Source organism: Perca fluviatilis, chromosome 6 (genome assembly GCF_010015445.1).
Source record: "Perca fluviatilis chromosome 6, GENO_Pfluv_1.0, whole genome shotgun sequence".
In the NCBI taxonomy this organism is placed as follows: Eukaryota; Metazoa; Chordata; class Actinopteri; order Perciformes; family Percidae; genus Perca; species Perca fluviatilis.
In genome coordinates, this window is record NC_053117.1 from 34,512,091 (window position 1) to 34,583,186 (window position 71,096).

At 40.9% G+C, this 71,096-nt stretch overlaps 4 protein-coding genes, 1 long non-coding RNA gene and 1 other non-coding gene across 7 annotated transcripts; 3 read left to right on the top strand and 3 right to left on the bottom strand.

The window, feature by feature from the left end:
- Window positions 1-1,919: 1,919 nt before the first annotated feature.
- On the top strand, window positions 1,920-15,315 carry cfap157 (cilia and flagella associated protein 157). Of its 2 annotated transcripts, XR_005639528.1 has the most exons (9): window positions 1,920-2,134; window positions 4,184-4,455; window positions 6,289-6,451; window positions 6,568-6,814; window positions 8,115-8,215; window positions 10,188-10,338; window positions 10,949-11,108; window positions 13,168-13,319; window positions 15,229-15,315. XR_005639528.1 is itself a non-coding variant. In XM_039803764.1 (8 exons), exons 1-8 carry the CDS (start codon window positions 2,055-2,057, stop codon window positions 13,251-13,253), a joined length of 1,260 nt encoding a protein of 419 aa, XP_039659698.1. In that variant the 5' UTR covers window positions 1,920-2,054; the 3' UTR covers window positions 13,254-14,009. The 2 variants fall into 2 exon arrangements, 1 of the variants encoding a protein (XP_039659698.1); XM_039803764.1 differs by lacking the exon at window positions 15,229-15,315 and having other exon boundaries at window positions 13,168-14,009.
- On the bottom strand, window positions 6,859-6,930 carry trnac-gca. Its single transcript has one exon. It is a non-coding gene; the product is annotated as a tRNA-Cys (tRNA).
- A 3-nt stretch (window positions 15,316-15,318) lies between the features above and the next one.
- gstt1a (glutathione S-transferase theta 1a) lies at window positions 15,319-23,615 on the top strand. The gene is made up of 5 exons (XM_039803765.1): window positions 15,319-15,539; window positions 16,391-16,478; window positions 17,820-17,976; window positions 18,829-19,005; window positions 23,283-23,615. The coding sequence occupies exons 1-5, from the start codon at window positions 15,431-15,433 to the stop codon at window positions 23,481-23,483; spliced, it is 732 nt and encodes a 243-aa protein (XP_039659699.1). The 5' UTR covers window positions 15,319-15,430; the 3' UTR covers window positions 23,484-23,615.
- Window positions 23,616-24,007: 392 nt separating this feature from the next.
- Window positions 24,008-34,019, bottom strand: LOC120560877 (scavenger receptor cysteine-rich type 1 protein M130-like). The gene is made up of 10 exons (XM_039803763.1): window positions 33,954-34,019; window positions 31,528-31,566; window positions 31,116-31,406; window positions 30,447-30,761; window positions 30,068-30,352; window positions 26,022-26,336; window positions 25,643-25,927; window positions 25,179-25,508; window positions 24,889-24,971; window positions 24,008-24,778 (listed from the first exon to the last, which is right to left on the bottom strand). The coding sequence occupies exons 1-10, from the start codon at window positions 33,994-33,996 to the stop codon at window positions 24,710-24,712; spliced, it is 2,055 nt and encodes a 684-aa protein (XP_039659697.1). The 5' UTR covers window positions 33,997-34,019; the 3' UTR covers window positions 24,008-24,709.
- Window positions 34,020-37,018: 2,999 nt separating this feature from the next.
- Window positions 37,019-38,960, bottom strand: LOC120560882. The gene is made up of 3 exons (XR_005639529.1): window positions 38,856-38,960; window positions 38,281-38,400; window positions 37,019-37,649 (listed from the first exon to the last, which is right to left on the bottom strand). It is a non-coding gene; the product is annotated as an uncharacterized LOC120560882 (long non-coding RNA).
- A 67-nt stretch (window positions 38,961-39,027) lies between these two features.
- On the top strand, window positions 39,028-51,061 carry p2rx7 (purinergic receptor P2X, ligand-gated ion channel, 7). The gene is made up of 13 exons (XM_039803766.1): window positions 39,028-39,255; window positions 39,882-40,029; window positions 40,112-40,183; window positions 40,319-40,391; window positions 40,835-40,931; window positions 41,999-42,079; window positions 42,725-42,860; window positions 44,545-44,681; window positions 45,822-45,912; window positions 46,196-46,261; window positions 48,142-48,246; window positions 48,374-48,481; window positions 49,901-51,061. Exons 1-13 carry the CDS (start codon window positions 39,140-39,142, stop codon window positions 50,405-50,407), a joined length of 1,737 nt encoding a protein of 578 aa, XP_039659700.1. The 5' UTR covers window positions 39,028-39,139; the 3' UTR covers window positions 50,408-51,061.
- The last annotated feature ends 20,035 nt before the right edge of the window (window positions 51,062-71,096 follow it).

Below are 71,096 nucleotides of genomic sequence, written 5' to 3' on the forward strand. Positions count from 1 at the left end.
TGATTCATCACCTTCCCTCTTTCTTTTGCATTCCAGGTGGAGGTGAGAAAGCTTCTACAACCATTAGCATATGTGTCTCACACACACACACACACACACACACAACAAATATGGATACCTCAGCTCGGTCCGTCTGTCAAAAATATGTTAAAACCAAATTGGATGCATACAGTCTGAGGAAAATTAAGGTGTCCAATATCTTATACACATACACACACATAGGCACACAGACATGACATCCACATACACATACATACTACAAAAATACAAAGGAAGATATCAATAGTGTGCCCTTACAGTAAAAAAATGCAGAAAGGTGCAATGGTAACGTAGTGTAAGAGAGTTTCAGTGCAAGTACATTGTAGGTGCAAGTTCTCTATCTACTCAAGTACAACAAGCTACACAATACTGTATATCAAAAATAGAAGAATCACTACTTAACTATACATAGACACTAATGAAAGACTTTAGGAAAATGTTACATTAAAGTTGAAAAGTGTCCATACAGGCAAGCTAGTAAAATCAAATGGGCAGGTGGCTAATATAGCCAGTAAGGGTGGCCAACAGTGGCAATCAGTCCAGACCAGGGTAGTTTATATGTCTGCATAAAGGGACCCGGATGAAGGCATGGTAAGCATGGTAGGCATGGTTTAAAACCCTAATCCAGTAGAAGACGCACAGCCAGGCGACAGACCAGAAGCTTATGGAGCTGCTGCTGAACCACACGAACAGGACAACACAGAAGACGAAAGGGAAGTCTGGCCGGCAGAGCACCCCGGCCCAGACCAAGGACACAAGGACAAAGGTGGAGATCTGCAGCAGGATGTTGCTCAGCGAAATGAAGCAAATGATGATGGCAACGGTTTCCACACCTCCGGACCTCCACTGCTGCACCAGCATGACCCCGAGGTTGAACGTTGGCGAGGACCAGTAGGAGGGCGGTGCCACACAGGCTCAGCATTAAATCTGGAGATCCAAACATGGTTGCGGAGGCCCAGCAGAGATGGATCCTGTTGCTTTTCCTCCCGGGCCTCAGAGCAGAATGCCATGTTCAGGGTCCTTACAGAGGAAATGAAGAGATTTGCATGACCCAGCATGCAAATCTCTTCCCCTCAAGTCGCCTGTGAGTGTTACTCCATATGGAAATAGAAATTAAACATCACTTAGATCAGTCACCTCGCTGCCTTGGTCATTTATAGAACAGACTTTGACTATAAACTGAGCAATTACAGATGTTTAGTGTTTTGTTTTTGTTGAGGTTATACAGTATGTGTCTGTTATTATTGTCATAGTGATATTGCTCTTATATCATCCACACTGTAGTGTTTGGGTTTTATTCCTCTATTCCGAGGTCAGGTAATTTACCAGCAATTGCATTTCATTGAGTTGAATGTACATTTTCTTTATATAGTTTATGTAATACAGAGCAGCAGCTTTAATATAATAAATTGGCTTAGATAGCCTATTAAAGATAAAGCATTCACTAAGGCACAGAAATATGCAGCCAAAAGTGTTCAATAACTAAATAAAAAACAATACATTATGAGATAAATAATTATGAAAAAGTTTAGGCTATTTGTACATTCTAAAACCAGAGATTACAAAGTGCTACAAGGAAACTAAAGAAAGATACATGTACGAAGTCATAATATGAGAAATGTAGCCTAATAGTAGTAGTTATAGTAGCCTAGTAATAGTAATAGTTTGAACCAGAAATCTGATGCTGGTTAGTTTATTTTTGAAAAGCAGTCCCTGAAGGCACCATTCCCGAGCAACAACTACTAGAATATATATTATATTCATAGAAACAAATTATTTCTATGTTATATTGTTATATTTATGTCTGGACAATTTTGGTCATGATCAGTTTATTTTTGAAAACTGAAGAACTTTCCGAGCAGTCCCTGAAGGCAGCAGCATTCAGTAAGAACGGTTTCTCGTCGTTTCTTTTCCAGGGATTTTCTTTGAAAAGTAGAAGATTAAGATTTAAGCGGAGATAGCGTTAAACAACCCGCAGCCAGAAAAATATACAGGAAAAAGACAAACACATAAGTATGGCGGATGTAATCGGTTCTTGGGAGGAGAAGTCTTTATATTTGACTCAAATTCAATATCTGGAGGAGCAGTTGGAGAGGTAACGTTAGCTAGCTACGTTAACGTTAAAACTGGGGGAACTAGCTAGCTAGCTAGCTAGCTACATCAAAGAATGCTAGCTAGCTGTATAAATGTAGCTAGCTATCATGTGCACTTGTTTAATCTTTTACACTTGACTGATCAACGTTGACATTATAATTTTAACATATTTAGCTACGTAACGTTAATTGAATCAAAGATACAACAAATTTAGCCAATTTAGATACAACCCCAATTTAGACTTAGCTAGCTACCCACTTTAAATTGCCCTGTTGCTGAAATGTGCTAACTAACTAGCTAGCTAGCTAGCTATACAAATAAAATAAAGCTGCCTAACGTTAACGTTAAATGATTAGCCTATTAATGTTAGCTATTGGGAAGGAAGTTTGTTTGCATTAGCTTTAATGTTAAATCACAAAGCAATACTGTATTAAGTGTAGTACTGTAAAAGTAAATACAATAAAATACTATAATATAACGTTGGTAAAATAAATAGATTATAATAAATATAATATAAACTAGCTAGAAAAACCAGAATTTATATAAGTGACATGTTACAATGGTGATGGAAATATTGCAATATTTAGCTATATATTTGCAGTATTGGGAACTAGCTAGGTGACATCTACAGGAAGAAATGCTGTATTAAATTATTATTCTTTTTTTTTAAAGAGTATTTTTTGGGCTTTTCTGCCTTTAATGGACAGGACAGCTGAGAAAGGGGAGAAACGGGGAGAACATGCGGGAAGTCGTCACGGGTCGGAGTCGAACCCTGGACCTCTGCGTTGAGGAATAAACCTCTAAATATGTGCGCCTGTGTTACCCACTGTCCCAACTCGGCCGCGAATGTTTTTAATTATGCACACAATTCTGGAAACTTGAAGCTCATTTATCAAAAACAAGACTCCAGACCATAGAAATTAGATTAATTATGTTTCTATGCTCCAGACTGCTAAACTCTCGGCACAATTACACTGTTTTCACTTACTTACACAATAAAAATACTAAATCAACCAGGAATGAAATCTTAAGGATTGCCATTTTAAGTGCTGTGCTCTTCCAGCTAGGGCTGCAACCAACAGTTTTGTTAGAAAATAGCTGAATAGAACTTCCCAGAGCCTGAGGCAATGTGTGTTTTTCTTAAACCATCAGTGAAAAATATTCAAAGACATTCAATTTAGTATTACATGACAAAGAAAAGCAGACAATTTTACATTTGAGAAGCTGGACGCGAAAATATTTCCATGAAAAATGCAGGGAACAATGAATATTTTTGATATCTCTAAAACATTTTTTCAGCAGTCAACCCTGGTCTCATATACGTTTTTTATTATTATACGTTATTATTTTTATGTCTTTTAGAGCAACAGCGTTTTCCTCATTGCATTTTGTATAAGCTAATTTGATTTAAAAAATATATACAAAAATCTGGATGGTATGTGGTGGAGAAGCCTCAAAACCTTTATACTGTATTTACTCGTAACATTATCTCATTTATGTTTTACTGAGCCTGTTTTACAAAAAAACATGGATTTATTGTGGGCCTTTTACAGCTACTGGTTCCTAGATTCATCACTTCTTTAAATCTCATTATTGATGTTTGATAAGGACAAGCTTCAATTCCAGTTTTAACATTATAAAAACTTGGATACAGGAAGCAGTTAGTGCAGTTATTTTTTTTTTTAAATCTCAGTAGATTCTTGCATACAATAACCATGTTTTCCCTAGGTTTGTTGAAGACTTAGGTGTGCATCTTAGGCAGAAGGGTTTAGAGGTCAAGAAAATTTTATGTTTTTAATTTAAAAAAAGATAATAAATACATTTAAAAAACTTAAAGACAAAACTTGCCTTAAGAAGTCCAACTACAATATTAGAGGTATTAGTAAGAGTATTTCTGAGTGTCATTTAGTTAGTTTTGAACCTCACATTGATTTTATTCGGCTTAGGTGCTGCCAAAAAACGGCTTAGACTTAGCTACCCACTTTAAGTCTTATACCTAAGTCTTATAATGGTAGGAAAAACCCTGCAATAATATATCTTTAATCTGCAGATGTCAATTTAAATATGACGAGCTGGAGAAACAGAATAAGGACCTGGCCCCTAAGTACAGCGCGCTGGAGAAGGACAAGAAAGACACCACTGAGTCCCTGAAACGCTCCGCGGCTGTAAAACAGAAGAGGGTTGAAGAGCTGACTGAGCAGCTGAAGACTCAGCAGCAGACGGACCAACAGGACAGAGAGGAACTGCAGCTGCAGCACAGCCAGCAGAAGAAGGAGCTGCAGGACCGGATCAACGGACTTTACTCAGTAAGCAGGACGATGGGTGAGGCAGTACAAATGTTTGTCACACAGCAGCGTTTTCCCTGCCATTATAAGGTTTAGGTGCAGCACCTAAGCCGTTTTGGGCAGCGCCTAAGCTGAATGAATGTAAAATCATGGAAACAGACTAAAAGCATTTTCTCAGATATAATTGTTGCAGTTGTAATAATTGTATGTACTCAGACTAGATTCTTGGTGTAAAGTAGGGCTGGGACGATATGCTTTTGTCCCAATTTGATTCTTTCACGATACATGGGTGCTGATTCGATCTGTATTGCGATTTTTCATTTATTGCAAATCTAGAAGTATTGCGATTCAAAAGTATTGGGATTTTCTTGTCTTTCTTTAACAAAAACAAAAGTTGAATAATACACTTCTAGAGACAATATACATGAGACATTTCTAAAAACTAATTGTTTTCTAAGAAGAATGCCCATCACATGTCAGTCAGTCAGTCTGATGTTTTTTTCATTTGTAAAGAAGTACATAACATGGATTTTCTGCATCTCCTGCTTTCGGTCTGTTTTGATGGAAAACTGAATATTTTGTAAAAAAAAAACACGATTTAGTGCATTGTGTCATTTGTGCAATACGTAGGCTATTGGGGTTGGGCAATATGTTGTGCAATATCTCATTGTGCAAGGGCTAGTAGTAGTTAATGTGCTTACTATTTAGATACCTGTCTAATGTATATGAAAGCATGTTTTGTGTTGCATGAGAGGATGTGTTGAGAGATGCTTATTTTCTGTATTTTGTGTTGTCTTTGTAAAGCTGTGGAACGGACAGAGTCCAAAACAAATTTCCCTTCGGTGACAATAAAGTATATCTTATCGTAGATTATTATCTTTTCCCTACGTGAGCGACGCGCCGTGCAAATAAAATGAACAAGAGATTAATTCTTCTGTTTGTGAGTTCCCTAAAAAGGACGTAGACAGCGGGGCTTTTGCTTGTCAGAGCATCGGCACAAGACTGTATTTATCAGGTAACGTCTGTAATTATGACTATTAGAGATGGCCTGATACCATTTTTTGCTTCCCGATACCGATTCTGATACCTGAACTTGCGTATCGGCCGATACCGAGTACCGATCCGATACCAGTGTTTCATATATTTTTTATTATGTTTTAACCATTGTATAATACTATCCCTGTATGGATGTGATATGATTTCTATCTTTGTTATCGGTCTGGCTCAGGTTAAACTCTTTGTGAAACATGAACAAACACAAACAATGAACGCCCCAGAACTTTCTTTTATTATCCAGTTTGACCATCAGTTATAACGGAAAAAGAACCTAAATAAACTACTTTAACGTAGATTTTCTTTAGGGCTTTATTACGTGGTATCGGATCGGTGTATAAACTCCAGTACTTCCCGATACCAATATCAGCGTTTTAGGCAGTAGCGGAGCCGATACGATACTGGTATCGGACCATCTCTAATGACTATGCTAATTTAGCTAACTTTAGCTATCAACAATAACAGTCCGTGGTAAGGAAAGACTAGTATTGCCACTATTTGTTATAAATTGACCTGTGATTAGGGATATATGATACCACAGCCAGCTAATCTCATTCAGTTGTACCGGCAGGGGTACAGTAGTGCACAGAATCTCCATGGTTACCCCACTTGATTGCCTGGCGTTTAATCGCGGAGCGTTGTCCTTCACATGAGGAGCGCAGTGAGACCCCGCGGATCCACGCGACTACGCAGGCGAAGTGTTGCTCCCCGTGTGAAAAGCCCTTAATGGCTTCAGTATGCTTGAAATTGCTACAAGTGTGATTGTCAGATTGTCTCTGGAACAAATCAGAAGCATCCTCTCCTGTCTTCCCCTCAGTGAAAAAGTTTGAGGAGCAGCAGGAGCTGGAGGAGCAGCTGAAGCAGCTGATGCAGGAACAGTCCAACATAGAGTCTATGAAGAAGCAGCTGTTGGATCAGAGAGAAGAGCACACAGCTGCCATCGACAGCCTGATGAATGAACTAGAGTTGGAGAGGGAAAAGTAAAGTTAAACTGACAGTTTGTGTTACATCCGCATGGGACCTTTTCCATGCTGATGTTTGATTGTTGTTTCAAAAATGTTAGTGAGTAAATATTTCCCCTGTACTGCAACAACAGGGTGATCGTGGAGGGGCAGCAGGCTGTGGACCGATGCGTTGAGAAGAAGGCCTCAAAGATTCTCCGCAAGGAGAGAGCTCTTCACAGCGAGCGGCTGCAGCAGCTCCAGGTCCTGCTGAACGAAAACTTGGTCCTGCCAAAGGAGAAAGACGTCTTGCAAGACAAAAAGAGGGTTCTTTGCTTTGAGAGAGAGCAAATGAAGAAAGCGCTCATAAAGATTACCCAGGAGAGTATCAGCTACAAAGATGTAAGAGGACCATTTTGGACTTGTGTAACTCTAAATGCTAATTCAGGGGGCATCCGGATTTGAACCGGAGACCTCTTGATCTGCAGTCAAATGCTCTACCACTGAGCTATACCCCCTGCTGTAAAAGCTCATTCGAGCACTACTCTAGGATATATGGGAGAATAGGCTGTGAACAAGGCACTTGTTCACACCAGTCTCTGACATGCAGCACCTGAGCAAAGAACACGTGAGAAACTGATAGAAGCCTTCAGTCAGAGAGGAGGCTTTGATGCTTTTTTTTTCAAACTTTCCTCCACAAATGAGTGACTGGCCTCGTTCAAACCTGCAGCTTAAAAAAACTCTATTTTTTTCTTCACCTTGGTTCTTAGTTTTTCAGTTTGTGTTGATGAAGGAATGTAAGGTGATTTTCATATCCAGTGTCTCCCAGCTCCTGTGAAGAGGGGTTCCTACAGTGTTTTGTATTTCTTATATCTGTTCAAAAGAGTGTTTTGGTGGTAAAGGACAGGTTCCCATTTATATATGGATCTTGACAAACACAAGGTTAGAAATAGAACCTCCTGTACTTTGTCCTACCTACAATATTTAGTTTAACATGGTTTTACCACATGCAACTTAAAAAAAAAAAAAAAAAAACTCTGAAGAGGGACTGGAAGCACATGTACTCTTTCTCCCGCATTAAGACATTTGGGATCTGGCCTTGCCTCACCCACAACCGCTGCTCAGGCTCGCATTAGGTTGAGACTTGTTCGGGGGCTACATTCTAGCATCTGTTTGACCGGTCAAAGAGCAGCGCGCATCAAGATGGCTAAAAACATAGTTTGAGCCTTACGTGGGGTGCAGACAGGAGGCAGCGGGATGGCTGTCTTGCGAGGCGTGCTGTCTGTACCCAGCTTTTTTTTTTTAGCATCTTGTATTGCTTTATGTCATCTTTTATGCTTTATGTTATGTCATTATGTTTTATTATTATTATTATTATTATTATTATTATGTTTTCGCTCTCTGTAGACAGTCTGCTCCGGGTGGAGGTTTCAAGGTTTCTTTGTTGGCTTTTGCGTATTAGACAGCGTTTGGTTTACGGATTGGTGATGTACTTGATCAAGCTTGCCCGGGATATGTTCGAATCTCAAATTTCAGGGAAGTGCACAGACATCTCCCCCTTTAGTAGAGGGATTTGAAAACACCTCTCTGGTGACAAACTTTGCACAGATACAAGTCAGTATAGTCAAGGTCAGACATTTAAGGGGACATAAACATAAAAAAAATTATGTGGAGGGGGACTTTAACATCTTCCCTTCTTCAGGAGATAAAGCAGCTGAAGGAGAAGTGCCAGAAGCTGAGGGTGGACCTAAAGGACCGTGATGCCGCCTGCAAGAGCATGCTGACCAAGAAAGAGGATCTCTGGTAAAAGTTTACTCTCTTTCTACTGTCCATATCTGAGATTCAGATTCACAGTTATTGATGAACATTATAATCCCTCCAGATTCAAAGTACAAAACCCCATTTTTAATAACATATGGCTGACTCCATTTATAGACAGACAGTACACACTAATGGAACTTACATTAATCTGATACAGGGGGCATCTGGACTTGAACCAGAGACCTCTTGATCTGCAGTCAAATACTCTCCACTGAGCTTTACCCCCGCTGATAGAATATGCTGGGATCAGAAATAGTAGGATGTGACCTGACTGGCCCAGGTGAGGGAGAAGTGCAGTCCTGTATGCTTTCTTGATGTTAGAGTATACATGGTCTAGTGTGTTCTTCCCTCTAGTAACACAATCTACATGCTGGAAAAAGCTGGGGAGTACAGACTTTAAGCACGCCTTGTTAAAGTTCCCTGTATCCTCTCCCGGTGATTGCGCTGCAATTTGTTCACTATGGTTAGCAGTGAGCCAAACTTGTGCTAACGTTACCATACCATATGGGGCTATGTAGACGGCAGTGTGCTGTTTTCGTAGTAAATAAAATGGCCTGTATATTACCGACAGGGCTCCAGGTCAGGTGAGCCGTGCTGGGCAACGATCCTGTGGTCGGTACTCCATTCATTGTGCACAAAAATGCAGTCCTCCGCCTCTGGTCTTGTCGGAGTTATTTTCTCATCCTGCCGGTAGCTAGCTCGGCGTGCTAGCGCCGACAACAACTTGCAGCGCCCGGTCTGGCTATGTCCTCCGGGATGTTATGAGCCGCCTGGAAGGCTCTCGTAAGGGCTGTGTTGTATCGCAGTCCTATTGATTAGTTCAGTGTGGCTGTACTTGTATAAATATACACCAACAGGAGAACTAGTAGCCGCTGCACAATCGCGCGCCGCCATCTTTGTTGACATTAGTGAACGTGTAGCGTTCCAATGCGTGTTTTGAAGTGTTTTTTTCTAAGTAATTTAAATACTCGATAATGTCAATTTGCACATTGTTAACACAACAATGACGATATTATCGTAAATGATATATATATCCCACCCCTAGTGTGTGTGTGGTAAGTGGGCAGAAGAGAGATAGATAAAGAGGAAGCAGAAGTGTTGTATGCGACCGGTGCAGAGTTGGTGGATTAAGTTAAAGTTTTGTACACAGTGTGTGCGGTGTCTGAAATAAACCCCAGACTGAAAGCCAAGTTCATTAATTTGCTCACCAGAAACGGGATATTAACCCCGACGTTATTCATTTTATAACGTCGGCCCTGGAGTAACGAGTCTCCCCTGGTTTTCTGATCACGGTTGGAAACGAAGCAAGCAGGAAAGGTTAACACATTGAACATTTTAACAGCTTATTAACGTGCGCTTGTTACCCTGTGTGCGCTGATGCGCTCATCTGTTGACATTTCCGAATGATTTCCACACAAAAACGTAGCCTACATGAGTTATTAGTATGAGAACATTTTTTGATTTTAACTGTGTCGGGCTTGGGTCGGGCTCGGACACAAATTTCGTAATGCCTGTCGGACGCGGGCCGGGCTTGGACAAAAACATTCGGCCCGATCCGGACTCTAGTAAGAACCCGAACACATCTGAAATAATCCACAAAAACACTGATGGATTGAAAGTTAAAGTTAAATTATCATAACAGACTTTTAACCTTAATCTGAGACAGACCTCAGGAGGAAAAAGTGTATCTTCTGGCCAGAGGGACAGAAAATGCCTTGTTTATAGTTTATAGTCAGATCTCCATCTGACTAGTTTGTCAGTCCTTAGCGAACAACATGTGATCGCAATGTACACCGGGTCATAGTAATTAAAACTTGAATAAATGATAAAAACAATGTTTCATGAAGGTTTTATTTAACATTTTCACGTTTTTATCATCATATTTTAACATTGCCCAAAAAGTGTAACATTTGTCGACATGCACCAATAAGCTTCGTCCCCCGCTACCTAACAGTAAGCGCCTGGATTCAGTGGACAAGGACAGACGACAAAAAACGTCCGAGGCAGATCAGCTGAAGGTGGAGCTCCAGAGGGAGAAGAGCAGGAGGAGGCAGATAAAGAACGTCATTCAGGAAGCAGGCATCACTCTCAGCCACATCCTGACGGTAAAAACACACAGTCCCATCCAGGAGCATCTGGACAGATGATTCAGTTCCTGCTGCAGCAACTGATAGCTAGAAAATTCAATGTTGCACACTCTAGGCTCTGAAATATCATCAGTTGTGTTCCAGAGAGGGGAGAGGATACATTGGTTATTGGTTCAATTTGGCTGGTTTTAACAGACAAACACCCAGTGGTGGAAGAAGTATTCAGTTCCTTTATTAAGCATCTTTAGCAAGTCACAAACACTTTGACATACAATAATGTCAAACACAATGTCAAACTTGCCTTATGCATTAACATGTTGGCATTATTTTCTTGTTGTGGAGCTAATTTTGTATGTAAAATGTTTTGTCAAAATCTGCAAAGTAACTACAACTGTCAAATAAATGTAGTGGAGTAGTAAGTATAAAGCAGGCACATGATACATACTGAAGTAAGTTTCAAGTTTAAAACTTAAAAAAGCAAACCTTTGGTTTTGTAACCAAGGTGTAATATATAAACATCTAGCAATTTGTACTCAGATGTGAAATATGTTGCGTCTCAATAAGAAGTATCTCGACCTATGAGACGATTTCTAATTATGGAAGCTCTGGTGTTGTCTGTCCTCTGCAGGAGTTAGACAAGCCGTCCGAGACTGAGTGGAAGATCCTGAGGCTGCTGGAGATCCTGGAGAGCACCGCCCCCCCCAGCGACCAGGCTCCGCCCTCGACAACTCACATGAGAAGAGCAGTTGAGGGCCAAAACCGCAGACCACTGACCCCAAACCAGCCAGGTACTGGAATAACCTCTCCACTGGACTGTGTGTTTTATAGCAGTGGTGTGAACACTGCTGCTGATTTCCTGATAAGAAAAACCCAGAACACACTGCAGCTGTTTCCTAACAGCTGCACAGTGAGCTGGGTCAGAGTCCTGCTGAGGCTTGAGTCCCACCAGACTCTAATTAGCTATTAACTGGTCTCAACAAAATATTCACATACAACAAAACGTCAATTTTCAGCCGCTGCAGGCAAATAGTGCGGAAACGATTCCTCGAGTAACTCAAATAATTTGATTACAAAAAATCCTTTATGCAAAATTCATTGCCTTGAAGCTTCATTTAATCAGTGTAACTAACGTTGTACCGTTCACTGTGTTTCCGCACGGATGATTATTACTAGCGCACAACGTGCTGACGCTTCTGTGGACACAAGACTGACGGCGCAGATTATAAATGAAGGAAGACAGCGAAAATAGTGAGGGGTTATGAGAAGAGACAGGCGAGAGAAAACGACAGAAAGTTTGGGATCATTTAAAGCTGCAAACATGCTGCTACATCATCTCAGTAGAAAATATCCAGTGTACTCATCCATTCCACGGAGCGAACCCGACATGAGGTAACATACAGTAAACGCCTGCTGCTCTCGTCCACCGCGCTGTTTTACACAACTACAGCATGCAACCCTGCAAATAGCAATGTTTTACAAACAATTTAAAATGAAAGCTGTCAGTTTGTAGTCTAACTGTTTTTATCTATTAGTTTGCTACTAATCTTGAAATTTGGTCATTGTTTTGTAAACTTAGCTACTGCCAGAGACTAACCAGCCCCTCCCCCCTGGAGCGGTCAACCTCATGGCTACTTAATATGCACGTGAATGACGTCATCGGACCATGCCGGTGATGTCTGCATTCTTTATTCTTTCTCCTCACTCAGTATTAGGCTTCTGAAAATGTGCCCCCCAGAACAGTGTAGTTGAATGGACCTGCTGTAAGCTTTGTACTGTCACGTTTACCCTCAGGTTAGTGAACAGCTCTTTTGCATATTCAGTGAAAAAGATTAACATTTGGGCCACCAAAAATGTACTTTCTTTTTTAAGGGTCTTGGTGGCCCATGCGGCTGTGCTTAAAAATATTAGCATCTATCTCTGTTATTGTATGCAATTTGGCAATAAAAAATGTTGCTTTTTCTAAAAAAAGGAAACCTCTCTTTTGTATATTTACTATTGCTTTTTACTATAAAGCAAAAGTATTTCTTATCCGATTACTCGATTAATCTATGGAATAATCGGTACTATTACTAAAAGAATCAATAGCTGCAGCACTACAGGCAACTGTTTTCAACAAAAAAACTTAAAAAAAAAAACAAGTGTACAGAGTGGAGCATTTAGCAGCTAAAGAGCCCGATATTTTTCTCAGGAGTTTGTAGAGACCAAAAATAGAGCTAAATGGAGAGTACATATTGGAATTATATCAATCAGGTGGCCAGACAGTTGTCAAAATGACTCCAAATGTTGCTCTGTGTTGTCGAATGGGTAAATAAGCAAGTTTACCATATCTACTTTATGATAAGATAAGGGGTGAGGCTATTTGCACTCCTGGTACAATTAGCCGTGTATTAGGGATGCACCGAATATTCGGCCACCGAAGATTTTCGGTTTTCAGCCGAAATACTTTTATCACCGAAACAATACGGCCGAAAATGTTGTGATGACGCAAACAGAAAATGCGACCTGCACGTGTGTCAGTACCCGATCCGTTCCACCTGCAAAGCGTCTCCTCAGCAAAGAGGTTGAGACGGACCACCATCTTTCGGTGTTTTCGGTCTTGGTTTCCTCTTTTTTCGGTTATATACTTTAAACCTATATTAAATATACCTATCAAACATCTCACATTCACACACATGCAACTCATATACACAATTGTCAACGTATGCATGTTAAAAAGTTAAAAAAGTCAAGAGTGAAAAAGTTTTGTATCTTGCACCATTTATAATAAATAAGTGTGTGTTCTCAGCGTATTTTGTTCAAAAACATAGTTATGAAAAAAATAAAATAAAGGATCTGTCCGTCTCTCAGGAAACTCTGCAGTCAGAAGACCCCCAGCTCTGTCGTGTGCTCCTCAGCAGGCTGATCCAGAAGCCGGAGCCTCTGCAGATTGCTGAACCGAATCCAGCCCACAGTAGGGAAGATCAATGTTGTTCATCCCACCGCCCCATTTCAGAATAAAGGTTTTAGTCACTTTAGTCCTGCTTTTGTTCTGACCGCTGATCTATTTGTGTAGACTTGTAGATTATTACTGTTTTGAGTATTTACAGATTGAAAAGTATTTTTTATATTTATGATAATTATTCTGTTGACTAATTACTGTCAGAAAATAGTGGAAAATTAAGTTTCCAGATTCCTGTTTTTGTTGTCTTTTTCTGTGAAGCGTTGTGTTCTCAATGCTTTATCTGTAGGTATGTGTGAGATTCTGATGTTTTCTTCAGATGTGTATGTTGACAGTTTGATAAAAAGATTTTTAAAAAGGAGGTGAGGCATTTAAATGTTATGCCATGTGATAAAAGACCTCCGTGTAGGATACACCAGTGTTTCCTTGCTCCTTCAGAAGCCTCCTCTCTCGTCGTCTCCTCGAAGTGCATTTAAGGGATCGGAAGATCCTCCATGATAGAGGAGGGGAAACAATTTCCGGGTCACAGGAGGAGAGAGGACGCGAGGAAGCATAAGTTAGCGTAATGAAAATAACCCAGTGACTCACTCACAGACTCCTGCCTTCATTAGTGAGATCATTTATCATAATTACAAATATAATGTAATGATATAATTAGGCCTGTCACCATAAGAAATTTTGCTGGATGATAAATTGTCCCAGAAATTATTGCGATAAACCCTAATATTGTCATCGAGAGACCATTTGCATAATAATACAGGTACACCTTTTCAAAGATCAATACACTTTTATTTCTAAAGAATATTTAACACTGGAACTGGAAGACATTTTAAATATCCAGAATATGTCTTTGATCTCCTTTAGTATGTCATCTTTCACGCTGATGTACAGTTGTGGAATTGCCGTTTGTGACACGTAAGTTCTCAGACTACAGACTCTGTACTACATTTTACAATTATGTAACACTAAATATGAAATTTAAATAATATATAATTAATAAATTAAATCTATCTGTATGGCTATCTATCTAAATGTACCAAAATAGTTCTGTTTTTCAGTCTTCATTTTGGCGAAGGTGCGGCTTCTGCTCCTCTTCAGGTCGGAGCTTCGGGGGCGGGCCGACTCACACACACACACACACACACACACACACACACACACACACACAGGTGCAACTCTGACATACTTTCCACACTCCGTGTCCGCGGACTGCGTACTGTTAATGTTCTGTGCATTGTCGGACACATGCAGCCACTTTCCTGAAACCGCTTGCGAGACTGACGAGTCCACATTGGCGTGTATGTCCGAGCCCGTCTCCACCGCCTCCCCCTGCAGGTTGCCAGCTGTGTGGTTTGGAATGAAAGGAAGAAAACGGGACGCCGAGTAACACGGTTGATATCGCTCATATACTTTTTTTTTTGATGGCGCCTTAACTGCAAAGTGCTGCGGAAAACCCTGCTCCAACTCTCAACAAACGTTTCTCTGTCTCTCTCTCTCTCTCTCTCTCTCTCTCTCTCTCTCTCTCTTTCTGCCTGGAGTCCCGCCAACACAAAGACCATGCGACTGACAAGAGGGTTCACTGCTACGTTAAGGAACCGAGAGTGGTCCTCCAGTCTCTTTGGTAGAGAGAGACGAGGAAAACAAACAAGTGCAAATGGAAATTATCGCGGCCGGAAAAATTATCGAGCTCATTTTTTTTTATCGTGCGATAACTCGATTTGACTATCGCGACAGGCCTAGATATAATATAAATAATGTAGTTTCTTAGACACTAGTTGAAATGAAATTGTACTTTGTGTAAATAGTAGAGTGAAAATCGGTGCAAATCATGTGAGGACAGGGTCTTCATCATCATGTGGTCATTGGCAAGTCAAACCTTTTCACAATGACTGACTTCTGCTGTAAAGTCATTCTAAAGAAAACTGAACCACAGATAAGCCTAGCAGATAAAAATGTGCTAATCTTCGCAGTGTTTACAAAATGTTGGCCCAGGCCGAGGCCAAAGGTGAGACTGCTCAACCACGACGGCCTGCTTACTTTGAACTGTCGCCACCATTTAAAAATCAGTGAGCCTCAAAGCGAGGAGAGGCGGAGTTCTGGGCAGACAGAGGATAACAGGCGCTGCAGGAGAGGACTGAAAACACAGAAGGAACACTGTGGAACCGAAGCATCATGATGGAGCTGTATCTCGACCTCCACTCCCAGCCATGCCGCTCCGTCTTCCTGTTTGCCAAAGCGGTCGGGATTCCTTTTGAGTTTAAGCTGGTGGAGCTCGCTGCAGGTGAGACAGACACACACGGGGACGAGATATTTTTAATGCATGCATATCTGAGTTGTGTATGTTTAAGTAAGGCTTTTAGCTCACATTCTTACTTAAAATAATATATATATAATAATATATAATAATATTTTGAGCTTTTGGAAATGTACAGAAAGTTACCAGATGTTTGTAGAGTTTGCAGAGTTTGAGTTCACTGGCCTGCAAACTTGAACTGGTTGCATAAACTCCAGCCCTTAACTCTGCATAGTTATAATTGTAATTCTTTATCTTTGTGTTTGTAACTCTGTAAACACATTTTGCAGGAGTTGAAGGTTGAATGTCCCTCAGGCCTCGAACTTGTTCTGTAAGCATGAACATTTAAAAAAAAAAAAAAAACTCCTCCTCTGGGCTATCAGTTTACATTTCCACATTTCACCCAGAAAGCTGACAGTCCCATTCAGCGAGAAGTGGATTAACGTTCCCTCCTAGATAACCGACTTTACAAGCAAACAGTAGGTGGGATATTGTAGGTCCGAGGTCAACGCATCCAGACAAAACATAACTGCGTCCCTGAGGTGATTGAGTATAACAGAGACGTGCTGGGGAAAGAAAATAAAGGAAAGAGAAGCATTTGAAAGCAGATGAGAATGAAAAGGGGAGGGAGAGTTTAAAAAAACACCATCATTTGTTTTATGTTTGCACAATCAGATAGACTATTCATCTATTTTTCTCCAAATCTTTTAACTTAGTTATGTGCTATGTGTGCATGTATTCTCTTTTATATTTACATGGCAACACAAACAAACTGAGAGCAGACTGTTTGTCTTCATTTGAACACACGTGTGATCCTCATTTGCGTGTGTTTGTCTCAGGGCAGCAGTACAGCGACGAGTTTGGAAAAGTCAGCCTCATGAGGAAGGTTCCTGTCATGAAGGATGGAAGCTTCATTCTGACGGAAAGGTACAACAATGATTCGGGTTTAGGATTATTATTAATAATAATAATAATAATAATAATAATTATACATTTTATTTGTATAGTGCTTTTCAAAGTACTCAAAGACACTTTACAATGAAACCGTGGAAAGTACAATAAGAGCAAGTGAAGCAATACAACAACACAAAACATAGTCTTCACCACAGCATTCTGGGATGTGAGAAAATCGTGTCCTGGTTTAATGGCATTTCTTTTAACCAATCACAATCGTACGGAGCAACAGTGCCCCTGCCAAATAGCCTCGGGAAGGAACTTGTTTTGGTGGAACATGTGTACGTTCAAAGGTTGTTTTAGTCGTGCAACAGAAAACTCAGCTTGGACAGATAGTCTAGCTAGCTGTCTGGATTTAGCTTGCAGAGATCTGAGGAGCAGTTAACCATAGTCCTCATAAATCCACCGGAGTTTAAATGCCAACACAAAGAAAGCGGAAGGTAACGGGACATCCGGCCAAAATGAGGGACATCCGGCAGAATTTCTGGCGGCACCTGAACAATCCCGGAAATGAAACATCGTCGATATAGACTACACAAAACACAAAAACAAGCATATTAAAAACAAGTGAAACAATGAAACCAGATACCAATAGTAGATTATATAGGCTGAAGGCTATTCTAACGAGATGGGTTTTGAGAAGGGATTCAGATGTGTCCAGATCAGTACAGTCACGGATGTTTATGGGTAAAGAGTTCTAGAGGGAGGGGGCTGCGATGGTGAAAGCTTTGTCACCCCAGCTACAGTGCTTGGTCCTGAATGGTGGGGAGAGGATTGACTTCCTAACATCAGATTATTCTGAGCAGTAGTAGTTGGAGCCGGGTACCTCCAGGATCTGTGCTAGGCTAAGCTAATGCTGGGGGCGTCAAGACAGCATTACAGCACGCACGGAGATGAGAAGGGTATGTATGGACTTATCTAACTCTGGGGGATACAGTGAATAAGCTGAAGTCCCAATAAGTCTGCGTGTTCCTTTAAATATCAATCAATCAGTTAAATTTGTCCCATGAAATCGTACGAGGTACAATTCCAGTGAAATGTTATCAGCTCCTTCAACTTGTGCATGATTCATCATAAAGCAGGAGTCACCTGGTTTAATGATTAATCAAAATAGAGACTACACACAGGCTCGTCCTTCTCTATTCCACTTCTTCTCCTAAACTTGGCTTGGGAACCAGAGGGTTGCCGGTTCAAGTCAGGAAGAGTTGCAACAAAGGTCCCCACGGGGAGCTGTGACAGTGTGGTTGATAGTCTGCATTTTAACCCCATGATTAATCCATTAATAAGCAGTAAAACTGTTGTTCTGTGTTGCAGCGTTGCAATCCTGAAGTACCTGGTGCAGAAACATTTGTCGTCAGTGGCAGATCACTGGTATCCTGCTGACCTGCAGCAGCGGGCTCGCGTTAATGAATATCTGTCCTGGCAGCACATGAACCTGAGAACTCACGGGTCCAAGGTCTTCCTGCTCAGGGTACGAGTCCCAGATCAACCCGCTGACCTATCCTCACCTGACCCACTTCAGTACACACATTTCAACACCCCTGAAATGAGGGCTGGGCAATATATCGTTATTATATCAGTATCAATATGAGGCTAGATACCGTCTTATATTTTGGATATGACACAAATGTTGTCTTTTCTTGGTGTTAAAGGCTACATTACAGTAAAGTGATTCATTTTTTTGAACTTACCAGACTGTTCTATCTGTTCTTTAAGTTGCCTTTACCCATTTAGTCATTATATCCACATTACTGATGATTATTTCAAAAAAAATCTCATTGTGTATATGTTTTGTGAAAACACCAAGTCAACCCAATATCGATATTGAGGTATTTGGTGGTCAAAACTTTTGCGATATTTTATTTTCTCCATATCACCCAGCGCTACCTGAAACGTATAGTTACATAATAATTGATACTCTCCTCCTCCCCATGCTATTAAACTAAGTTTAGGGTATTAGCATTCTAACGTTTGCAAATTAGCTCTAGCTCTCTGTTTCTTTTCTTTTAATATGTTTATCCTATGCACCAAACACAAAGGCAAATCCGGTGTAGGAGAAAACCTATGTTTCTCTATGTTGACATGTCGGCCAAACGGCTGTCAGACATTGTCGTCTCTAGATCAAGGACTAAAATCTACTTAAGTACATTAAGAAAAGTACCAACACTCTACACAGGTAAACATTTGAGACTACTTTTATAAATGCACTTACAGAATATTAATGAATATTATAAATTATGTATTGTGTGCAGCTAAGGGAACAACAACTGCTACCACTACATTGCTGCTGCTGATACTACCAACGTGTCATTGGTCTTTGCAGGCTCTGTTTCCTGTCATCATGGGCTCGGAGGTCCCGAAGGAGAAGATGGACGCCGCTGTCGAGGATCTCAATCAGTCGCTCAAAATGCTGGAGGACTATTTCCTGCAGAACAAACCGTTCATCATCGGCGACAAAATCTCTCTGGCTGATCTGGTGGCTGTAGTTGAGATCATGCAGGTAATACTACTACTACATTATCTACTACTACTACTGCTAAGAACATGTAAGCAAAAATGTCTACTTCTAGTCTAGTACTGCTGCTACTAATTCTACAGCTGTGACTTTTAGATGATGATTTCACAACAAATGGTGTATTTTCTTTTGAGAATAAATGTAATTTTTTCATCACTATATGCACAATATAAGGATAACAATAACCTTGTGAAATGAACCAGGGTGTTTTTGCAACTTAATGTAGCTACTGTAATGTAACCAATGTAATGTAGACTAACCTTAAAGGAGAATTTCGGTCGATTTCAACACGTAGCTCTGTTGTTTGTAAATTTGGAGTGCTGTCAGTAGTGACAAAAACGAAAACAATAGGTGCTGCCTACACCGTTTATTCCCCTGCTAGAGTTAGCACCCAACAGACTTAAACAGGGCACATTTTAAACTTGTTTTTAGCCTCTAAACATGTTCGAGATGTCATTACAAGTGCCTACCCATGTGCAGTTATTCCTTCGGAGTGAACACAGCGAATTTGACAGCAGTAGATGTGACAGAAAGGCATACAAGTTGTGTTATTTCAACCAGTGCACATACCTCTGTTTATTTTCTGTTTTCTGATGAAGTGCACACTAGTTTTGCCGAACTCATACAATCCAATATTCCATTGGTTATTTCACTAACAAAGTGGCGCATCTATTTACAACATGTCAGGGTCAGAGTCACGAAAGCCTGTTGTACTCACTCATTAGACAACTGGCCATCTGGTCCGTCCGGTTTAGGTTGCTACTTCCAATTTACATTCGGGACAAAAAAAAAAAACCGCTTCCAGAACATCCTTGTAAATCTGATGGGGAAACCTCTCTGTATGGGCGAAACAATGTCCGTTATCTGGGGACCCATCCAGACCAGGCCGTATGAGATCCCATTCCTTACAGCACAGGCTTTCTTCCTCGGTGGTCATTGTGATACAGTTTCCACAGGAGCACCACCATGTCCCCGCACGTGGCCTTGAAGCAGCAGCCTCTGCCTGCTCCTCTGTTTGTGCCCTTCTCTCGACAAGATCTTCGTCTGGTTCAAATGCATCAAATCTGTGGATCCGTCCTGTTCCCTGTGTCTTGGAAACATTTAAAAGATTATAGACAGTTGGTCTATACCCCAAACCTCAAAGTTATTTATGCCTTCATTACCTGTTGACTGGACTATTGCAGCTCTCTGGGATCTGAAACTATCTCTGTTTTGTTTACAGCAGATTCAAAACTCAGCTGCCAGGGTTTAACTGGAACTAAGGCTACATCCACACTTTTCATTTTCATGTTAAAAAGAAAACAATCTCTGTCCTTATGTGCACTTTAGCACCATTTCAGAACTCACCTTGGTCCATATAACACACTTTAAAACGCATATCGGAGACCATTCACGACATGTGCATTCTGATGTAAACACGCTGGAAGGCTGATAACGCCGGTGGGCATGGGAATTGTTGCAAATTGCTCAAATAATAGCTCACCAATTGCACATGTAAGCAGTAGTAGCATTATAAAGAATCCAAAATGTAGAATTTAAATTTGCAACAGCTGCTAGCATCTACAGTGCCTTCGCGAAGTATTCGGCCCCTTGAACTTTTCCACCTTTTGCCACATTTCAGGCCTCAAACATAAAGATATAAAACTGTAATTTTTTGTGAAGAATCAACAACAAGTGGGACACAATCATGAAGTGGAACGAAATTTATTGGATATTTCAAACCTTTTAAACAAATAAAAACTGAAATATTGGGGTGCAAAATTATTCAGCCCCCTTAAGTTAATACTTTGTAGCGCCACCTTTGCGCGCATTACAGCTGTAAGTTGCTTGGGGTATGTCTCTATCAGTTTTGCACATCGAGAGCGACATTTTTGCCCATTCCTCCTTGCAAAACAGCTCGAGCTCAGTGAGGTTGGATGGAGAGCGCATTTGTGAACAGCAGTTTTCAGTTCTTTCCACAGATTCTCGATTGGATTCAGGTCTGGACTTTGACTTGGCCATTCTAACACCTGGATATGTTTATTTGTGAACCATTCCATTGTAGATTTTGCTTTATGTTTTGGATGATTGTCTTGTTGGAAGACAAATCTCCGTCCGAGTCTCAGGTCTTTTGCAGACTCCATCAGGTTTTCTTCCAGAATGGTCCTGTATTTGGCTCCATCCATCTTCCCATCAATTTTAACCATCTTCCCTGTCCCTGCTGAAGAAAAGCAGGCCCAAACCATGATGCTGCCACCACCATGTTTGACAGTGGGGATGGTGTGTTCAGGGTGATGAGCTGTGTTGCTTTTACGCCAAACATAACGTTTTGCATTGTTGCCAAAAGTTCGATTTTGGTTTCATCTGACCACAGCACCTTCTTCCACATGTTTGGTGTGTCTCCCAGGTGGCTTTTGGCAAACTTTAAACGACACTTTTATGGATATCTTTAAGAAATGGCTTTCTTCTTGCCACTCTTCCATAAAGGCCAGATTTGTGCAGTATACGACTGATTGTTGTCCTATGGACAGAGTCTCCCACCTCAGCTGTAGATCTCTGCAGTTCATCCAGAGTGATCATGGGCCTCTTGGCTGCATCTCTGATCAGTCTTCTCATTGTATGAGCTGAAAGTTTAGAGGGACGGCCGGGTCTTCGTAGATTTGTAGTGGTCTGATACTCCTTCCATTTCAATTTTATCGCTTGCACAGTGCTCCTTGGGATGTTTAAAGCTTGGGAAATCTTTTTGTATCCAAATCCGGCTTTAAACTTCTCCCACAACAGTATCTCGGACCTGCCTGGTGTGTTCCTTGTTCTTCATGATGCTCTGCGCTTTTAAACGGACCTCTGAGACTATCACAGAGCAGGTGCATTTATACGGAGACTTGATTACACACAGCTGGATTCTATTTATCATCATTAGTCATTTAGGTCAACATTGGATCATTCAGAGATCCTCACTGAACTTCTGGAGAGAGTTTGCTGCACTGAAAGTAAAGGGGCTGAATAATTTTGCACCAATTTTTCCAGTTTTTATTTGTTAAAAAGTTTGAAATAGCCAATGAATTTCGTTCCACTTCATAATTGGGACCCACTTGTTGTTGATTCTTCACAAAAATTACAGTTTTATATCTTTATTTTTGAGGCCTGAAATGTGGCAAAAGGTCGAAACGTTCAAGGGGCGAATACTTTCGCAAGGCACTGTACAACAAGGCCTGAAACGGCTTTGTTATTTATGTTGAATAAAAGGGTCACGTGATAGGGGTGTGAAGAATAAGGGACGGACTTACCTGATGAGATTAAGTCGGCAAACTCTGTAACTTTAAAATACTTTGAGAAACTGACCTTTTTAAAATAGCTTTGTATTGATTTACTTAGTTTTATCTATTGCGGACTGATCTCATGAAGTGGCGTATGTATGACACGCCAATTCGTATGCCATTTTTGGCGTGCTATCAAGACGCATAATCGCTTTTTAGCGTGTTTATCAACGCTGTTTGGCCTCCATTGACTTACATTACCGCGTGTCACGTTTCCTTCGTGTCCCGCGTGTCACGTTTCCTAAACACAAACGTCGCTTTCTTCTTTTCCTAAACCCAACCCCGTTATTGTTTTCCTAAACCCAACCGTCCGAAAAGCGATTACGCGTCTTGATGACACGCCAAAATGGCATATACGAATTGCCGTGTCAGTCTGTAACGCGTCCGCTGGATATGGCGTAGACATACATGCGGATAGCTCAAAATGCGTACAGATAACACGCCACTTTCTACAGCCAAGTGGCGTGTTATCTGTACGCATATGTTTACGCAAAGTCATGATGTCACGTTGTCTATTGTTTTTTTTATCTTATGATTTGTCAAACTGTAAAGCCCTTTTTCACCGTGTGTCATAAAAGTGCTACATAAATAATATGTATAAAATGTATTATATCTATTATGCCATTAATCATCTTTCATTCTTGTTTTAATCGCTCTCTTGGGAGTCCCCCAACTTTATGGAAGTGCAGAACTAAATTGCTGAAGAACTCCTTTAACCAAAATAACTAAAATAGTTTTCATAATAGCTTATGGGAAAATTTGGGATTTGGTAGGATAGGTACAGCCCAGAATAGATGTATTGGTATTAGAACGTTCTGAAGACCCTGTCTGCATGTTCAGTGACCTCACGAGGGATCCTGACACAAAGATTGACAAAACTGTGGTTTAGACATTTTATCCACATGTAATTGTAACGTCATTTGAAAAATGTGTGTATTGAGGTTGTGTTTGCTGTGTGTTTTGCAGCCTGTTGCTACCGGCCTGGATGTGTTTGAAGGCCGTCCGAAGCTGATCAGCTGGAGAGAGCGAGTGAAAAAGGCGCTCGGTGAAAAGTTGTTTGACGAAAGTCACGAGGTGATCATGAAGGTGAGCAGCCTGCCGCATAAGATGCAGAACAACAGCGAGCTGGAGATGCTCAAACCAAAGTTTCAGAAGATTTTCAGCTGAGAACAAACACAGATGATGCGACTGTCGGTGTCAAAATATTATCTCAATTGGATTTTAATTTCATGGTTGTATGGTGATTTTTATCAGCAGAATTTCTGTGCCAGTTTAATAAAGTACTAAGAAATAAGTCAACCAGCTTCCAGGTATTAAACTGTTTGTGCAGCTGCATAACCCAATTGTCTAAAAATTCTTTAATGTGTTTATCTGATTTAGATAAAGACTGCTGTTAAGTCTCTATCTGCAGAAGTTAAACATACTTCATTTTGCCAAGAAAATAAAAATCTTTATTATCATGCTATACATTCTGAAGGAAATCTCAAAATTTACAAAATGGAAACTGGAACTTTTCTGTTGGAACTATTCACCAGTAGAATGATCATAATCACATACATGATCCCTCCACCACAAATACTAAAGTGATGCATTAAAATTATATATAACAAACTACGTGTCTGTTGTTGTCAACTTATAAATGGCTTTCTGAAAGTAGTTTTTACATTTAAAGGGATCATTTGAATGTACGTATTAAAGGTTATATGACTTACACATCTATGTAGAAAACATGCTGGAGTGAAGGTAGGAAAAAAACAAACGACATTTTAAGGTTTATTAACACATTCCTTATGAGATGTACAAAATGTATGCCTGACGAGGTGTCCATTGTCAGGTATTAATGGTCGATGGCGAGCGTGAACCGTCCCAACAAGCAGTTGTTTTTGGGTGTTGCCCATGTTTGTGCCAGTGCCCTTACGTCGACCCTCTCACTGTGTTTTCACTTCATCGAAGTTAATTGGAAGTTTGGTCGGCTTAAAATGTCTTTTTTAGTGTTCTGACAAAAAAGCTAGCGCTAGCATTAGCTTGTTACTTACCAGCTCTGCGTACTGCTGTACATGCTGACGAACGGCACTAGTACACGGAGGTCCGTGTTTACCCGCCAGTAAAACTCAGCTGGATGACTCGTGTCATTTCCCTCTTAAGCGTTTAGCTCCAGTAAGCGCAGCGCCATTGATACCATAGAGACACTGGCTTAATCGCGTCATCCTCCCCAGCTCCCTCCTTTTGTCTGAATATGGTCACTTCTGGCTCCAAAATACCAAGATGGCAACGGCCAAAGTGCAAACTCCCGGCTTCAGAATGGCAGTCCACAAACAAAAGGGTGAATCCACCAATACTACGTCCATTATTTTTTTCAGTTTATGGTATAAAATGAGGTGCTACGCTGCTCCCTAAGCACCCAGGTTATAATCATCCAGCTTAATGTTCTCCTGTCTGCCCGACATCTTCCCACTGCTGGCCTGGAAAGACATGACAGCACAAAAATGTGACTTCCTGCATCACTCCTCTCTTCAGTTAATAAACAATGAGTGCTTAGTGCGTAGTCTAAACAACAGACAAGTGTCAGTACCTTATAGTAGAAGTAAAGGGCAGCGTTCACTAACAGCAGGGTCAGCGGCAGAACGATCACTCTGATGATAAAAGGTGTCGGATCTGATGAAACACATGGACAGTCATCACATCACAAAACATCATGAGTCCAACAGCTCCAAATACACAAACTGTAGCCTGGAACAATGACGTGAGTCGTCACAGTGTAATTGCATAAAACAACAACATGCATTGACGCTATTGTCAGTTGATCATTTTTACTCAGTTTGAACCAATCGTCTTTTCCAAACCTGTAAACAGTCAGCTCACCTGAAACGGTGAGAACGAGCAGACGACTCTGAGAGGAGAAGTTATGAGAAAAAACATAGACGTGATAAACACAGCTGTAGCTTCCTTGGTGGGCGGTCTTTGCAGAAGGAAACAGGAAGTGGGCAGAGTGATTGACAGCTGACTGGGTGTAGTTGTGTGCTGAGTTGGAGGAGGTGAAGGTGAGCTGGAAGGAGCCTCGTGGGTACTGGGGCTGGATGGAGCAGCTGATGGTAAAGTCGGAGCCCTCGGACACCTGAAACCCGTCCTGCTGGGCCTCGGAGATCCCGTCCTTGGAGGAGGACACATAGATGTTGGTCTGAAGCAGCAGGTCTGTGTATACAGAGATGATGAAATGTTACATTCACCCTCCATTCAACAAAATGGCCCCTGAAAACGGATGTAATATCACGGGTTTGACAAACATCATGACATGATGTCATAGATAATGTCACCGACGGGCTTACCTGAGCAGGTCAGATTCAGGATGGAGGAAGAGTGCCCTGATATTGCACATTCCATCAGAGCAGATCCAGACTGAACACAGTCAGACTTGATCCTCCACACAGGTCTGTCTGAGGACACCTCTCTCTGGCCCACAGAAACGGCAGAACCACAGTCCAGCTGTGAACAGGCAACAGCTGCTTCCTTCAGGGTCCAATCAGAGCGTCTCACTGGTATCCACTCTACCCGATGTTTCACCTCCAGTGTTCCTGCACAGCGACTGTCTCCTCCCACCAACCTGACAGGCTCTGAACAGAAACGACAACAGTCATCAGTAAAAGACTGAAGTGAGTTTCATTAGAACAGAAATTAACCAAATCAAAGCTGCAGCTCCTCTTCTACCTGAGCAGGTGAGTTCAACAGCTTTGCCCGGTCTGCAGGTGTTTCTATCTGAGCCTGAGCTTCTACAGTCCAGGAGAGCAGACTCGTTGCCTCCACACTGGAACTCTTTGGTCCACCGTGGAGCCTCCACTTGTCCATAGAGCACCCCCTGGAGGACTGAAGGAGCCCCACAGCCAATCTCCCTACAGACCACATCTGCATCCTGCAGGTCAAAGTCAGCTTCACACACTGAGGACCACCTCTGGTTAGACTGGTTCGTCTTCACCTCCAGTCTGCCTGAGCACAGACTGATCCCATCCACCAGCCTGACAAAGTCTGGAGAGATGATAGAAGATAAAATGGAGAGAGATAAAAGATACCGGACACAAAATAGAACAATGTTGAGAAACAACAATTCAGTGATTCAAACTGGACAATTCGAACATAAGTTCATCATTACCAACAGAACACATCTTTATAACACCAGAGACTGCACAATGTTACTGTCACATGTACTGCTATTTTACTATTTACTGCTGTAACAGTAGTGTTTTTCAAACACAACATCATCTGCAGATTTCTCTATTCTGTTATTCTGCTCAGGTACTCCACAGTTTTTGCTCTCCACACAGAAGTTGAAAGGTTTTCATTGCTTCTTATTTTTCTGAGATTTAGAACCCAGAAATAAAATCTGTTCAGAAAATGATCCCTAATATCTAAAAGGAATAGGGGCTGGACTCTGTCCTTTTAAAAGGGCCCTATTGTGCTCATTTTCAGGTTCATACTTGTATTTTGTGATTCTACTAGAACATGTTTACATGCTTTAATGTTCAAAAAACATTTTATTTTTCTCTAACTGCCCATGGCTGCTGCACCTGTATTAGGCCGGCTTCACACTGGCTGCGTGGCGTGAGCGTGTCAGCTGCGTGGCGTGTCCGTTTTTATTTCGGCTCCCATGTTAACAGGTTAGAGCTTACACACTGCCTGCGTGACACGCACGTCTCAGGCGCGGCTCGAGCTGTGCTGAAAACGCGTGCATGCTAGAAATAGAACCGACGCCTATTTTTCAAGCAACACACAAGCGTGTTGGAAGCGTTTCCAGGCAAAATAGAATACAAAAATTTTTTATATGTCATTTTGACACAAATACATATTAATGAATTACATTTTGATGTTTGAAAGTCTCTAGGTTTTGACATAAATGCAGATATAAATGTAATTTAAAAAAATAATAATAAATAATTATCGATTTTCAAATATTGCACCTGTCAATACAGAACGAAATATTCGGCAGCCTATTTTGCCATCAATACTGCCAACGTTGTCTTTGCTGTAATCAAATCAGTATATATTTATGTTTAACATGAAGGATACTACTGCTTGAGTGCAGTAAAACAATGGGAAACATACATGTGTACAGACAAGGCTAGCAGCAGCAGCACGTTTCTGGTGTGTAAAGACAGAAAACGCCACGCAGCTGCCACGCTCACGCCACGCAGGCAGTGTGTGGCCGGCCTTAACTGTCTGTCTGTGACACTCTGTTGTAGCGCCTATCTTTTAAAGCCCCCCTCCCAAAAAAGCCTGACTAGTCTACTCTGATTAGTCAGCCTTTCCGGGTCTCCACATTGGGGACTGACTGTATGGGATATAGCGACACTTTCAACTTTGAAAAATTACAGATAAAGGCTTCTAAACCAAATACTACACAATCAAACATGTTCCAGCAGGAATGTGATCCAAAATTGGGCTGAAATGAACAAGAACAGCAACCATAATTATAGCTTTCTCAGGTGTTAGCATGTCGCTACATGAAGCAGTGTAGGAAATGTAAACCCTGCAGTAATGTGCCTGGAGCAGATGACCACATAAAGAAATCTGGCGCAGATTGACGTCGCCGAGAGTAGAAAAAACGATTAAAAGCGGAGTCTTTCACGAACAATCTGAAATCTGAGTTTTTTTCTCACGGGGATAACTTTTACATATACTTACCTCATTATTTGAAGCTTTGGCCAAATTTAATATGAACATCCAACATTGTAACATTATACTGTATATACAGTGCATTGCGAAAGTATTCGGCCCCTGAACGTTTCGACCTTTTGCCACATTTCAGGCCTCAAACATAAAGATATAAAACTGTAATTTTTTGTGAAGAATCAACAACAAGTGGGTCCCAATTATGAAGTGGAACGAAATTCATTGGCTATTTCAAACTTTTTTAACAAATAAAAACTGAAAAAGTGGGCGCGCAAAATTATTCAGCCCCCTTTACTTTCAGTGCAGCAAACTCTCTCCAGAAGTTCAGTGAGGATCTCTGAATGATCCAATGTTGACCTAAATGACTAATGATGATAAATAGAATCCAGCTGTGTGTAATCAAGTCTCCGTATAAATGCACCTGCTCTGTGATAGTCTCAGAGGTCCGTGTAAAGCGCAGAGAGCATCATGAAGAACAAGGAACACACCAGGCAGGTCCGAGATACTGTTGTGGAGAAGTTTAAAGCCGTATTTGGATACAAAAAAAGATTTCCCAAGCTTTAAACATCCCAAGGAGCACTGTGCAAGCGATAATATTGAAATGGAAGGAGTATCAGACCACTACAAATCTACGAAGACCCGGCCGTCCCTCTAAACTTTCAGCTCATACAATGAGAAGACTGATCAGAGATGCAGCCAAGAGGCCCATGATCACTCTGGATGAACTGCAGAGATCTACAGCTGAGGTGGGAGACTCTGTCCATAGGACAACAATCAGGTGATACTGCACAAATCTGGCCTTTATGGAAGAGTGGCAAGAAGAAAGCCATTTCTTAAAGATATCCATAAAAGTGTCATTTAAAGTTTGCCCAAAAGCCACCTGGGAGACACACCAAACATGTGGAAGAAGGTGCTGTGGTCAGATGAAACCAAAATCGAACTTTTTGGCAACAATGCAAAACGTTATGTTTGGCGTAAAAGCAACACAGCTCATCACCCTGAACACACCATCCCCACTGTCAAACATGGTGGTGGCAGCATCATGGTTTGGGCCTGCTTTTCTTCAGCAGGGACAGGGAAGATGGTTAAAATTGATGGGAAGATGGATGGAGCCAAATACAGGACCATTCTGGAAGAAAACCTGATGGAGTCTGCAAAAGACCTGAGACTGGGACAGAGATTTGTCTTCCAACAAGACAATGATCCAAAAACATAAAGCAAAATCTACAATGGAATGGTTCACAAATAAACATATCCAGGTGTTAGAATGGCCAAGTCAAAGTCCAGACCTGAATCCAATCGAGAATCTGTGGAAAGAACTGAAAACTGCTGTTCACAAACGCTCTCCATCCAACCTCACTGAGCTCGAGCTGTTTTGCAAGGAGGAATGGGCAAAAATGTCGGTCTCCGATGTGCAAAACTGATAGAGACATACCCCAAGCCACTTACAGCTGTAATCGCAGCAAAAGGTGGCGCTACAAAGTATTAACTTAAGGGGGCTGAATAATTTTGCACGCCCAATATTTCAGTTTTTATTTGTTTAAAAGGTTTGAAATATCCAATAAATTTTGTTCCACTTCATGATTGTGTCCCACTTGTTGTTGATTCTTCACAAAAAATTACAGTTTTATATCTTTATGTTTGAGGCCTGAAATGTGGCAAAAGGTTGAAAAGTTCAAGGGGCGAATACTTTCGCAAGGCACTGTATGACAGAAAATAAGGAAAAGTAAAACAGGACTCCTTTAAGGAGATTCCCAGGGTTAGGATGCCACGTGGTTGTGGATATACTGACCAGCCCCCGCTGAGCTGAGCTGCTCAAAGTTGTGGCTGGTAGGTCATTGGTTGCCACCATAACAGGCACCAAAGAACCTGCTGGTGGAAACCAGCGGCTCAGAAAGCAGTCAAGCGGAAGAAGGAGTCCTTTCAGGCTGGTTGGTGTTTGGCCCACTGGACTCCTGAAGCAGCAGACGTTTATGTTTCACAGATCTTGGTGCATTTAGCACCTGATTTACTGAGGCAGCAGCTCATCAGACACCGTCATGGCTGCTGAAGAGGGTACAATACTGTCAAGACGTCACTGATGGGCTTACCTGAGCAGTTGAGATTCAGGATGGAGGGAGAGTTCCATGATATAACACACTCCCTCAGAGCAGATCCAGACTGAACACAGTCAGCCTTGACCCTCCACCCAGGCATGACTGAGGACACCTCTCTCTGTCCCACAGAAACAGCAGAGCCACAGTCCAGCTGTGAACAGGCAACAGCTGCTTCCTTCAGGGTCCACTCAGAGTCACTCACTGGTCCCCATTCTCCCCAATATTTCACCTCCAGTGTTCCTGCACAGCGACTGTCTCCTCCCACCAACCTGACAGGCTCTGAACAGAAACGACAACAGTCATCAGTAAAAGAATGAAGTGAGTTTCATTAGAACAGAAATTAACCAAATCAAAGCTGCAGCTCCTCTTCTACCTGAGCAGGTGAGTTCAACAGCTTTGCCCGGTCTGCAGGTGTTTCTATCTGAGCCTGAGCTTCTACAGTCCAGGAGAGCAGACTCGTTGCCTCCACACTGGAACTCTTTGGTCCACCGTGGAGCCTCCACTTGTCCATAGAGCACCCCCTGGAGGACTGAAGGAGCCCCACAGCCAATCTCCCTACAGACCACATCTGCATCCTGCAGGTCAAAGTCAGCTTCACACACTGAGGACCACCTCTGGTTAGACTGGTTCGTCTTCACCTCCAGTCTGCCTGAGCACAGACTGATCCCATCCACCAGCCTGACAGAGTCTGGAGAGATGATAGAAGATAAAATAGAGAGAGATAAAAGACACCAGACACAAAATAAAACGATGTTGTGAATGTGAAACAACAATTCAGTGATTCAAACTGGACTCAGCACAGTTCCAACATAAGTTCATCATTAACAACAGAAGACATATTTATAACACCACAGAATGCAGCAATGTTACTATTTAATACACCAATTGTCCATTTTTGAGCCCCTTCAACATGTTTTCAAACAATAACACATCTGATTTAAGGCAGCAGCTCATCAGACTGTCACGGCTGCTGGATGTGTGTCAACCTGGGGTACAAAACTGTCATAGATTATGTCATAATTGATATCATTGATGGGCTTACCTGCGCATCTGAGAAACAGGATGTTGGTAGAGGAATCTGATTTTGCACACTCCCTCAAAGCAGATCCAGGCTGAACACAGTCAGGCCTGATCCACCACACAGCTATGTCTGAGGAGTTCAGTTTATGTCCTACAGAAACAGGAGCGCCACAGTCCAGCTGTGAACAGGCAACAGCTGCTTCCTTCAGAGTCCACTCAGAGTAAATGTCACCCACGGGTCTCCAGTCTCCCTGATGTTTCACCTTCAGTGTTCCTGCACAACGACTGCCTCTTCCCACCAACCTGACAGACTCTGAACAAAGCAAGAGTAATCAGTGAAATAAGTGAAATGAATTAAGAAAAGATAAAGCTAAAATTGGACTGCTTTTTTTGCTTGAATGATTCCTTTATTATTCTTTTCATTCTCTATTTACCTTTTGAGTTGTGTTTTTTTTTTTCTTCAGCGGGGAGTCCTGAGGAGACAATCAGAAAGTAAACGTCATACTATAAAGGCAGGAATCTCTGTTACTGAGTCCCTCCGGCTGTCTGTCTATGAACGAGGTAACCTGCATAAGCGAAAGACGTCACACATAGAACAGATTGGAAGTTCAGGGTGACAAAGACGCTCACGTAATAAAGTTAACAAGCCAGGTTAGCCATCTGAGCTAATGCGTGCCGCTCTGCTCCCTGTCTCTGGAATTCATTACCACCCCAATTTAAAAACATCAATTCATTCCCCCCATTTCAAATTGCAACTCAAAACACATCTGTTTAAAACTGCCTATTCCACTTCATGTCAATTGCTCTGCCTCTTTCTGTTGTTGTTATTGTTGTTGTATTCTTAATTTTTGCTGTTTTTAAAATGTCTTATGTATCACTGTGCGGTGTCCTTGAGTGCAGAGAAAGGCGCCTTTAAATAAAATGTATTATTATTATATTGACAACGGCAGCGCATAACGCTAGCTTCGCGTCTTCCTTCATAATAAAAGACAAACCTATATTCATTCAGAGCATTTTGCTAAAAGGAAACACAATAAAATAGCTCACACTACACTAACAACATTTTGCTGACATTACCTATCAAACAAAAGCAAGACACTATGTCATACTAAGTTGAGCGGTAAATTCAGCACTTGTAAGAAGAAGGCAGAAGATAATGTCATCTTTGAGCCTGACCGCGCAAAGCCTCTCTTCCTCCGTCTCATTCAGACTCACCCTGGGTCCAGTTGTGTAAGTGTACTAACTTATATCACTAATAACATTACTGCTGGCAAAATACCCCCGCTGATTAGATCCATACTTTAAAGTGCTCATATTATGCTTTTTGGCTTTTCCCCTTTCCTTTATTGTGTTATATCTTTTTTGGGCATGTTATAGATTTACAAAGTCAAAAAGCCCAAAGTCCCCCCCAAAGGGACTTACCATCTCCAACAGAAAACACTGTTCACAAACTGCTCCAAACAGCTCTACTGTAGTCCAGCCTTTACTTCCGAATGATGAATGTGCGTCAATTTGTAACGCACGTCATAATGCTCGCCTAGCTGCTAGCGTTCCACGCCCTCATACTCTGCTTCTGACTGGCTAGTAGTCCTTACCTAGGTACTGCGCATGTGCGACTCCCAGCAAAGATGGAACAGAAGTGAGATGCCTCACTCTGTAGCTAAAAGAGAGCTCAACACACAGGGTGAAAAGAGGAGCTGCAGCAATGTGTAGTACAACAAACATATGGTGTTTTTTGAAAATTAAACCATGTAAACCTATTCTGATATAACCTCTAAATACAATTATGAACCTGAAAATGAGCATAATATGAGCACTTTAAGCACACACACACACTCACATCGGCGGCTGAGTCCGTCTCTGTTCTCAGCCCGATTCAGGTGGTTGATTAACACATATTTAGATAGATAGATAGATAGATAGATAGATAGATAGATAGATAGATAAGATAGATAGATAGATAGATAGACATTTATTGATCCTTTTGGAAATTCATCTTGCACCATACAGCTCAATATAGCTGAAATAGACAGACAGACAACAGACCATAGACAACAGACCACTAAACCCTCCTTCCCCCAACCACAATGAGACTTGAAACAACCTCAGAGACCCAGATGACCACAAACTAAGTGACAAAACGACTACAATAAGATGCAAGCGACACAAAAACACTAGATGCAAAACGACTAAAAGAGACACAAAACAACCACAAGGAGACACAAAATGATGAGAAAGGGACACAAAACTACCATAAACAAATGCAAAACGACTACTGATTGGATAAAGCAGAAATAACAATTGCTTAAAAATAGATTCAAAAACTTGGTTTGATTTGATGAAAATCTGAAGGATTTTAACTTTAAGATGTACGATTATGTCCATTTTCCATTGCTTTGAGTCTCTTTATTAAATAGGTCCATTGAAGATGATATTTTTTCTCACATCTAAACTGTTTGGTTAGGTTAAAACGAACTCAGGGGCGTTTGCCCGGTTAGTATGGTTCATTCTGGCTGGTGTGAAAGCTGTCAATTGAATCTGTTTGTGTTGCTTTTAGTTACATATCAGTCCTGGCCGCTGTGGCTCGTACACGAAAGATAATTGGTAATTATAAATACACTGATTGGATGTCAAAAAAGAGGAAAAATTACATAAAGAAGAAGAGAATAAAAAACTAGATAGGCCAATTACTGTGTGTGTGTGTGTCTGTGTGTGTGTGTGTGTGTGTGTGTCTGTGTGTGTGTGTGTGTGTGAGAGAGAGAGAGAGAGAGAGAGAGAGAGAGAGAGAGAGAGAGAGAGAGATTTAAAGACAAAACAAATATTTGAAAAAACCCACATCATCGTTAAAACAGAGTCCTACCTGAGCTCCACAGCAATAGAAACAGCACCAACAGGTGATCCATGTCCAGGCCTGTCTGTCTGTCTGTCTGTCTGCTCTCTGATATTAACATTTGCAGTCCTTAGTGTATATCTGCATACAGGAAGAGGTGGAGCTTTACTGGAACATGTCTGATGGTCACATCAGACAACTTTGTGGGTTTATGGAGACGGGGCTGTTCATTATCTTGTATGAACCAATATGTCCATCTGATATTTTGATGATGACAAGCACGTAGGTTAGTTACACTATAGCATGTGATGGTAAGGCGACTGTGAGAGAAAATGGCTTAAAAGAAATTGTTGCCGTTAGTGTTGCCTAAGTGTTACCTGGATGTAGAATTTACCTGTTTTCAAGGAAATATCCCTCAGTTTATTCAGGGGCATTGATCTGCAATTCATTCTTTTAATCCAAAGTCAACTGTATGAAATGCTGCATTCCAATATATTGTTGCTATAACTTCAAATCAACCAGCGCTTATGCAGTCATTAATTAAGAGAAAGTTGTGGTTTTTGATTGTACATCAAATTCACTTTTATATCAGCATTTGCATGCGTCGCCCCTAGCTCCCTCGGGCTTGGGCCCCTAGCTCCCTTGGGTTTGGACCCCAGCGTGAATGTACGGAATGCATTTTATTAAAAAAATTATGTAAAGAAATCTGTGTGTTGCTAACCATTAACATGCCTTTTAAGATTAGCGCTGTGGGTGGATTAAGGGACAACGGGCCCCTGGGAATAGACATGCAAAAGGCCCCACCACCTTTCCTGCACATGAGCAAGACACGGAGCAGTACAGTCGAACAGTTAACTTCATTTCATATTTTTATAAATATGTTTTCTTTTGCAGTGTGCAAATGTGATTTAAATGATATTTACTCTCAGTGGACTGAAGTTAACCTCTCTGAACTGCATTTTATTAATTTTTTTTGGAATGAAGCTGCTGACAGATTACAGATTAAAGGACTGTGGTTCCTGTTTTCATGACAACCAGAGCAGGCTGAGATGTCATTATCAGATCAACGCTGTCAGTGTCTTTTCATTATTTCCGGTAGATGTGTAAATATCAGCAGAGAGTCATTCAGAGCTGCAGCTAATGATCATATTAATTGTTGATTAATTTATCAATTAATTGAGTCTATAAAACATCGTAAACAGTGAACACTGTGCAGCACAGTTTGTCAGAGTCCAAGGGGACGTCGTTAAATGTCTTCTTATGTCCGCCCAACAGTCCGAAACCCAAACGTTTCAGTTGAAGCTCAGAGCTGTCGCTTAATAATATAAAAACATTTTTTTTTGTTTTCTTTTACTTTTTTATTTATTGGCATATTTTCTCGATTATTCAGTTAATCTAAAACTGAAAGGATTAGGTAAGAGAATTTGACCTTTCTACAAAAATTCAATGAACTTTACATAAGACCTAAGAGGCAGACACAGTATAAAATAAAAAAATAAAAAGAAACCATGTCAGTATTTATTGAAGCTCCTTCCCAGCAAACATGAGTCCAGATCCAACAGGAGCTAAATATTTGGCACATATTTGAACACAGATGTGCACAGGTGAGTGTAAAATGATCCTTCTGATGATGCTCAGGTTCGGTTTTGGTTGTTAAAGGTTGTGAGCAAACTGTGTAGTCCCTTCCAAGTCCAATAATGATCCCCCTGGACCCAACTTCAAAAACCCTTACATAAGTAAGTACTTTGTAAAGTATCACCAGTAAGAGCAAAATTCTGGGCCCTGTAGAACGAGGGGCCCATAGAGAATGCCGTTCTACGGCATTCGCATCCACAGCTGTTCATTCTATCATCTTTTTGGGCCCTCCTGGTGCTTTAAAGGTTAGTTTAGATCCACCAAGACAAACTAACCGATCGAGGCAGCGGTAGACCCGTGTGCTCCAAGGTACAACGAGAGGCTTATTCTACGTGGGGAGGACATCACTTAAGATGTTTAGTTGTTTAAAGACAATATGAGAACATCTTTTTTTTGACTAAAACACAGCATTGCACAGAAGATGTAGTACTCTTACTCAATGGTGTCGGACTGGGGGTGGAAATGGTACTGAGTACCCAGGGCCCTCATGTGAGGAGGGCCAAAAAGATTCCAGAATGAATAGCTGTTGACATGGGGAGGGGCCCATAGAAAATGCCTTTCTACAGGGCCCAGAATTTTGTGCTACGCCCCTGTTCTTACTAGTACATTTCACCCCCAGTCCAACACCCTGTACTACGTCTTCTGTGCAATGCTGTGTGTTTTTAGTCTCAAAAAGATGTTCTCACATTGTCTTTAAACAACTAAACATCTTAAGTGACGTCCTCCCCACGTAGAATAAGCCTCTCGTTGTACCTTGCAGAACACAGGTCTACTGCTGTCTCGATCGGTTAGTTTGTCTTATGTGACTTTGGTGGATCTAAACTAATCTTTTAAAACACCCAAATCACACAATAACATAAGCTAATTAACCAATCAATGACAAGCAACTCCTATGTTCTTCAAGGTAAAATTACTGTTTTCGTCAAAGGAGTCTGGTGGCTTTGAAGAAAGTATAGAAAATGGCTTCAGTTCCCCGTCATAAAGGGCTGAAAATATAGCCTGGTTGACACCAGACCGTTCTCAGTTGTAACTGAGAGTGGGTCTGGGAAAGGTTCATTCGCAGCCCATTTCCAAAGGGGCGTCACCAACGGACGCCGCTCAAATGCCTCTGGGCGCAATATCAACCAATCAGACCAACGATCCGGGTGACGTAGCAGCGACAGCGGCATCAACGGGTGGCTGCGCTTCGGTGGCCGTCACGTTGAATGTAAAAAAAAAGCTGCGCTATCGGCATCGCCTCAACGGTTGTGATTAGTGCCGCGATTTGGAAAAAATTGGAAATGGGCTTGAATGGGCTCTTGGCCAGACTGACTTGCAGAGCAAAATCTCAAATTTGCCAGAAGTTTGTCAGGGTTTTCCCAGGCTACCGAAAATATTCTGAATAAACTGATTTTTTGGGGGGTGGTCCTTTTTTAGGTGTCTAAAATATATGTTTAGCTGCTGCCCCCGTCCACAGCAGAACATTGCTTATCTTCCATGTCGGTACTCCTGCCTGCTTCTCCAAACTGGGGGCGTGCCGACCGCCATCTACTGTAGCTAACACACTGACTATGGAGAAGTACCTCATCCAACCAATCTTAAAAAGACCTGAACTATCCCTTTAAAGTAAAAAAATAATAAAAACACTTCATTACAAGTACAAGCCCTGCATTGAAAATGATACCCAATACAGTAGTCCCTTTGAGAGTCAATACATGTTAATATATTGACCCGTAAGCAGAACTTTAATGTTGTTGCATGTGTAGGGTCATAAAGTAACTCTACTATACTAGTAGAGTAACATGAAGCATGTAAAATCAATCTGCAAAGTATTCATTGTCTACTAATGTCAAATAAATATAAAAAGTGCAATATTTAATATTTCCCTCTGGAATGTGGTGGAGTAGAAGTATTAAGTTGCATATTATGGAAATACTCTAGTGAAGTACAAGTTTACCAAAAACTGTGAAGTCAAGCACTTGAGCAAATGTTGCTGGTGACATTCCAGCTCTGCACAGCACCGACTGCTGCAGAGACTGAGAGGCTGCCATTGTTTTCTCATGTCAGCACTGTTCCTGCTGGGAACAAGAGGCTCTTTCTCTCAAAGGAAATCTGAAAAAAAGGGACAAATGGAATACCAGAATTTATGATTTTGTTTCCAAACCAGAAATGTTCTAACGTGTTTATATCATGGAAAGATTTATTCTATATTCATGTGTTTATCGGTATGTTCATCTGTGCACACACACGGTGAGGCAAACACTGCCATCCACTGCATGGTTTTAGCTATGTGTTGTGTAGTGATCCTTGAATAGTCTGTAAGAAGTCAAAAAATAGGGAAAACTGCCCAGTGCAATTGCCCAAAATGCATTTAAGATATATATGTAGATAGAGATATTCTATTTACCCAGATCTAAAACTGAGAAAAGCAGAAAATCCTCACATTGGAGAAGCTAGAAGCAGAGAATCTTTGCCATTTCCTTTGATAAATAACTTAAACGGTTAATTGATAACAAAAATAATTGTCGACTTATTGTTTCAGGACTACATTCTGTACATCAAAGTAGTAATTTTATCAACATCTTGTATTTTTTTTTAAAATTCTCATTTGTCTCCGTTCTGATAGCAACCGCAGACTTGATTTAAGACTAAAACAGTACCGACTGAGCTTCTTCCACCCCAAATAAATGCATTTTATTTCTGTATTTTACTATTGCTTATCTCTACTGTAATTAAACCCAACCTTTTCATCCCGACTGCTGTGAAAACATGAAGCCCAGCCAATGCTTCGATCAGGCAACACTTTTGTTTAGGACAGGTTTAAGGTTAAAGGGTAGCCTACTCCGGGAAGCTGGAATGTCACCTGTGGAAAAAAAATGTGGCTTTAGTTTTCAAAGTTTTAAATCTGAATTTGTAAACTAAACCCTGAACATATTTGGTCTCAATTAGTCAGTATTAGTGTTGAGAGAAATTACTTAATGCTATTTTTAGGATAGGCTACCTGGCTAACTGAGTCATCCTGCCCGGTGCAGTAGCCTACCCAGGTTTCTGGAAGCCAGGTGTCTGACTTCACCTTTTGCAATTAACTCAAGTGAGTGGCATTTCTTTTCTGCCATGTGACTTTTTTGTTCTATATTTTTTTTTTATACTTTCGTATCACATGTGCATTGCCAATTTCTAAGTAGCTTCAGCTTACCTAACTAGATTTCTCCCTATGTAGCTTTGCTGTAGTTCATTTTCATTTTTTAATGGTAGTTTGCAAAGCTATGCTTTCAAAGTAACTTCGACAACACTGAAAGGAGTATGATTCATATTTACCAAATTAGTAGAGAAAATACTGCTCTATTTGGCTGTTAGGTAGACATTTTGGTCAGTTTGAGATTGAGTGGAGTGAGTGGATGTTGCGGCTGCAGTGATTATGTTGAGAGTGAGAGCAGCTGCAGGAATCTGGACATGTGACCGTGCACACAGGAAGAAAAGTCAAGAAATGAGTCAGAGATTCCTCCTCCACTTTAGTAATCACACAGAAATACCCAAACCCGAGCACCAGCAGCACCACCACCACCAGCAGCAGCAGCAGCAGCAGCAGCAGCAGCAGCAGCATGCCGTGCTGCGGAGTTCTGTGTCAGTATGAAACCAACAAGCTGGTCCGGATCCAGAGCGTCCGGCTCGGCTCTCTCAAGTGGAGCCTGAACGCAGCCATTCTGCTGTTTATCTGGTGAGTGAACCTGAACACAACGTGAAATATTTCTGCCCCCGCAGCTGCCGCATGCTCGGGGAGCGGCTGCACACTCTGCTGCGGCTGCTGCTGCTTCCCAATGATTCACCCGTTATGCTCAAACCGTTTTACTACCGGCTGCCATAATCATCCAGAGAGGAAGAGTGTAACCATAAACACATAAACTGATCATTAATGCTATTAATTCATGTTTGAATGAAAGTGAACCGCTTCTTGAGGATATGTAACACAAAAATACATTCAAATGTAGGCTATTTTACTTTGTAGGAACTGCCTGTCTATGGTAGCTACTTTAAAAAGAATATCATTTCCGGTATTTCTTAGCTGTTGCTACTTTTATACCCATTTCCCACACAATAATGTGAGTGTTTCTGTTGTTGTACATTTTATAAGGAACCCTGTAATATTCCCCTAGTGTCCACTTCACAGTGACCTTATGCTGAAGTGAATCCTTTTTGAAATCAAATTTTTAAAATGCTCAATCAAATATTTTGAGAATAAATTTAATAATTTAAGACATATTTTAAGCAAAAATGCTATGGTCTTAATGTGTAGCATCTGTGTGATTTGCATTTAAAAGTCCGTTTTTGTGTTTTATTTTGCAGCATAATGTTGCTGTGGAACAGGAGTTACCAGCAGTTTGACCTGGTGGTGAGCTCTGTCACCACCAAGGTGAAGGGTATAGCTCAGACCCAGCTGCCCGGGGTCGGGGACGAGGTCTGGGATGTGGTGGACTACAGCGGACCCCCACAGGTAGCCTCAGTCCTCTGGGGTTTTTGGGGTCTTTTAGCTAAGAGGAGAATAAAATATAAATAAATGTGATTTTTGTTTTCAGAACAAAAACTCCTTCTTTGTGGTGACCAATGTCATCGTGACGAAGAATCAGAAGCAGGGGAAATGCCCAGAGGTGCTCCTTCATCATCATTATTACTATTCGTCTATCTATTAAACTGGTGTAATGTTTCAGTGCTGCTAATGGTACATTGACTCAGATGGAAAGTTGGCAAACCTTTCTTATTATGCAGCAGTGTTTATATTCCAGGTTCCCATTGAAGGCAAATTGTGTCGCACAGATAATGACTGTGAGAAAGGAGGCTGGGATCAGCAGAGCCACGGTACGCTCACTTCTCCTTCACTACATTTACACGCACACAAGAAACCAGGTTTACATGTATCTATAGTTACCTGGTTACTGTATATCCTTGTATACCGTACGCAGCGGATCTGTAACCAGATTACTTCCATACCTCGAGCCCTTTTGTGGAACCTTTACTGACTTTATTGTGATACAGGTCACCTGGTTGAGTGTGTGCCCTATGTACTAAGGCTCTCCCCCTTTCCTGTCTATAGCACCTACCTTGTCCTGAGTGGTTTAGTTGACACCTGTTTCCACAAGAAGCAGAGGAATGTGTCATTCATGTGTTGCAGTTTTAGCTTCAGCCAAAAGCTCTCAGCTCTCTGCTACTAGTCTGCAGAAATCAAACCTGCGACTTTTCAAACTCAGTTGTGACAGAATCGGCGGAGTTCAAATGCAGCTCTGTTTGTTTTCTTTCTGCAGGGATTGGGACAGGATCATGTGTGAAGTTTGACGTGTTGAGGAAAACCTGTGAGGTCTCTGCGTGGTGTCCAGTCGAAACCAAGACGAACCCTCCGAGGTAAAGTCTGCTATTTTGTTGTCAGATCAGAACTTTGTCACTTAGTCCTAACATCTCAGTCAGCAGGAATTTAAGTTTTATACATTTAATTTTGAGGCACCAACATGTTAAGATTTAACTTAAACCTGCAACAACTGATTTCTTTGGCCACTTGGGGGCAGCGGAATCAAGTTGTGAACACAACATTGACATATCATCATCTTTTAAGTTGAACTTGTTTGCAAACCGTGCTCTTTAAAGCCACTGTACACTACCTGCTCAGCAGCAGACAGGCACAGTTAGAGACGGTGAAAACAGTGGAGCATTTAGCATTTAACATCATTGCATCACTGAAGTGCCAATAATGATGTTAAAGCACACCTGCAGTATAATATTGCGATTATACTTTTTGTTACCAACAAAATAATGATTTGAAAATGAAATAGTGATTTTTATTTTTTCATTTATTTTTATTTTTGGGGGCGGGGGCAATTTGCTCAGAATAAACAAAAACAAACTGAGGATTTATAGTCCCTGCTGAGTCAGCCAGCCAAATTGAGCTAACATTAGCTTTGTGAAGATTGTAGGATTTCCCAAACTGAATAAATACTGCACATATAAACACAGAACTGATTGTCTAGCTCAAATGTGTTGTAACTAGTCTCGGGAAGGAACTTTTTTTGGTGGAACGTGTACGTTCAAAGTTGTTTTAGTCGTGCAACAGAAAACTCAGATTGGACAGATAGTCTAGCTAGCTGTCTGGATTTACCCTGCGGAGATCTGATGAGCAGTCAACCATAGTCCTCATAAATCCACCGGAGTTTAGAACGTCAACACAAAGCGAGCCCAAAGCACCGGATATCCGGCCTAAATGAGTGAAATCCGCTGGAATTTCCATCGGCAACGAAGCAATCCTGGAAATGGAACGTCGTGGTTATAGACTATTTGTAACTAAAATATTTGCTTTTGCTGAGTGGTGAGCATGGTGTGCTATCATGCATATTTGAGTTCTAAATGTCTAGTTGACCAATCGGATTGCATTGTCTGAACTTCTTGTTGTATCTTTTTTGTTTTTTTTTACGACTCAGGCCCGCTCTGCTGGCAGCAGCTGAGAACTTCACAGTCCTCATCAAAAACAACATCCGATTCCCTGCGTTCAACTTCATCCGGTGAGAATTCTTTTTGACTGATGGGGTTTGAAACGTTTTCCTAACTTTATGCAGTGCAGCCACAGCTGTGTTTGTGCGGCAACAAGTTTCCCATCTGTGGCAATGTAAAAGATATATTTCATTATACATGGTAATTTTTTTGTTATGTCCTTTTTATGTAGCAATGCAGCTGCAAAGAAGGACAGTTTTGAAGACTTTCTTTTTTGGTGTGTTCAGGGATGCTCCAACATCAAATAATTTTGCTTCATTCATTGTTTTTTTCGTTGTTGCTGTTTTGCAAACGACTTCTTTATTTTTCAGTCATGGAAGAGGAGTTGTGTCCTTTTCTATCACAAGTTTTCTGATATTAAAGTCTGTCAGCACGTCAATAAAGTAGTAGTTTTCTCCTCTCTTTGGGGTTTTATTATTGTTTCACCATGTCTTGTCATATCAACTTGCATATTATAGTTTTATCATGGTGAAAAGGAGCGAAATACTTTGCATATCCTTCAAGTATGATGATGAAGTATGCATGATTTTATTATAATTAAGTGTCATTTCACACGAAAACTCTCTGCTGCACACACATAGAGTCCGCAACCTTCTCTTCAGTGGGAGAGGAGCTCAGATTTTCTGTGAATATTTGAGTCTTATTTTGTTTGACAGAAGAAACATCCTCCCAGAGATGAACGATGCCTACCTGAGGAGCTGTCACAGAGGAAAAGACTCGCTGTGTCCCATCTTCAGACTGGGAGACGTCGTTCGAGGGGCCGGAGAGAATTTCACTGAAATGGCCGTAGAGGTGAGATTACATGTTCAAATGTTTCTGCAGTGAAAGCAACATTTATTTTTCCTGCAACCTGGGTTATATTTCCGAAGTTCTGGCCATAGTTCCGTTCACTTTACTGACTTACTTCACTGCTGAAATCTCAGGATGCAGCACCACGGTGAGACCAGACCTGTTTTTTTTGTTTTTGCTTTTTTTAACACCCACTTTCTTTCTTGGGTTTCCTTCAGTGAGTGTCTGTTGTCCTCAGCAAGAGATCAAGTTAAGTTGAAATGAAACTACCAAAAAAAGGAAGTGTTGCCTCAAACTTTCTTTAGTTTGTGTAGATTAAAGTGGAAAGTCAGCGTTGTCAGTGGAATAGTAAAAATACATATGTGCCTAACAGATCATTGAGCTTTTCCCAAGAATTCCTATTTTTTGTTATCATAATTAGTAATTAGGTCATGTTTCTTTTACATTGTACGCATTATTTTCTTAAAACAAGTGATAAATAAATACCTGTGCTGTCGGAATAGTTCATCCTCCTTCCTGTGGAAATCAACTGGTTTCAAGTATTTTGTGAAATCCTCGGATTGCAGTGCAGCTGCCTCCCTTATTCATTCTTATTTCAAGAAAAACTTTAAAAAAAGAAAGTTTAAACGTTGTTAAATTTTAAAAAAATCTAAAGAGAAGTTGATTTCTGTTGGAACCAAGTTGAAATACTCTTACTGCATTGGCAGATTTTATTCACAGCTTTTAAGAAAATAAGGCTTTTAACACCTGTTTATAGACAGGAGTGACTCAAAAACATGCAGAGCTCCCCAGTGTTCAGCTATGTTTTGTAAAAGAAAAAAGTAAAAGATTCACAAACTTCAGCTTTAAAATTTCAACATCTTGCATCTGTAGGAAGGACTTCTTTCTACAGAAACAGTCTGGTCTCTGTAAGCTTGTGTGGGATACATTTCCTGCTGAAAACAAGCTTTTTATACTATATTTTTGATGTGAGTAAATTGAGGGTACACGCTCAGTTTGAGCAAAGACCAGCAGTGGACGAAGTATTCAGATACCATACCACACTGTAAAAATACTCCATTACAAGTAAAAGTCCAGCATTGGAAATGTTACTGAAGTAAGTAGGGCTGGGTGTCGTTTAAAACCTTTCGATACCAATACCATGACTTTGATACCGGTTCCTAAATGACCAATTTTATAAAACAAAGAAATTACAACATTACACATTACGGCACAAATCTTTTGTTATTTATTTTTCAGCTCCTACTACATGAGCCCCGTCTCTGTAGTTTTTCTTGTGTGCCTCTATGACGTGTAACGTTAGACAGCCAATCAGCAGCATTGTTAGATTTTGGTGGAAGCATGCTGCATGCTTATTGGCTCACTGACGCTGATGAGATTTACTCCTTAGGGATTGAAATTTGGTATTGAATGACGAGGCATTTTTCATCATACTAAGAAGGCATTTCGGTTGGTGCCTAAAAAGTATTGAATTCGGTACCCAGCCCTAGAAGTAAAAGTACATAAGTATTATGAGCAAAATGTACTCAAAGTATCAAAAATAAACAAAGTAAATGCAAAACTTTGGCCCCTGTGAATTAAACATTGACTCAAATCTGGAACATGGAACGATTTTATAAAAAGTCAGATAATTAACTCCTTCATGGTCGGTGAGATTAATAACCCCCACTTCCTGTGTTGACCACAGGGTGGCGTCATCGGCATACTGATCAATTGGGACTGCAACCTGGACTGGCTCATGCAGCGCTGCCTTCCCAAATACTCCTTCAGACGGCTGGACGAGAAACAGAGCAACAAGACGCTGTATCCCGGCCTCAACTTCAGGTGAGCGCGCCAGGGTCAAAGGTCAACTTTACAGTCATCACAACCACTATAGGAACTTTGATTCTTTTTAGACAGACGTTTAAGAGAGAAAGTTTAAAAACAGTTTGTGCTGATAGTGTAATGGTCCATAACTTACATTTGTCCCATGTTTTTTTATGTCCATGAATTTACTTGAAAACAATTTGAGGCTTCAGTATTTCCCTATTTGTTTTAATGTTGGGTTGGAAACATTTATGGCCAGGGAGCCCTGTTCAAGATGGGCAGCAGAATACAATTTTCATATGAAAGTACAAACTGATCAGGGGACAGATTACACTTCAAAAAACAACCGACACAAAAGATACAGGAATCGGAGGCTAAAAGAATCGTGGCAAATAATGGCACCTGTTAAAAGCAATAACGTTCTGTAAAAACAGACTTTGAAGTATTTTTAAAACTAAAGATTCCTTGCAGCTCATTCTAAAGTTGTGGGTGTGAAAGCAAAAGGCTGATTTACCCAGCTCTGTTGGGATGATTGGGACCCTAGTCTATATCCACAACGCTCCACTTCCGGATTGTTCAGGTGCTGCCGGAAATTCAGCCGGAAGTGCCTCTTTGCGCTAGATGTCCATTACCTTCCGCTTTCTTTGTGTGGTGGATTTCTGAGGACTATGGTTAACTGCTCCTCACATCCCTGCAGGGTAAATCCAGACAGCTAGCTAGACTATCTGTCCAATCTGAGTTTTCTGTTGTAGCTGACGACTAAAACAACTTCTGAACGTACACACGTTCCAACAAAACAAGTTCCTTCCCGAGGCTATTTTGCAGAGGCACCGTGGCTCCGTCCGGCGCTTATCGCCGCTGATGGTGATTGTGATTGGTTTAAAGAAATGCCAATAAACCAGAGCACGTTTTTCTCCCATCCCAGGAATGCTGTGTGGACTAGCCAGACCCTCCCCTGCAGTGCCGTGTAGGAAGGTCTGGCAAAGTGAGACTATTGGGACCATAATGAGAATTTAGAATAGTGTTATAACATTAGCTACTGCAGTAATATGTCAGTAAACTGGATATTTACTGTGGTAATTTACCCAGTAAAGCTCTTCCAATAAAACTGCGTTGTTTTTTTTTTGTATTTTATCGTTTCTGCTGTCGTCTGATCAGATATGCAAAGTACAACACATTGAACGGAGTGGAGGTGCGAACGCTGTACAAAGCATTCGGGATCAGGTTTGATGTTATGGTGTTCGGACAGGTGGGTTTGTTTTTTTAGAATTAATATCTTTAAACTTAACATTTAAACCAATTTATATGTTTTTATCTTTGCAGTAGTTCTTTGTGAAACTTTTATATTTCCTAGTTTGGGCATCTATTTGTGTTGTGTTTGAGAGGTAATTGTCCAAGATGCCATAACTTTATCATCAACCCTATTTGTCCTTTTTGCCATCTTTGCACACAGGATCTGTTGACATCAGTGTTTCTATACCTCTGGAGGAGTTAGACAAACAAACAAAGTGACAGTTTGATCTGTTTTCCAGGCGGGAAAGTTTAGCTTCATTCAGCTCATCATCTACATCGGATCAACGCTGTCGTACTACGCTCTGGTGAGAGACCACACAGGGTTCAGCTGCCGCCACAACGGTGTCCATTCATGCATTTATCCTCCATTAGTGCTGAACACAGTGGCGGTCAGTGTTAGTGTCCAAGAGTGGGACTTTAAATGTTGGCTGCATCTGGACTAACTGAATGAATCACTACAGAAAAAGCTAAAGGCAAAAAATTAGGGGTGGGGAAAAAAAAAACGATACAGCATAGTATTGCAAAATGTTCCATGGCAATACTGTATTGATACATAGACACCAAGTATCGATCTATTATTATATATGTGTTGGTCAGGTTGTCTGCTTGACTATCCCATTTTGCAGCAATAAAACTGAAGTGAGATAAACAAACGTTGAAAGAAATTTATCATTTTAGATAAAACCGATGTTGACAAAGTTTCTTTTTGGGGACATAATTTGAAATTGGGAACAATTTGAAGTTTGATAAAAGGTAATACATTGCAATATATGAGAAAATCTTGCAATATGTTTAAAATCACAATACTTTCGTATCATGACATTCAGTAAGTATCGTGATGATATCGTATCGTGAGGCCTCTGGTGATTCCCACCCCTACTAAATATGCTGAAAGCTGCAGGAGGCAATTGGTTGCTCCAAGAAATCTGATTCCCCTGTGGACTTTGGTGCATAATCTTCACAGCGATGAATCATTACGAGTGAAACCATGTTAGGAAATCATGGAGGAAGTGTCTATGATGTAACTGACAGGGATGTTTTGCAGTCTGGAGTTTGACTTCTCACACAGCAGACCGTACAATGAATAAGAATCAAACAAACAATTAAAGAAATGATTCAGCATTTAAGGAAATGTATGCTTTCTAACGATGAGTTAGATGAGCGGAATGATCTCTCTCTTGTATGAGAGTGGTATCTGTGTTCTCATCTAACTTTTGTCGAGGCATAGAAGCGTATTTCTCAACATGTCGAACCAGGGGCAGAGCCTGGGTGAAGCTTAGGCTGGATGAGCAAACAGCAGCCATGTCAGACAAGTCAAACACACTGCACAAAAACATACAGGACATAGCTATTTTAAAGCCTTAAAGCTGGGGTGGGCAGTTTTCTGGATAAAACCCTCCTGAATAGTAAAAAGCAGCGCTCCTCCTGCAGCTCTTTGGAATATTGTTGAATTACTATTATTTTTTTTAAAAAACTTTAAAATCTTCAAGATCTCCATTTCTTCCGCCTTGGTGTTAATTCCAGTTGTGTTTTTCATTCTCACATTTACTTGTTTTTGAAGTTTCATCTTCTGTAGTTACCACTATTGTCATTGTTTGTTCGGCCTTAGTAACTGTTTTTAGAGACGGGGAAAAAAAAACAGTACGTCGCTTCACACACACAACTTTTTCTGCATGATTTTCCACCTTTAAATCAGGCTTTCACGATCTGAAGGGATGTGCACGCACATCTGCATTTGTAGAACAGCTAATAGGAATCTAATCTGTCTAAAATAACCTGAGATTGGCCGAAGTCTCCCTTTGACACTGTCATGAACACATGAACCCTAACTCTAACCCTAACTTGTCATGACAAACCAAATGACACTGCATGACAGAAGCGTTATGTCATGAATGTTTATGTTTTTTTTTTATGTTTATGACCCGACAGTGTCATGTCACTCTTATGTAGATACCTTCAAGTAAAGTGTAACCCAAAATGCTGTCTCAGAAGAGTTTCAAAAATTCAAACTATTGCTGTGATTTAAGACCCGAAAAGTGAAAATATTCTTCCCAGCTTTAATCAGTTTATTTCAGTAAAATAAAGCCATGTTTGGTGTTAAACGCAAATCACAGGTATGTTGACACACCGGTGTCTTGTAGTGTGTTGTAGATGAAGTGTGAAACTCCATTTTATTTTCCCTCAGACGACCATGATGATCGACTGGCTGATAGGAACCAGCTGTTACTCTGCAGAGGTTGGACAAAACTACTCCGAGAAGAAAGTGGAGTCAGTCCAAGATAAACACAAGGTGATGAACGGTTTGATAGAATGTACTGTAGCTGTAAACCTGTTGTCAAACATTTTGCACTTTTACACAGTATTCTAACTTTTCCCATGGGTGTGAGCTCACGGTGTGACGTGACTCTGTGTCGCAGTGCATCCTCTGCGTGTCCTACGTCGACGAGAACAACATTCGACTGGTGAAGAGATCACAGAAGAAAAGATTACAAGACATCAAACCCATGTCTGTTCAGCCATACAAGGTAAACCTGCTGCAGAGAGGAAAGATCAGAGAAATAACCTGTAGAAATGGTCTTTTATTACTGATGAAACTGAGACCTAAAATCTATCTGTTGCTCCAAAACATTAGCCTCAAACAAGTTGAAACCTTCAGGGTTGACTCATCAACAGGTTGGAATTCATAAGCGATGAGTCTCTGGGAACTCTATCTGGAACCAGATATGAAGCATTATTGTAGTTTTGTAGATTCAAAGTCAATTTTATTTAAATGAATTTAGCCCAATATCACAAATCACAAATTTGCCTCAAGGGGCTTTACAATCACTCTCTCTCCTTAAACCCTTGATTCAGATAAGGTCAAACTCTGTCTCTAAAAAAACAACCCAAAAAAACAACCCAAAATTGGAAGAAACCTCAGATTGAGCAACTGAGAAGGGATCCCTCTCCCAGGATGGATAGTCATGCAATAGATTAGCATTAAGCTTTTCTAGACTTTACATTTAAAGTGAAGTAAGCTGCTGGGGGGCTGTTTTGGCGCCTGGTTTGTTTCACCAACACATGGATTTTCAGTTTCAATGCTAGCAGAGGCGGGGAAAATTCTGTAATTGCAAAGGCTTTCATCAGTGCGCCTAAGGCTCAATCACCATTGTGTTACCTCATTCGGCGTTGACTCTTTAATTTAAAATCTTCAAGATTATTACTTTAATGTGTGGTTGAGCCAGAATCGATACTGTATCTCTAAAACACTCGAGGTAAGTCAGTCCTTCCAGAAAAATGCGGAGTTTTTTTGTGATTGTTGCGGGCAAAAGTCCTTGATTATGCGGCACGTTTTCTTAAAAAATGCGATGGAATATGCGGGATATTTATGCATTTTATGCAATGAAATTGCGGGAACTTGCAAAACTGCGGTTTGATGAAAAAAGAGGGGGAAAAAGTGATTCCCCCATGTTCACGTCATGTAATTACGCGTAAGATACAGTATATGTGACTTTTTTGCAACGAAAATGCGGGGATTATGAAATCATGCAAGCCTCACATTATACATATATATTATATTATTTGAAAAAATGCGGCCCCGCATAAATATGCGGACTATGGCCAGGGCTGGACTGGATCCAAAACGATCACATGAACGCTGAACACTAGGCAACTCTTATCATAGCATATTTTAAGAGGACTGTCTGCAGGGAATGTGTCTGACCAATCACGGTGGGTGTGGGCCGCCTGGGCCAAAAATGCCAGGGCCAATTTTTTTTGTCCCAGCCCTGACTATGGCTGATTATGCATTGAATTATGCGATCGCATAATAACGTTTTTCTGGAGGGACTGGTAAGTGAGTAAATGGGTTTTGTAATTTAGGTGAATCGAATTGTGTAAAAAGTTGAATTACAGCCTGAATGAATCTTGTCATTGACCTGAGTGATATGTTCTTGTCCTGACAGGAGGACACGGGACACCTGAGGGCCGTTCTCTGTCTGCTCCAGCCGGGTGACGGCGTGGATCACGACGCCCCGCCTCCCCTCGACCGTAAACCTGACCCCAACTCCAAACCTCGGCGCCCAGCCTGGTGTAAGTGTGACTGCTGCACTCCCTCTTCCCTCCCCCAGGAGGAGCTGTGCTGCCGGCGGAGCGCCGGCGCCTGCATCACCTCGTCTCCTCTGTTCGAGCAGCTTGTGTTGCGTCGCCCCCTGCTGGAGGCCGTCCTCCTGTTCCGGGACCCTCTGGGTCCACCAGCTGGGCGACGCCAGACCAGCGCCCTGCGTCACTGCGCCTACAGTCAGTACATCAGCTGGAGGTTTGGGGTCCCACCTAACGACACCCACCCTGCCATCCCCAGCTGCTGCGTGCGAAGAGTCAGGGAGGAGTACCCGAGCGCCGACGGACAGTACAGCGGCTTCAGACCTGCCAGGACCGCGTCCACGCAGGCCTGCGCTAACGGAGAGCTGTGAGAGGAGATCAGGGACTCCCCCTCTCACTAACCCACTAACTGTGTTTCTATGTTAAATCTGCCTTACAAAGAAAAAAATAAATAAATAATAATGCAATAATGTTGCCAGCTTGCGTTCTATCAGAAGGGAGATGAAGGGGTGAGGAGAAACCTCACTGAGTCAATAAATCACTGCATTTTCATAATCATCTGTCAGGTCATTTAGCTGCTCAGTAAACGTATAAGCCATGTTTCTCAGTTTCACTCCTTTTTAAGCAGCGTTTTGCGTTTTTACAGGGCAGAAATGTCATTCTTTACATTACTAACATGCTCAGACAAAAGGTTTCTCCTGCCAGGAATGTGCTTACATCTGTCATATCGTATGGAAACATGAAGAGTTTCGTTCCTACATGGGGGGAAAAACCTTCACTTTCACTGTGTCGAAGACCTGATTTTAACACGTCATGGTGTGCATAAAAAAAAAAACTCTTTAATACCCCCCCTGATTGCAGTAACGTGCTGCAGGTCGTTTCTTTAATCCGCACACAAACTGAAATGTAAAAACTGTTTGTGGCTTTATGGGGAGTTACGTGCTGGAACTATTTCTTGCAAAATAAAAGTAGGGTGCACCAGATCAAAGTCGTCACAGTGAAGTTGCCAGGTGTGGTACCTTCGTGCCTGTACAAAGACCAAAACCAAAATCTATTCTCAGCCGGAGACACTGCACAGAAGTGCTGGGTGGATAGATAAACTGCAAGAAATATTCATATCCTTTACTAATACCACACTGTTTTTTTTTTTCAACCTGGGCCCCATTTCCCCATGCATTTGTGTCTAATTGACTGATGTGACTCAAAATCTTTGAATTTGGTCCAGTATTGAGTCGGATCGCAATTAATCGTCTAATTATTTCAGTTGGACTTGTAGGCTGTTTATATTGTTGGGTAGTTTAATTTATAATAAAACATATTTCATAACAACTACGTGTTTTTTTTTTTGTGTGCAACCATGTTAATTTGTAAATTAACTAAAGCTGTCAGATTAATGTAGCGGAGTAATAGGTACAATATTTGTCTCTGAAATGCAGCGGAGTAGAAGTAGAGTGGCACGAAAAGACTCAAGTAAAGTACAAGTACCTCACATTCATATTTTAGTATAGTACTTGAGTAAATGTACTTAGTTACATTCCACTGTGTGTCAACAATCCTTCCAGCTGTGGCCGGGTTGGCCCAGTGGGTAGAGCAGGCGCACGTATACTGAGAGGAGAGGTTTATTACTCGACGCAGAGGTCCAGGGTTTGAATCCGACCTGTGACGATTTCCTGCATGTCTTCCTCTCTCTCTCTCTCTCTCTCTCTCACCTTTCTCACCTAGCTGTCCTATTGAATAAAGGCGGAAAAGCCCAAAAAGTAATCTTGGAAAAAAAAAAATTCCTTCCAGCACACACCATCATCTAAAACCTCAAATAGTTGTTTCACCTTGTTAACCCCCTAGTTTCAAGACTACACCGATCTTCTGATTTCACTCTTGGCAAGAAAAGGGAATAAACTTATGTATTATTCTTAACATATTGAACTATTCCTTTCAACAGACCTTTTCTTATTGTTCAGTGGATTATTGTGTTTCCCATCGTGCCGTGTGCACTAAGTTTACTTGTTTCTCATTGATAGAAATAGGGGTAAAGTCCCTGGATGGTGTCTGGTGTTGGAGCTTCAGTTTGGGGGATTATACAGCACGACTCAAAGTTTTAGCTTCAGAGACATAGAGCAGCTGCTTTGGCTGTGAAAAGAGAAGATTATCCAAAATAAGTACATATATGTCTCCAGACCAAGATAAGAAGATTCATTTATCATATGATGTTTTCAGTTTGAAAGCTGTCATACCTGCTGTGTATGAAGTATCTTTGTGTTCCAGTTTTACAAAAATATTATTACAAATTGTTTTGATTTGTGGCCCAAATCAGTCAAATGAGGAATTTATACATTTATCTTCTAATAAATTATACTTGATAAGAACAAAAATGACCAAATCTTCTCATGGACCTGAACTTGTTTAATCCTGAACTCAAGAAATTTACTCAAAAACACATTTAGCAAGAAGGGATCCAGATTCTTTACTTGGCAAAGGTAATTATACACTTTAAAATATATGTTGTGCAGTCTTCACAATTTACTCAAGTAAAAGCAGAGAAGTATACTCAATTACTGTAAATATATTTAAAGGTACAATGCAGAATGGTCCTTTTCATAGTATATTAGTTTATTGTATTATTAGTGAGGCATTAACACACAATAGCATGTTCTGTAAGCTGAAAAACCAACAATACATTTCTGAATATGATCAAATTTAGTCTCTGATTGGAGTTGGCCTTATTGTATTGGCATAAATCCAATTATGCCAATAAAATAAATATATTTCACATAGAAATGTAGTTTAGCGTCATCTTATCGCTGCACCCATCAGCCTTTACACAGCCCAACACTTCCTCTGTCACATCCACTACAATAATAGTTGGAGAAATATTAGCAGTTTGCACCCTGGGCCATTCTTCAGGTGGCCTATTTGACATTTACGAGCACTCTCAGACCTTCACTTTCCCAAAATCTGGCCATTGTTTTTATAAATGGTCCACTTGAACAAAATAAGGGCTCTTTGTTAAACAACTCCCGGCCTGAAATAGCTCCCCACAACTTTTTTAAAGGTTGCAGACATCCCTGTTTCCTCCCATTACTCATCCACTGCCCCCCCCCCCCCAGTGCTGCTTTAGTTCACTGGAGTTTGAACAAGACCCACTGCTGGCTAATCTATTATGTGTCTTTTTAATTTAATCTTATTTGGAATTAAAGCGTAACTCTCGCCAAAATGCAACCTGGGGTCTTTTTGTGAATGTACCTGAATCAAACTTTCATTTAAAAGCATATTTAGGACCGAAGCGCCACTTTTAAGATTTACCGCATTTTCGTTTATCGGTCAAATGGCCTTTTGAATGAGAGTGATAGGGGCACTTTTATGCTAGTCTCAATATAGCTATTTTTAAAACACTAAGAAGGCTTGACCCAACATTAAACTTTGTTCGAAGTATCACCAGGGGCTCTACACATTAACGAAAGCATTGACAACGTTGTTTGTGTACCCAGAGTTTACTGAAAAGAAAGGTTTTGAACAACTCACCCTAGCTCTTGTTGTTTCCGGCTGCTACCACCACGGCAGTCAAAACTAGTCGATATCCGAATGTGAATGAACGGACTCCATAGGATGAAATGTCATTCTTATATGAGGCTCCTTTTTCAACTACAAGGTCAATATTGTTTTTCGACAAAACAACAAATAATCCGTGCATTTATATGGAACTAAGCTTTAGGAGCTTTCCGTCTTTACTCTCCTCCCTGTTATGTTGCATTCGGAAATTGACTGTTTTTGACTGAAAAAATGGCTGCAGCTGGAAACAACAAGAGCTACGGTGAGTTGTTCAAAACCTTTCTTTTTAGTAAACTCTGGGTACACAAACAACGTTGTCAATGCTTTCGTTCATGTGTAGAGCCCCTGGTGATACTTCGAGCATAGTTTCATGTTGTGTCGAGCCTTCTTAGTGTTTTAAAAATAGATATTTTGAGGCTAGCATAAAAGTGCCCCTATCACTCCCATTCAAAAGGCCATTTGACCGAAAAACGAATATATGGTAAATCTTAAAAGTGGCGCTTCCATCCTAAATATGCTTTTAAACTAAAGTTTGACTTTGGTACATTCACAAAAAGGCCCTAGGTTACATTTTGGCGAGAGTTACGCTTTAACTATTACTGCACGGTGGGTTGGCTTCCAGTAAATTAGATCCTATATCCTTCCTGAAGATGTATATTTTAAATTTAGATACTTGTGTTTTTCTTCTCATATACTGTACATCAGACAGTGAGTATGTTTCCAAAGAGCCTGTGCAGCTAAATATAAATCACTTACGGCTGTATTCTCTTATTCTGTATGCTGACAGTGTTAACCTGCAGGTCGTGGATGGATGCATGTGGACTGGAAGTGGGGTTGAAGGCCACAGTGGATGGATTATCTAATGGAAGTAGAGGGGAATGGATGATCTGATGCACATTGGCAGATGTGCTGTTGGATGGATGCACACGGTGCAGTGGAGAGATTAAACGGATGGATGGAGAGATCCTTCAGTGCATCTATAAAAAGTGTGTATTGTCTCTGCTGGACTGAACTTGTTCATCACAAACACACACGTGAGTCTCAGGAGTCAAACAGCAGTTCCATTGTGTGTGCTGTTGGGTGGCTTCTCTGCACTGACGGAGGTTTTAGTCACACAAATGTTTCCCTGAGGCAGAAAAGATCTCATTGGTTCGGTTTAAACTTCGGCAAATAAAACAACCACAGATTACGGTTTCTCCGACTAATTTGGGCTTCAGATGCACTCACAAGATGCCGTGGTGAAATGTTCTGCTACTTTATGTTTCTAGTGCACTACATAAATAAATAATAATACATCAGATTTATATAGCGCTTTTCCTCAAAGTCCTCAAAGACGCTTTACATAGGATACAAATAAAAACGAGCAGTAAACATTTAATAAAGACAGTAAGAGTAAGATTGCAAGCCAGATAAAAAAAATTGGAGGGTGGGGGGATATGCTGGGGAATGCAAGTCTGAAGAGGTGTGTTTTGAGGTCTTTTTTGAATGCTGACAGCGTGGGGGCATTTTTGATGTGATTAGTGATTGATTGTGTTTCACGGAGAGGGCGTAGCGACTGAAAACAACCTGTCACTCCTGGGGTAGTCTACATCGGCGACGTTCCACTTCTGGGATTGTTCAGGTTCCACCAGAAATTCCGCCAGAGGTCCGTTACCTTCCTCTTTCTTTGTGTTGGCGTTCTAAACTCCGGTGGACTTCTGAGGACTATGGTTAACTGCTCCTCAGATCTCTGCAGGGTAAATCCAGACAGCTAGCTAGACTATCTGTCCAATCTGAGTTTTCTGTTGCACGACTAAAACAACCTTTGAACATACACATGTTCCACCAAAACAAGTTCCTTCCCAAGGGAGTGCGTTTTTCTCCCATCCCGGAATGCTGAGTGGACTAGCCAGACCCTCCTCCGCAGTGCTGTGAAGGAAGGTCTGGCAATGCGAGGTCCTTAAATTGCATCCACATTTCCTTCACTTGCTTCCCTTCCTCGCATCTTAGTCCGTCCCACCGAGGAAGCATGGGAGCGAGATGAGGAAATCATTCGAGGAGAGAGGAAACAAGGACATTTTTTTAAAGGGATGAGATGTCCGTTCCATTGAAAAGTCACGTGAATTTGTCGGCTGTATGTATGAGTAAGCAACCCTTTCAGCTGCACGGCTTCCGGGAAGGCTGCTCTCGTGTATCCTGCGGGGGGGAAAAAAGGGGGGGGGGGGAAAAGAAGGGAAAAAAAAAAGCGGGTCGAGGGGGGGAAAAGAAAAGAGGGGGAAAAAAAAAAAAAATTGGGACCACTTTGTTTTTTGGGATTTTTAAATAAAAGGTTTTTTTAAATGTATATTTTTTTCTGTAGTTTTTTTTTTTTTTTTTTTTTTTTTTTTTTTTGAGGAAAAAAAAATTTTTTTTTTTTTTTTTAAAAAAGAGAAAAAAAAAATTTTTTTTTTAAAAAAAAAAAAGGGAGTATTTATTTTTATTAATAAAATTTTTTTTTTTTTTTTTTTTTTTTTTTTTTGGGTATTATTTTTTTTTTTTTATTTTTTTTTTTTTTTTTTAAAGAAGGTGGTTTTTTTTTTTTTTTTTTATTTTAAATGTATATTTTGCTGTCTTTGGTCAACTTTAAATTTTTTTTAAAATTTTTTTTTTTTTTTATTTTTTAATACACTTTTTATAACTACATGTCCTCACAATCCCTCGATTTAAACCACCCCCTCACAGTCAAAGTCAACACACTGGAGACAGACACATAACACAAACAACATTATATCAGTACAAGCATTAATGGGTCAGAGATGATTATTTAAAACCAAAAATTATTTTCACTCTATTTATTCTGTAACTAAAAAGTTGATTTTGGGTTGGAGAAGTCCCCGTGGATTCTCGGTAACAAATGTATCTGTTATGGAATCCATCAATCAAGTACAAATAATGTGGAATGGAAATAATATACATCAGTCAGACTAAATATATAAAGATTGGACATAAACCATGATGAAGAATATGATGTATACAAGGAGACATCATTTCTCTGCAGCTTTGTTTACTCAGATTTAACGGATTGTGTAAAAACAGGCAGTTTGTTCATTATAGTGGTTTCTGGGACACAAGTTCAATCTGAGGCCAAGTTTCATGAGTGGATCAGCTGAGAAAAAATGTCTTCGTCAAAGTTTTCAGGATGATACTTTATTCAACTTTAAATAAGTGTCCCAAATCCACACTAATCCTTTTTTTTGAGAGATTATTTTGTGGCCCTTATTTTATAGTGAGTGTAGATAGATGGACAGAAAACATGAGGAGAGAGAAGGGTATGCAGCAAGGTTCCCCTGACCACGAACCATGGACGTTGCAGTTCTTTTTTTATTTTTTTTTATTTAACCAGGAAGTCCCTTGAGATGGAAACGTCTTTCCCGAGGGAGACCTGGCCTAGACAGCACACCACTTGCAGCTTCAATAGAAATAAAACACAACAAATAGAATCATCAAACACACAAGGAAGATACTAAATCTGGCTCAAATAACGCAGTTGCATTTTTCAGTTACATGGACCTTTATAATGGATTTACACTTTTCCAAGGGAACTAGATTATTAAAACGTAGTATACTCTGCATATTATTCCAAGCCCAGGGAGCAAAGTAGGAGGTTTCTCACAGCTCAGTGCAAACCCTTAGAACCTGCTGGTAAGGAAGCCTCCTGGTGGAACGAAGCTGACGACTGCTGGAGGTCTGCGTCAGGAGACTACACATATAATATAAAATGAAGTTGTCTGTGTAGCATGCTAACATTAGCTAATTAGCACTAAACACAAAGTACAGCTGAGGCAGATGGGAATGCCATTTGTATTTGGGTATAATTACTATTGGACAAATGGGAATTTTGACTTTTTCATCACGCAGCAGTACACAAATGAACCACATGGCACAAAGAAAAGTGCAAAAACAAACCACAAAATAAATATTAACCCTTGTGTTGTCTTCCCGTCGACCATAAAAGTGCGTTGTAGGGGGCCATCCACGTTAAATTTGGTTGAAAGAAACCCAAATTTGTGATATAGAAACTTTTTGAAAATGGGTCAAATTTGACCCGAGGACAACAGGAGGGTTAAATGTAAGTACTAACAGTTTGCCCTTTTACTGGAACACGGAGCAGGAGCCCCAGGGAAGAGATGGCAATTACCTGGCTGAGAATAATACAGGATTAAACCAAATACGCATAGAATAGGCAAAACACCCGACTGGACTATGTACACACTGTAACTAACCGGAAACTGTCAAACATGTCGGCCTAATGACAGATTGCAACAGGTATGATGAAGAAAAAAAGGAGTTCATATCAAGACTAATTGATGAAAAACACATTACTAGGCCTACATTGGGGAATCTGCTAGAGAAGACAGCATGGAAAGTATGCAGCCTTCTAATTATTTACTTATGAGTAACAGGAATAATAGAGAGAATTTAGTTTACATGGCGAGTATTCAAATCGACAAGAAAACAACACAAACGTGAAATGGACACGAAGAAAACACCGAAACTGAGTGAATAAAAAATAACGTAAAAAGATAAATAACGTAACATAACTGGTGTCATTTTCACAAAACGGATTTATGGAGCTGATACTTCACCTGTCGGACACCTGTACAGGTAAGTGTGACTGTCGCAGTGTTTCTAACGATGCCAGGCTGCTTGTTGTTGAGTTGTTGACACTGAGCGAACTGTGTGTTGGATGCTGGTTGTGTTGGTTGTTACAGGTGTGTGTGTACAGCTGTTATTCTTGGCTTGTCATGCTGCTCTTTTTGCGAGGATCTGTACCAAACAAAGATGTTTTTCTTTAGTCTGTAGGATAGGAATTGTAGTCTGGGATGTCGCCGCAGAAACACAATAGCATACATAATTTGCCTTTACCAAATATTGCCCTATCTTTTTAGATAAAACAGATGTTGAAAACGTTCTGTGTGTCAGTTAGACTTGTGCTTTGCGCTGCACACACGGCGCGCTGTTATTGGCTGGGGGTTACACACCCACGTAGGGCCAAAAGGCTCTTTGTAACCGCCCAGAAACGTCCCTCTCACAGCAAAATAATACGAAAAGAGAAAATCCAGGCAGAGGGCAGGGTCTCTGCAGATAGGCCTACAGACACCACCACACACCTCTAGTGGGTCATTAGTGATGATTGAGAGGGCTTACTTTTGTACAAGTCCATACATTGTTTTTTGAGGAAAGCACTGCATATTATATCTTCAAAAAAAGTTGTTTCGTAAAATGAGTCAGGTCTGTAGGTTTGACGATCTTTTCATCTGCATCTTTTTGTAGCAGCTGCACTACTTCATTAAACGTTTTAACAAAAAAGTTTTATTTTTAGTAGTTAATTGTACATTTTACTCCCTGATCTCGTCCTTTCCTCTTTTTCACTGCAGCCATGATGGATAGATACTAGTTGCTCATTGACAACATTTAAAGAGGCTGCTGTATCCTTCTTTCCATCATTACAATCTTCCTCTTTTTCCTTCCCTTCTCTCTGTTTTTCCCTCCTGCGGTCATGCACACCAATAACAATGATCACATCTCAATCATTTCATTTCATTTCAAACTCATTCTGGCGCCGAACTGAATATATTTATAAGCCTGAGCCTCAATGAATCGACTGTATGGGGTAATTAGAGGTTGTGAAAACTATGAGATTGTTCTCTCGTTAATCCTGTTGGAAACTCTGAAATGAAAAGCTTTGAAATGGAATCAAATTGGCAGACAAAAGCGCCAACAGTGTGTGGAGATTTAGGTACACATGTACAGTCTTGCATGCAAACCCACTGCGCATAACATGCATACAGTATGAACACATGCCGACACACGTGATTACTACACGCTCGCTAAAGAAAGTGACAAAAACACACTCAAAATGCACACACACACTCACACCCACCTCCTCCTCCCCTCGCTGCACAGTTCAGCTATGCTAATTGAGAAAATCACTCATGTAAGGTGGAAATTGCTGAGGTTTTTCTGATCTGCTATCTGTCAGCTGTGCTAAGCTGTGAAGCGTCATTAAACAAACATAAAGTCCACCGCCATTTTTTTCCCCCCTGCTCCCATTAGCACACACAGCATTGTCCTTAATCGCAATCCTGAGATGAATTCAAGAGGCAGGGAATCTAATTAAAAGCTAAAATTATCACTCGTCTGCCAGCTGTATGTGTGTGTGTGTGTGTGTGTGTGTGTGTGTGTGTGTGTGTGTGTGTGTGTGTATGTGTGTGTTGGTGCGTTGCATGCTGTTAGTGCAGGCCCTTGTTCATCTGATTGTAATGTGGGAATCTTTCCAGGGAGCCATTAGTTGAAACGCCTGTTTTGGGAAAGTGTGTTTAACCTACAGGGAGACAGCTAATCTACAGCCCTCTATTTAAACAATGGAATGTAATTATAATAAGTTAAGTTATTATGACGGTTGGGTGAGCAGCTTACAGCCACATTGGGCCTCTTGTGTTGGAGCAGAACCTCAATGTATTTAGGATTGAGTTACTCACAGGGAATCAAACACCAACCTTGCAAGTACACAGATATATTTTCTCTCTCTCTCACTCATGGCCTACTTGGTACTAGGTCTTCTGGTTTCCTAGGATACAGACAGAGATCAATTCTGGATTTGAATTCTGAGAACTGGACAGTTTTAATCGGAAAATCGATTTTTTAAACCCAGCCCTACTCAGGACACTCTTTATTTTCTCTTATTTTATTTATTTTTGTACAATATTTCATGTTGTATTTTTTTATATTTGTGATTCTTTACTTATTGGGGATGGTTGTAAGACTTTTTGTTTCAGCACCTATAACTCACTGAATTTCTGTATTACTAGGGTGACCAGATTTCCCGGAACTAAAACCAGGACACTTTGCGTGTGACCGTAGTACGCGTGCACGCACACGTTTTTTAACATGAACATGTGCCAGCCCAGGTCAGACATAGACACAGACAGACAATTTTGCCAACAGCGCACGTAGGCCTACTGCTCACAACATAATGGGATAGCTCAGTTGATATTCATGAATTTTCTTGGTATGTAGCCTACATATCTAAGAAGTAATATTAAAACATATTGACTGAGTTTTGTGTGGGACCAACATCATTTTTCAGAATTAAAAGAAAATGCAACCACTGAACTTTCTTTTGAAAAGGTATTTTTTATTGCATGGCACTACACACTTTACGGTAAGGGTACATGAATTATGAATTCATGCATGAATTAATTCATGATTTGTGCATTACTTCATTCCTTTATATCTTATGAATCATCAGGAATTGACATGAGTTCATAGCCTCTCATTCATGACCTCATGCATGAACAACACATAACTAAAGCATTAGGTAAGGTGGGTACATCATTATGCACAAGTTGTGTTCAAATCAGAATTTGCGCAGTGATGACCACATTTTTTTGCAGAAAAATAAATAATCATGATCATGCTTAATAATTCATAATGATGTGCCCACATACCTAATGCTTTAGTTGTGTTGTTCATGTAGGAGATCACGAATGACATAAATCATTAATTACATAATGCATAATAATACATAGGCCTACATCAATTAATTCATGCATGAATTCTTGATAATGCATGTACCCTCAAGTGTTACCAGTGTTATTCTAACCAACAACACACACACAAACACACACACACACACACACACACACACACACACACACACACACACACACACACACACACACACACACACACACACACACACACACACACACACACACACACAAATGTAATCTCATTTGATAGAGCATATAGCTTCCCTATTAGAAACATTAATTCTGTATACAGTCTTTGTTAGAGGAGTGAATTTGCTCAAAAATCAATTTGTTGGCTGAAAGCCTATTGTGAAATTGCTTACAGGTGTCAACAAAATTGGCCCGTGTGACGCGTAGCGTCTTTAAGGTGGGAATGGTTCCTCTCGTCAGTCCATGTGTTGTTCACGAGTGAAAAAATCCGCTCAACATAGGGCTGGGCGAAAAAATCGATTTTATCGATTAACTCAAACATGTAGTTAATGTCGATTTGTTAAAATGAAAATCGTTTTTTCTCCTTAACATCCGCCGACGCTCCCCTCTGGGCTCCCGTAGTTCCGAACAGGCTCAGCACTCCCTCTGCGTGTTTGCCATAGAGATACACAAACAACATGGCAGCGACAGGGACTAACATTAGTTTGTTTCTTAACTAGTCATTTCATTGCTTACTTAACCATAATCTCCGCCGAAATGACCGGCAGCTCGCGGTGCTCTGTCCCCGGCTGAGAGTCACCTATTCTCGGAAAACTGAACCACCAGCTACAGCTGACCTGACGGAGAAAAAACAAACAATGGTAGGGAAAACACTCAAACCAATTTATATTTCCACACAATTGGCATGAATAATCATAATGGTATACATGTTTTTTTTTTAGGCCATATCGCACAGCCGTAGCTCAACGGGAGCTTTGGTGCCCGGTAGACACATGGCGAACTGACAAAGGAGACCTACATTTTTGAACGGAATCTCCCTGCTTTTGAAAAGCGCGAACATTTCCACCGAGCGCTCGTCCGCTGACTTTCCAGCGGACCTGGAGGGACTGGTTAAAACGAGACCACCATAAGAAGAGGCATTGCGACAATGTTTACAAATATACATTGTAACGCTGGCTGCACAGATTATGGAGATGCAGACCGCTACGATTGACTGACACACACACACACACACACACACACACACACACACACACACACACACACACACACACACACACACACACACACACACACACACACACACACACACACACACACACACACACACACACACACACACACACACACACACACATTGTTAAAATCATACGCTGGATGCTTTATTAGGCTTTCTACATGGGTTTAGTTAATGATCGGGCTATAATAAGACCACGTCGGCTATGTAATCGCTGACAACCGGGACAATTTCGTAGTGGTTGGTTGGTGTAAACCGGGACATTTTAGCGTCCCGACTCGGGACACACAACTCAGAATCGGGACTGTCCCGGTAAAATCGGGACTGTCCCGGTAAAATCGGGACTGTCCCGGTAAAACTGGGACGTCTGGTCACCCTATTATTCCTAATTCCTAATTATTCCATATTTTTGAAGTTATTAAAAGCTGTTTGGTCACCTTCTTGATGCATGAACTAAACTAATTGTGAATTGAGAATGCCCAGGCATGTAACTTCTGATTTAGTTAGGAGCTGGATGTACAAGGTTGCAAGACAGTAGATTTCTTTTAGCTCACGGCCGGCCAACTATAGGTTTCTGCTGCAGCAGGCGCACACACACGTTGAACAGGCAGGCATGTAAAGTTCACCAAAAACAGTGTGTGAATTGTGAAATCGTAGTAGTGGAAAACAAGGCAATAAATTCAAAACACTTTAATCAAATGGTCTGCACATTCCTGTGTAATCTCTCATGGACTTTCCCAGACAATTTAACAGACAGCGGCCTACGCAGTATTGGGGGGGTTGTTGTTAACTTGCTAAACTCATCACACGTCTGTCTTTCATCCAACTAGTGACCTAACCCAATTCTGAACCACCTCTCTATCTTTTAACTAAAGGAGAAATGGCACAATTTGATAACCTCGACTCTTTCCATTATCGCATTAGCTTGGGAGATAAATGTGGAATGTGTACTGTATATCTCCATGGTATGGTGTAACATGTTTTGCTGATGATATTGACCACATTACCTACGGCCTATATGGAAACAACAATAAATCACAGAGAAGTTCTGTTAAAACACACAAAAAGGGTTTTAGACGGGGTGGCCTCTGGCTCACCCAGTAATATCGTTCACCCCATGTTGGCTGAGTCCTGCAGCGGCGCAGGTTTTAATCCGACCTGCTGCCCTTTGCTGCGTGTCGTCCGCCATTTATCTCCCCCTTTCATGTATAGTTCAATGTCATTATATACATATTAAAGGGAAAACCCCCCCAAAAAATAATCTAATAAAAAAAGGGTTTTAGACTTTATTTTTGCAAAGAAAAGTGGGAATTTGTGCTGCATTAAACCCGACTGGTTTGCCGTGCTGTGTTCTATGGCTTGATCCACAGGGGAACATTACTCAGCTGATGCATACAATATAATATAGAACTGTTTGATCATACTAGGGCCGACTATTTGTTTCTGTTCCATGTTATTGACCTTTGTGAGAGCTAGGGCTGCAACTTTTCATTGTTTTCTCGATTAGTTGTTTGGTCAATAAAATGTCAGCAAATGGTGAAAAATGTCGATCAGTGTTTTCCAAAGCCCAAGATGACGTCCTCAAATGTCTTGTTTAAAGGTGCTGTAGGTAGGATTGCGAAGATCCAGCACTTAGCCAAAAAATTTCAGCTGATCCAACAGCTGATTGGTTCAGAATCGACTCAACATGATGACGTTTTATATAAACTTTTTATTGATATTGAATCGGAGGGATTTTAACTGCCATTTGTCTGATTTAAAGGCTTACTCTGTACAGAACACATGCTGTGTGGATGATAGTTATGTTTAGAAGTCAGAGAGACTAAATCCGTTCAGATTACAGATCATCTACAGTGTGTGTTAATTAAAATCAGCATTTTGACAGCTACTCTGTCATAATAAAAACAACTGGAGACTGTGTAGGAACTGATATATGGGTCTGATAACATTTTATTAAATCGGAATCGGACCACAGTGTTTCCGTGACTTCCTGTTCAGCCTGAAGGCTGCTGGAACTGTCTGACTTGACAGTGGATTTTTGTCACCGCCCCCGCCTGCTCCCGCCTGCTCCCGCCTGCTCCCGCCTGCTCCCGCCTGCTCCCGCCTGCTCTCGTCCACTTTACAGTTCATCTCGAATGAGCCTACTGACACGCAGTTAGACACCCCCCCTTAGCCCTGATTGCATCTGAACAGGGAGTTGTGGATTTTTGAAAATCGCACTACAGGCTGTAGGTGGTGCCAGATGAGCTGGATTTTTTCTATTTTTTTTATCACCTGCTTCCTCTAATTCTACTGGAACATAGGGTCAGTTTCAGCAAATGTGACAGGAAGTTAGAGGAGTGAAGAAATGAGAGCGATGGTTCTTCGTTGGGTGGGTTGATTTTGATTTGATTTCCTTCCTTTCATTGGACTGCCCTGAATTAGTGAACCAAGGTCTTAGTAACATGTATCCAGTTCACTTTGATTTAATCTACTTTTAACATAGTTCAAATGTGTTGAATTATGTTTTTCATGAACCTTACTCTGAGTGTTGGATTAGCATTTTTGAGGTATTTCATTAAAGCTTACTCTGACATACTAGACAAGAAAACTGCATTTAGCAATATTACTAAGTATGATTTTGGTTCATTTTGGTAACATTTAAGGTCTTGATATTTCATAATCCATGAGAGCCTAATAATCATTCAGTGTATTGATTACTTTCACTAAGGTTTCACTCATAATATCACCCACCGGGTTGTGAAATGTGTTTCTATTAAGTGATTTACTCATAGGAATCAGTCACTATGTTTAGATGTATTTTCATTGATTTTTATATAGGCTCAACAGGGTGGAATTGGGTTGAGGAACACCTTGTTTACTACTGTAACTGAAAAGCACCATTGCAATACATACCTATTCTTCTATAAAGTGCATGTTGTGTGTTATTGTTGGCAAGCAACCATTATCATTATCTCCAAGGACGGAGCTTGTCTATCCAATGTATCATAACAGATATAGCAGGTGCTGGTTGTCTGATTAAAAACAATAAGTTAAAGTCTCCCCTTCAGGGAGGAGTTTTAATACACTGCATATAAACTTCCTGTATGACATAGTTCTTGGCACACTCAGCCTGACCATGATCGAAGATTGAATGTTGACTGTTATAATGCTACAACTGCCAACATGCGCGGGATGCAAGCTATTATTCGAGCGATTACGACGAGTCCCGTGTCCAGCGGTGTTATCAGCCTTACCGGCATGCACATGCCCAGTGTACGTCAACCTTTCTATGAGCAGAGCACACACTTTAAAACCTCAATATGGCGATGTCGGTCATGTTCATTTAATTGTGGAAAGCTGCATCCAGCTCCAGCCGACCAGGAAAGAGCAACACTGCGAGACAACACAAAACACAGCAGCAAACCACAACACACGCAAGCACTGGCAGAGGCCCTGAGGCCGTCACCGTGCTGAGCCAAAAAAAGAATCATGTTTTTACACAGTTATGAGACAGAAGCCTATAAACAGTGTGAACTTGGAGTCCCATGATGTACAACCCTGGGGGAAAAAACACCAGAGGGCAGTCAACAGCACAGCACAGAGAAAATAGAAAGAATCCTGGAAAGCTACAGCATACAGTGACCGATTAGCACCACTCTAGCTGTTAGCAGTTCACTCACTAGTTGTTCACCAACTACAGGCCTAGTCCTTTGAGTATCACTACGTCGCCAAGCTTCTAGAATTTAGATACTTTGCGACAATACGCAGATTTTGGTGCCACTTTCTGGTGATGTATAACACGACCATCATAATAAGTCCAAAGTTCATATTGTTTTACTTCATAGAAACCAGACATCTAACTATAAATTCAGGAACCTGTGTGTGTGTGTGTGTCTCCCACACTTGCAGTACAGCAGCGGGGGCTACATCCCTAGACGGCTCATTGATTGCAGTTCACTGGCTCTGCTAATACCAACGGAGAGCCCAAGCATGTCTTCGCAGTGGACGACAGGTATCGTGCCAAAAAGTTATCAGTTGCCAAAAGCTGATTGCTGTCTACCCTACATGCAAATGTAGTAGACTGTATGTTGTGGCTGAGCCTGCTTCACCCGCCCGGGCCACATCGCTTCCCTTGATGTGTTTTATTGACAGACGTTGCCGCACCTGACTGAACCGTGCTTGTAGTTAGATAAAGTTGTGAAGAGAAAAACCAACCAAGCAATCGGCCCATTTAAAAAACGCTTTAAAAAGGGCACTGCACTAGTTTAGTAAATTTAGTTTTATTACATGTGAGTGTCTCTACTAAACGTCCTACCTGCTACATGCGAATGGGCTGTATTTGTGAAAAAAATTAAAATACCTTTATTTACATGGCAATATGCATTTAAAATGACCAACACATTGCCAGCAACATATACAGTAGTTCTTTATCAGGGTCAAATGCTGACAAAGATCTTTTTAGAAACAGTGTCCCCAACATTATTTACTACAGCAACATTTTAAAGACCAAGCTTCCAGCACCACCTATTTCACAAGAACGTGTGAATATCATTTTGTTTTTGGTTGAGATGGCACAGACCTCACCAGTAGGAAAGAAGTAGGATATTGTTTTTGAAAAGATGCTTTGCTGGTGTGTGTGTGTGTGTGTGTGTGTGTGTGTGTGTGTGCAGCAGTATCTCAGCACCTCTCTGTGTGATTACAGCTGGCAGAATATTTACAGTTTCAAAGCAGGGACTCGGGCTACCTGCCTCAGTGAATCACTGCAGCTTATTGTAATGAGGAGGTGAATGCTGGTGTGGTAGGTTATGGTCACGCTCTCAACAGGATGAACCCACTCATTTATTTTGATTCACTTTCAGTCAACCAGGTTGACAGCAAATATAAATCCCATGTTGTACGTGTTGTTATACATGTTGAGACTTAAACGTGTGTAAGTAAGGTTTTTAAAATCACACAAGAGGGTAAGCAATGCTTCAGTTTTTTTGTTCTGGCGTCTAACTGGTAAACAAATTGGATTGATCAACAGTTACTTTGATTTTTAAGCTTTTAAAATGATAAAAATCGGTCTGATTTGCCATTTTTAGCAATTGAACTGCCTGAAAAGGTCTTTTTAAAGGAACACTGGAGATGACTGTTTAACTGCTGCCTCCTGTTCTGATTAGTCTTGTGCCTGTTTGTTCAGTTAAACTGCATCAATAACAGGCTGTAAGAAACAAGAGAGTAGTTTGGTTTCAGACCTCTGGATTACTGGCCACATCTCAGAGTAGGTGAGTTAATGATTTATGGTCTGAAAATGCCATAGACGAGATAGAGGATATACGTGAGTCACTACTGGTTCGGTTACAGGAAAATAACCATGCCAATAAACGCTAAGGCGCTCCGGCGATCCGTTACAGGGTTGTGCGGGGGTGTGGGAGTGTCACTGAAGTGGCCCATTTGTGTGAGGTCCTGTTTTGTGTATTTCACAATAATTGTTTCCCGTCAGATCATTTTCATGGTCTTCAACCACGCCCCCCTTAATGTAAATGGTTCCTCGATGGAAAGGGGGGACACCTTCAAGTACCTTGGTGTCCACATCATCGAGGGTCTGACCTGGGCACTGCATACTGACTCAGTGGTGAGAAAGGAGAGGCAGAGACTGTTTCACCTCAGATGCTTGAGAAAATTCCAGGTATCTCCTCAAATACCAAGGAATTTCTATTCCTGCATCATCAAGAGCGCCCTGACGGCGAACATCACTGCCTGGTACGGCAACTGCACCGAACAGGACCCAGAAGGCCGTGCAGAGAGTGGTTCGTTCGGCTGAACGTACAATAGGCTATACCCTACTAGGGATGTCATGAGACCCGGTACTTTGGTACCAAGTCGGTACCAAAATTCTGAAAACGTGACGGTACTCGTTTTTCTACAGTACCGTTGGTACCAAGAGGATGCAATTCTTTCGGACCTGATGGGGCCAGTATACACACCACAAGTGTTCTAGTCTGCCGCTAATTGCTGGAGAAGAAGAAGAATGCCCACCAGCACAGTAAAACAGAGTGCTTCATCCCAAACTCACCACATTGTGTTCTTTTGGTGGTATGGGTATCAACTACTAGATTTTTAGTATCATGACATCCCAATAAACACACACACGTGCATACCCACCCCAACATAATATGAAACTTTTCCCTTTAAAGTGCTCATATTATGCTTTTTGGCTTTTCCCCTTTCCTTTATTGTGTTATATATCTTTTTGTGCACATTATAAGTTTACAAAGTGAAAAAGCCCAAAGTCCACCCCAATCTTCCAGAGAAAACACTGTTCACAAACTGCTCCAAACAGCTCTATTGTAGTCCAGCCTTTACTTCCGTGACGAACGTGCGTCACTTTGTAACACACGTTATAATGCTCGCCTAGCTGCTAGCGTGGCACTCCCTCATACTCTGCAACTGACTAGCTAGCAGTACTTACTGCGCATGTGCGACTCCCAACAAAGATGGAACAGAAGTGAGATGTCTCACTCTGTAGCTAAAACAGAGAGCTCAACACACAGGGTGAAAAGAGGAGCTGCAGCAATGTGCGGTACAACAAAAATATGGTGTTTTCTGAAAATTAAACTACACAAACCTATTCTGGTACAACCTCTACATACAATTATGAACCTGAAAATGAGCATAATATGAGCACTTTAACACCACTGGCTTGATTTGTGTCTTTTCTTCTTCTATTAGTCAGTATTGGCATTTTCCCCATCTTGCTTTAACCTAAACAGAATTTAGATGCTAGATGATGAAATTGCATGAAAAACTAAATGTGGGGCACAAAGTTGGTCCTGAGGGTTGTGCTTTGTCTTCAGATAAAAAGGTTTATCCTCTGTGTGCTGGCATTTAAAGACATCTCAGGGTGCTTTCACACCAGTTCACTTTATGTCGTCCGGCCAAACATGAAGTCATAGGACTGACAGGTAACTGACTTGATTGGACACTTTTGGTGATGTCATTATGCATTTGTGTGATTTGGTAACATGACAAGCCAAATGGTTTGTTACACAGAAGCATCTGAGAAGCCGTCTCTGGAAAAGGGCCTACCCTGCCTAAAGGACATTTACACCAGGCGCTGCAAAAGAAAAAGGCTAGGACAATCATTAAAAATTACATTTACATTACATTTCACTGGAATTGTACCTTGATTTCATGTGACAAATAAAATTGATTGATTTATTGTTTATCGTCTTGTTCCAGCTCTAAACTGAAACCCTATGATGTTCACATAGGCATATACTAGATGTCTTTTGCATCTTTTTACACACATTTCCCCCAAAAATTCACCCTGACGTAAATGGTATTTTTGGATTAGTAGAGATCCCAGATCAGTGAGTTTAAATAAAGTTTGGCGCCACAGCAGGAATTTGCACTGACTCATCCACCAATGCAGTTAAAACTTGAAAAGATTTATGTCATAGTTAAAACACAGCTCATTTTACCTTTTGTATCCTTCAGATACTGGATTGAAAATAACCAAAAGCAACCACTTGCCCTTACCCAAAACGCTTGTCTTATTGTAGATCGCCCAAATGTTTGTCTTTGAGCAAAACGTATGTTATAAAGTAAACACCGTACATATGAAACTCAACCGTGGCAGAATTTAATTATGTGTGGAGCTTCTGAAACTGAACATCCTGTACTTCCTGAATTAAACAGTGGTTTGTAAAACAGCATCATCTATCAACGTGACATATTTTCTCTGTGGTCTGACACAGCCTGCAGCCTCCTGTAATGGCGTGCTGTGTGTCTGGGGCCTGTTAATGTATGTCTGTTGATCGTGAGGACACCGTGTCGGTCGTGCAGACTCGGGTTGTAAGAGATAATCGCTCATGGCACCAGGCAGGCTTCCCCCTAATGAACCATGTGACCGAAGTTAATTCAATTTGGACAGAAGCTCTCGTCGGTCACAGCCTTTCTCTGGAAAAAAAACAGTGGGGGGGAAATAACCCGAGAGTGTAATTTATGAACACATTAAAGATGTGTTAGTCCATGAATTATAAATGAACCTGTCGGGTCGTGAACCATGCACAATAGAATCGACCAGTATGTTTTACAGCCGTCCCCTGTGATTTCAGACTGTACGAGGCAACTGACATTTTTCTTCTAAGGAACTATCCATGATCTAAATGTAAAAAGCTGCTTGACAGGTCTTTTGTTCAGACAAAAGAAAACAATCCAACTGTTATTAATGTTTTCTGATACACTTTTAAAAGTTTGATGTTACTAAACTAAACATACTCCCCTCTGATTGGTTAATCGTCTATGGAAATGCCTCAAACAGCGGCCAGTAGTTTAACCAAATCATTGCATAGGGTATGATTTAAGATGTTTTACTTTGAAAGGGAAGAAAAGGAAAATAGGCTTTCATTACGGAAGAATTTTGTATCATATGTAAAATTATTCAGAATTGTAAAGAATTCTCACGGTGGATTTATGACAGAAATTATGGATATGTTTTCATATCGATAAATCCAAAAATATTGGAGAAAGGGATGATTTAAATCTTTTTAGAGTATACACTCCAGGGATGTCCTGATCAAGATTTATTGGCCCCAATCCTGACCCAAGTCCTGAAATATAGATTTTCTGTCCAATTTTGTTTTATTTTTACAATAATGTAAATATGATCAATGTTGCTTCTGTATTTTTTTCTCTGTATTTATTGGGTAATATAACAGTGACACAGCAACCTGACCTTCCTAGAAATGTGTTTTACATTTGTGGTGTTGGGCTTAAAGCCCTTGAGGGCTAAACAAAAAATACTCGAACACAGTGGTCTTCATG

Bases quoted from the DNA above. Each gene is read 5' to 3' on its own strand.
- LOC120560877 (XM_039803763.1), bottom strand. From the start codon at position 33,996: ATGGATCACCTGTTGGTGCTGTTTCTATTGCTGTGGAGCTCAG. The intron at 31,567-33,953 runs GTAGGACTCTGT...TTGTCTCCTCAG, and splicing joins TCTATTGCTGTGGAGCTCAG to GACTCCCCGCTGAAGAAAAA. The intron at 30,353-30,446 runs GTAGAAGAGGAG...GTTTCTGTTCAG, and splicing joins TGTTGAACTCACCTGCTCAG to AGCCTGTCAGGTTGGTGGGA.
- p2rx7 (XM_039803766.1), top strand. From the start codon at position 39,140: ATGCCGTGCTGCGGAGTTCTGTGTCAGTATGAAACCAACAAGCTGGTC. The intron at 40,932-41,998 runs GTAAAGTCTGCT...TTTACGACTCAG, and splicing joins ACCAAGACGAACCCTCCGAG to GCCCGCTCTGCTGGCAGCAG. The intron at 48,482-49,900 runs GTAAACCTGCTG...TTGTCCTGACAG, and splicing joins TGTCTGTTCAGCCATACAAG to GAGGACACGGGACACCTGAG.
- cfap157 (XM_039803764.1), top strand. From the start codon at position 2,055: ATGGCGGATGTAATCGGTTCTTGGGAGGAGAAGTCTTTATATTTGACT. The intron at 4,456-6,288 runs GTGAGGCAGTAC...TCTTCCCCTCAG, and splicing joins CTCAGTAAGCAGGACGATGG to TGAAAAAGTTTGAGGAGCAG. The intron at 6,452-6,567 runs GTAAAGTTAAAC...CTGCAACAACAG, and splicing joins CTAGAGTTGGAGAGGGAAAA to GGTGATCGTGGAGGGGCAGC.
- gstt1a (XM_039803765.1), top strand. From the start codon at position 15,431: ATGATGGAGCTGTATCTCGACCTCCACTCCCAGCCATGCCGCTCCGTC. The intron at 15,540-16,390 runs GTGAGACAGACA...TGTTTGTCTCAG, and splicing joins GCTGGTGGAGCTCGCTGCAG to GGCAGCAGTACAGCGACGAG. The intron at 16,479-17,819 runs GTACAACAATGA...TCTGTGTTGCAG, and splicing joins AGCTTCATTCTGACGGAAAG to CGTTGCAATCCTGAAGTACC.